The sequence below is a fragment of the Chondrus crispus genome, genomic scaffold (genome assembly GCF_000350225.1).
Source record: "Chondrus crispus Stackhouse genomic scaffold, scaffold_424, whole genome shotgun sequence".
In the NCBI taxonomy this organism is placed as follows: Eukaryota; Rhodophyta; class Florideophyceae; order Gigartinales; family Gigartinaceae; genus Chondrus; species Chondrus crispus.
Genome location: NW_005179322.1, coordinates 1 through 66,406, shown reverse-complemented (window position 1 = coordinate 66,406; position 66,406 = coordinate 1). Strand labels below are relative to the sequence as shown.

The 66,406-nt window shown below is 53.8% G+C and overlaps 4 protein-coding genes; 3 read left to right on the top strand and 1 right to left on the bottom strand.

Annotated features, from left to right (window-relative positions):
- The first annotated feature begins 45,279 nt into the window (after positions 1-45,279).
- CHC_T00001265001 (hypothetical protein) lies at positions 45,280-45,606 on the top strand. Its single transcript, XM_005718678.1, has one exon. The coding sequence runs from the start codon at positions 45,280-45,282 to the stop codon at positions 45,604-45,606; it is 327 nt and encodes a 108-aa protein (XP_005718735.1).
- A 5-nt stretch (positions 45,607-45,611) lies between these two features.
- On the top strand, positions 45,612-48,101 carry CHC_T00001264001 (hypothetical protein). XM_005718677.1 is given in 2 exon segments: positions 45,612-47,909; positions 47,910-48,101. The coding sequence occupies 1 exon segment, from the start codon at positions 45,612-45,614 to the stop codon at positions 47,907-47,909; it is 2,298 nt and encodes a 765-aa protein (XP_005718734.1). The 3' UTR covers positions 47,910-48,101.
- Positions 48,102-49,056: 955 nt separating this feature from the next.
- CHC_T00001263001 (hypothetical protein) lies at positions 49,057-50,964 on the top strand. The gene has a single exon (XM_005718676.1). It carries the CDS (start codon positions 49,057-49,059, stop codon positions 50,962-50,964), a length of 1,908 nt encoding a protein of 635 aa, XP_005718733.1.
- A 678-nt stretch (positions 50,965-51,642) lies between these two features.
- Positions 51,643-51,972, bottom strand: CHC_T00001262001 (hypothetical protein). The gene has a single exon (XM_005718675.1). The coding sequence runs from the start codon at positions 51,970-51,972 to the stop codon at positions 51,643-51,645; it is 330 nt and encodes a 109-aa protein (XP_005718732.1).
- Between the last annotated feature and the right edge of the window lie 14,434 nt (positions 51,973-66,406).

Here is a 66,406-nt window from a genome sequence, read left to right as displayed (position 1 = left end):
AATTTCGGACACTGTGGAGGCCTTAGATTTCTTTGAAAAGGAGCACGCTCTGTGGGCTAAACATCCAAATTCCCTAACTCTATTTGCCGGAAATCCCTCACGGCCACGGCGCTCCAGTTTCGAGCAGCCTGCTGTTGATGTTGGAAACTCTTCCCTGTTGTTCTCACACTCTCTCTTTGGAAGGAGAAAGGAAAGAGGAACTTCACACCAGAACGACATTACCAAAGAGTACAAACCTCCGCAACCCTCGAAGGATGTCGGAAATGTACCGATTATGTCGCCCCCAGACTTTCCTTGCTCCCTCAAGACTTCAGAACAAGAGATCCTACAAAGAGCAAGAGAAGTCCTCGGGGAGAAACCTCTGTCAGAACATCAACTCCAATTCGTCCCTCAGTGGGTGATCGATAAGTCCATTGCGAAGGAGAAGGAGAATTACGATGGCGCTTACGAAGAACTCCACATCAGCCGGCTTCCTCCGAATGCAAACTTGATTTCGTCTCATCACTTCTTTCAGTTGAAACACGAAGGTGAGACGGACAAGTTAAAGTTGAAGTGTAGGCTCGTCCCTCATGGCAATCGTGACCGGGATAAGGAAAAAGTCCGCAAGGACTCCGCAACAGCGCAATTTCCGATTATCCGCATCGTGTTGTCAATTGCGGCGATTCTCGGAATGGCCCTGGGCTCCATCGATGTCAAAAGTGCGTACATGCAGGGAGGTTGGCTAACTCGCAGTATATACGTGAGGCCACCAAAGGGCTGGACATCCATGCACAAAGGGATTTGGAAGCTGCTGAAGCCAGCCTACGGCATCGTAGAGTCCGGTCGAATTTGGCAGCTAGCAGTCGAACGGTGGATGTCTGGGCAAGGGATTATAGAAGTGCCCGGACTCCCTCAACTGTTCATCAAGCGCCGACTAGACGGAGGAATCCTCCTCGCCATTTGCAAAGTTGTCGACGACTTTCTCATGGCTGGATCCCAGAAGGACATTGACGAATTCCATGAAAGCATGCTGAAACGATTTGAGATTGGTCGTTTTGTCACTGGTCGGGACCTGATATTCAATAGGTTGCACATACATCAAAATGACGATCGAACAGTTCACATCAGCATGAAGGAATACCTGGGAACGATAAAGCCTCTTGCCGTCACTCGGGAGCGACGCAAACAGTTCGATTCACCATGTACGGAGACAGAGCTCACAGCCTACCAAGGCCTCGCAGGATCGCTCAACTTCCTGGGGCACGGTATTTTACCTCAAGCTTCTTTCGCAGCCAGTTTCCTGCAGCAAGCTGTAGGACGCCTCAAGGTCTCAAACCTAATTACGGCAAACAAGTTACTGGTGGAAATCAACAAACTCGAAGCAGACATCACATTCCGTTCTCCAAATAATCTCGACGTTACACCCTCGTACCTCGCCTTCTCGGACGCGAGTCACGGGTCGACCTCTTATGGACAGACAGGTTATATTTCGGGTATATACCTGCCAGCGGGGGGTGTGGGGTTGTATCACGTCATAGACTGGTTGAGCTGCAAGCAAACTCGCGTAGCCTTTTCCTCAATCGGCGCCGAGATACTCGCTGCAGCCACGTCTGCTGACCGGGGATCAATGATAGCGGAAAGACTGAAAGTGGTGTTTTCTGCAGAGCATCCTCTCCCGTTTGTGCTAACGGTCGACTCTCATGGCCTGTTCTCAACGGTGACAACCTTACACGAGGGTAGTGACTATCGTCTTCGTCCCACTGTGGCAAGGATGAGGGACTCATATGAGACCGGGGAGATCAGCGTCATGCAATGGATAGCCGGAAAACGGAACTTCGCAGACGCCCTCACGAAGAGAAATTTGGACATGTTCAAGAAACTAAACGACGTGATGAGGAGTGGATTCTTGGACGCAGAGACATTCAAGTCATCACAAAGGGTCTCCCAAGTTTATTGATCACTCCTCATCATCAATAATGACGCTTTTCGTTTTTGATTTCTTGTGGGTAAACTTGGCTTCATTCCCCTTCTTCTCACTCCTGCGCTCCCGCTTGACGCTATAAGAGATGCGCTTATTCGGCTTCTTCTTCTTACCAGAAGCCACTCTCTTGCCTACTGTAGTATAATCACCCCCAACGACGAGGGGGGTGAGTACTGACAGTTCGGAAAGACCCCGATCGGCGGGAAGACAGAAGCACGGCCCACCCACGGTACCGAGCACGGGCTCGAGGTAGCGGTGGTAGAGCGGGATCGGGGAGGACGCGCGCACGCGCGAGCGGTTCTACGCCTCGACGCCCCGGAGCGGTACTGGGTGACGTTCCAGTACCGACGGGCGGAGGCGGAGCCGGCTCGTGGGCGTGCTACGCGCGTCCTCAACCCGCGCGCGGTGCTGCTTCTAGGTAAAACGGACGGAAGTACCTAAAAGTAAGCGGGCGGACCAAGGTGGAGGATCCTTGACAAGTCCGTGCTTGTCGTCCTCCACCGCCGGCGGTCCGCTCATATTTAATGTACAGGGTCACCTATCATAACATTACAGTAGTGCAGGTCGGCCTGCACTGCAGTGCTGTCAGCCGTCGGGGCTGGCAGCGCACGTGTTGTACACGTGTGTGCGCGCGCGCCCCCGTACACGTGGGGTACACGTGTGCGCGCGCACTGAGGTACTGTAGAGCTCGGGCTCTACTGTTATAAATCTAATCTAAATATAATTTAGGGAGGGGGATATGCTACATGGCCCCCCTCTCAAGTGTGGACGTCCGCGTCCACTTTGCGCTGTCCCAGTCTTTCCCCGACAGTCCCGATCGATCATCTCCGTCCTATCGGCCGCCCTATCATGGCCGACTCGACCTCTCTTCCTCCTCCGCCTCCGCCTCCGCTCGATGGCGGCGGCAAACCCGTGGCGGCGGGCGCGTCCGTCGTCGCGATTCCTTTGCCGAGCGGGGTCGCGTCATCGAGCGCGGGCGCCGTAAACGTTACAGGGACCTCGACGCCGTGGCCGTGGACTCCGTTTGCACCGCTGTGAACCCCTTTCGGCCGACGTCGGTCGTCAGCCGTGGTCCTGTAGGGGACCCTGTCTCCGCAGCGACTGTCCTCCCCATCCCACCGCTCGATGCGGTGGGGCAGGAAACGCCCCGAGGGCGTCGCATACGCGAACTGGTGCTCCCCCATAGAGAGCTGGCGGCGTCCGCCAAGGTAGTACGGGCGTTAGGCGTGACCAGCCGGCGCGGTTGGACCGTAGGCGGGTTGGTCGATACCCTGGCTGACTGGTTCCTCACTTGGAGCGATGAAGCGCGCGATCTACGTGACGACCTAGCGACGCGCTCCGCGGAACTGCAGCGAGTCAGCCGTGAGCTAGGGTCCATGCGCGAGGCATCCGAGCGTCAAACCGCGGCCTACGAACGGGCGGTGTTCGATCGCAAACGATATCGACGCGAGCGCGACCGACTGCGGTCGTCGCAGTCGGTACCGCCGCCAGCGGGCAACGTTCCCCACCCCCCGGCTCCTGTAACCATCCCCGACCCGTATGCGGGGTACGAACCCGACCCTCGCCCGTCTCGGGACGGGGCGAGCGGTGAGGATACCACACGGGTCGCCATGCCTGCCCTCGCGGACATGGCAACCGGCTTACCCCGGCACCCGGGGTACTATCCTCAAGCGAGTTACGATTCGGGGGCTCGCTTGCTCCCGAATGACCCGAGCCTCTGACCTTGTCAGCGTGTAGGTCAACCGCGCGGGGTTTCCTCCTCCCCTTGTCGGCGAGCAGAGGGGGCCCTGGCGCCTTTCCACAATAAAAATCGCCTTCCTGCAGAGTCGTTTTCGTGGTACCACCTCCTTCCGTTTGGTCCCCACCCGCAGCCCGCCGCCAGTTCCCCTTACCGACCAACGGCAAACGAGCGACGGTTCGCTGCGCGTAGCTAGCGCCCTTCTACTCGACGTCCCCTTCGCCTTCGGTTGGCGCGGGCCGTGGTGAGGAGGTTATACAGCGGAGGCGGGCGTGCAGCCTTGTCTTTCTTCGCGTCCCTCGCCATTACGGGCGAGGGCGCGAGCGAGCAGCTGTTCGCTTTTCTTTTGGACGTCCCTCGCCATTCGGGGCGAGGGAGCGGACGCTTCTCTTATCTTTTGCGCGCCCTCGCATTCGGGGCGAGGGCCAGAAGCGCGCGGCGTTCCTCTCCTTCAGTCCGCCCCCTCGCCGTGCCGAGGGCGAGGTCTCAGGGCGCTGTATTGGTCTTATCCGCCCGGTGCTCCTTTCCATGCCGGGGCGAGGGCGCCGGGCGCGCGACGATCGCATTTCTTCGCGTCTCTCCCCCTGCGAGGGCGAGGGCAACGCGCGCGGAGTTCGTCCTAGACCTCGTGCCCCTTCGCCATCCACGCTTCGAGGAGACGACCTCTACGCCGGGTCCGCTGCGGACCGCGCGGATGAAGGAGGGGAAATGCAAAGGGTTCGGCGGAGGTGGGAATCACTCCCATGGGGAGTTTGACGAGCTCCCATTGGTCGGATCGCCTTTCCGACGGTAGGCAGCGCTTACCGGCAATTTCCAAGGCGCTCGATTTGACGAGCTCCCGTTGGTTGGATCGGCTTCTCACCCTCGAGCCCCCATTGTCCCTGGAGTTTTCCTTCTCTCCCGCGACCTCCGTCGGACCTCGCGCTCCTCTCGCCATCGGGGCGAGGGCGCGACGATCCTTCGCATACTTGGCGTCCCTCATCGCCTGTGGCGAGGGACGCCGGTGCTCCACGAACGGCTTCATATTTCCCGTCCCTCGCCATCGGGGCGAGGGCGCGGCGTGAGCGGCACTCGTGTTCTTGTCCGCGCGCGCCCCTCGCCATCGGGACGAGGGCGCGGCGCGTAGACATACGTTTTCTTCTTCGCGCGACGCCCGCCATCGGTGGCGGCGGCGCCGCGCGTGCGCCGTTCGTCTTTTTCCTCGCTCGCGCATCTCGCATTTGGAGGAGGGGCGCGAACGCGAACGGCATTCGTCTTCTTGCCCGCGCGCCCCTCGCCATCGGGGCGAGGGGGCGGACGCGTCGGCGTACGTCTTCTTCTTTGCTCGCGTCTCTCCCCGCCGTCGGTGGCGGGAGCGCGAGCCCTCGGCAAATTTCCTTACCCCGCGCCCTTCGTCATCGGTTGCCAGGGCGCGGGCGCGCGGCGAACGTTCCTTTCAGTGCTGTCCCTCGCCATTGGGGCGAGAGCGCGAGGTGTGGGCGTACGTTTTCCTCTTCGCGCGCCCCCCCCCGCCATCGGTGGCGGGGGCGCCGCGCGTGTGCCGTTCGTCTTTTCTTGCGGTCGCCCCTCGCCGTCCGGGGCAAGGGCCCGGACGTTTCTCTTATCCTTCGGCCCTGGCTTTGGGAGGGGGGGCGCGGACGCGCGCGACGTACGTTTTGTTCTGTGCGCCCCTCACCCTCGGGAGCGAGGGCATGCACGCGCGACGTCCGTCTCTCCTTGTGCGCGCCCCTCGCTTTACCGTCAGTGTCCGTCCGGCCCCTACTGTACGCAGCGTCTACGACGTTTGTTGCGTACAGTACCCGTGCGCGTGTGTGCGCGTGCGCGAAGAGACACAGCCCTGAGTCCTTGATCAAATCACCTAAAAAAATTGCAAAAAATGTTTCCCGCGAAAAACATTTTTTGCCAAAAAATCACAGCACAGTCCGTGATGTGTGTGCGGGCATGCGGACCAATTTCTTTTCACGTGCACGGCGGGTGCTCTTCTTCTTGGCGCCCTTCGCCTTCGGCGGCGAGGGCGCGCGTGCGACGTTCGTCTTCTCGTCGGCGTCCCTCGCCATCGGTGGCGAGGGCGCGGCGCGCGACGGATGGTCTTTCACTTGGCGTCCCGCCATCGATGGCGAGGGCGCAGCACACAGCCGATGCTCCTCCTCGGCGTCCCTCGCCATCGATGGCGAGAGCCCATCGTGCGACGAACAGTCTGATCCTCCGCGCGCCCCTCGCCCTCCGACGGCGGAGGGGCACGAGCGTGAGAGCACAGCGCGAGGAATTCTTCTTCTCGGTCGCGCCCCTCGCCATTCGGGGCGAGGGCGCGGCACGAAGGTTCTTATCCTTCGCATCTCCCGCCTGCCGGCGGCGGGGGTGCGAAGGCGCAGCGTGCGGTGGTCCTCTTCCTTGGCGTCCCTCTCCGTCTGAGGCGAGGGCGCAGCGCGCGGGTACAGCACGAGGAATTCGTCTTCTCGCGCGGCGCCTCTCCTTATCTTTCGCGCCCCTCGCCTTCCGGGCGGCGGGTGCGCGAGCGCGTGGCATTCGCCTCCTTCAGCGCGCCCCCCTCGCCATCGGGGCGAGGGCACAGGCGCGTGGCGTTCGTCTCTTTCAGTGCTCCCCCTCGCCATCGGGGCGAGGGCACAAGCGCGCGGACTTCGTCTCCTTCAGCGCGCCCCCTCGCCATCGGGGCGAGGGCACAAGCGCGCGGCGTCGACGAACGTGCGCGGGGAGGGGGGAAAGGAGATCGACGACGAGCCCGAGGCCGTGTCGGACAGCCTGTTGGACATGTATTTGCGATCAGCCCGGGGACGCTCACGTCGCGGGGACCTCGTGCTTATGCCGGCCTTGTCGGCGCCGGGGGTTGTAGGCGGTGAGGGTGTACGAAGTGCAAAGTCGGCGTGTCGCGCGACATCCCTTCTTCCCCCTGACGACGGCTTCCTCTCCTTGTCTTTCGGTCGGACAAGGCGGACTCGAATCTCCGATATCCCCGCGACGGCCCTGCCAGTCGCCTCACGAGCGGCAGCGCACGTATCCCGTACCCGAAAAGGACGCCTTCCTCGATCCGTTGTAGTGAGCAACGCGACGTCGCGTTCGCATTCAGCCAGAGGAGATGATTTGTATCTTTCCCGTCATTGCGGGTCGAGCGTACGACACGCGCGCCGCCCCGTGCACGTGCAATCCGTGCTGCACGTCTGGCCAAGGCGATTTTCACCACTCAAAATTTTTGATGTCCGGGTAGGATGCCTGTGTCGACGGCGTCGCTTTTCGGCGGCCGATCTCGTACGGTGCCGCCGGGAAGCTGCGCGTTCGGAGCGCGGCTTCGTTGGCGCCTCTGCGGGGTGTGTCTCCCCCGTGTGCTGGGCTGTCCGTCTGAAGGGTCGGGTCGGGGCATGCTGTGTCTCGCGTGCCAACGTGCGTACGTTCGCTCACGTGAGTTGCCCATTTCTTTCACTAATAAATTTCCGTTAATTTTCCCCGTTCCGGCGCTGGCATATTGGCACGGAGTGAACGGTGCGCTGTGTGGAATTGCCGCACTGTACGCCAAGAGTCCATATTTTCCATTTTCTCACACCTCGACCGCCGGTGCTGCCGAGACCGGGTTGGGGATACGACAGTGTAATTTCTCCTTGCCCCAATTTTCGCGTATTAGCCGTTGGCGGAGTGGCTCGGTGTCGCATCCGGGACCCCTATCCTCGCGAGCCACAGTGACTCTCGGTCTCTACGCCCACGCGTTGCAGCTCTTCTCAGCAATTTGCAACGCCTTATCTTGCCTAGCTCCTCCTGCGTTCTGGGGCTGGTGTGCCGTATGGAGGCGATCGCCTCCCAGCCTCCAACTGCGTTACGAACCTCCAGCGTGGGGTACGTTACGCGGTACCGCTTTCTTTGGCCATTGCGTCCTATCAAGCCAGGGACTCCCGTGATTCCGCTGGGGTTGCCTCAGTCGTCGGACCTCCCCTCGCCGCGGTGATCGGACTTAACGGAACGTCCGGTGACCCTGTTCGGGGGGTGAGTGTCCGACCTTTCAGCTCCGGAAGGGGTATTCGACTTCCCTTCGAGCTCTGCGTCCTCGTATCGTCGTTCGCTGCGGGGTCGAGATCCTTGCTGGCAGTCCGTACTGCCTCGCCTTTACGTCGTGTGTCCTTGGGTTTCGGAAGTCAAATACGGCTTGACTTCTGTGCAGTCCTCACGTCAACCGTAACGAAGCGGTTGAGGGCCCCCCTCTCAAGCGTGAACGTCCGCGTTCACGTCAGACGTGAGGTTCCTGCCGGTGCGTCTCCGGAGGCGTTGGGCGTAACGAGACACCAACTCCTCCGGAACGTGAGTCCGGGCGGTCCATGTGGGCGTGTCGTAATCCGCCCACTTGATGAGGAACTCGATAGTACCGTCCTCCATGCCTCGATGCCGGAGTAATCGTTCCACGGCATACTGCGTGCCCTCGGTGACCTTGTCGGCAAGGTCACTTGGGGTTGTTGTACTCGCCCGTGGCGCGCCTGTCGGTGGCGGCGCGTACACGCAGCGGTCTGCGGAGACGCGCTCGGTGACACCATCACGATCGATCGTGATGGTTCGCCGGTCGTTGGCGAGTACCCGGTATGGCCCGACGGCGGGCGACGCGAGTTTGTTAGACGTCTTTGCCCCATCGCTGGGGTTCAGGTAGACGTAATTACCTGGCTTGATACGTGCGTTGAGCCGTCTGACGCGCTTATCGAAGTCGCGCTTGTACCGAGCCTGCGTCCGGCGCAGGCTCCCGTACGCCTTCTGGATCGTGTCGTCCAACGTCTTGAGGAATTCAGCGCGCGCGTTGCCCCTATCGGACGGGGGCGCATCACCGTCGGCTCTACGTAGAGAGAACTCCGGCGGGGGTCGGCTGAGGACGAGCTCGAAGGGCGTGGTACTCGTCGTACGATGTACGTGGGAGTTGTACGCGTACGTGAGCGGCCCCACGTACACGTCCCAGTCGTCCTGATGTTCGCCGACGTAATTGCGTAACATCGAAGCGATGGTCCGGTTGTATCGCTCGACCTGCCCGTTCGTCTGGGGGTGGTACGCCGAAGTGTACAAGTTGGTCACTCCCAGGACACGGCACGTGCTGTGGAAGAACTTCGCGTTAAACTGCGGTCCGTTATCCGACAGTAGCGAGCGTGGGACGCCGTATTTAAATACCCACGCGTCGCAGAACGCGACGGCGACCGTGTACGCGGTTACGGTCCGCAGTGCCACAACTTGAGTCAGCTTGGTGAAACGGTCCGTAATTACGAGAAGGAACCGTTTCCCTGCCTTGGTCTTGGGTAGCGGTCCCAAGATGTCGATGGCGAGGCTCTCAAGCGGCCGTGTTGCCGGAAACAACTTCAAACGGTTGAGGTGTTTCCGCAACTTAACACGGTTCATCGCGCATGTTCGGCACCCTCGCACCGTAGCTGTGACATCTGCTGCGAGATGGGGCCAGTAGTACTCGCGACGGAGCGCGAAGTACATACGGTTCTGGCCCGGGTGCCCCGCGATGGTTGGTGTGTGGCAGAGCTGGAGAAGCCGAGCCCGTAGCGTCCGTGGCACCACGACCTGCACGATGTCAGGGTCGAAGGGGTGTCTCCGTTTGAGCACCCCGTGGTGGTCCTCGAAGAACGCGGAGTCCCGGGACTCTGACTGTCGTGCCAGTACGGTCTGGCAGAAGTCATCCACGCGTTGCTCTTCGGCGATCTCCTCTAACGTAAGAGGGGCCGGAAGGTCGTCCTGCGGAGGGGCGACCGTGGAGGCGGGCGAGCCAACTTCGGGTTCTTCGGCGCGCTCGATGTCGACAGCGTCGAACTCGTCGTTCTCCTCCCAGAACGAGGTGGGTCCTTCAAGAGCGGGGGCTTCGTCGTCGCCCCTCGGCTCGTCGCGCGTACGGACGCGCGAACTTCTTCGCGATCCGGCTTGGTTCCTTGTTGTCACGAAGACATGGACGGCCTTGTGATCGCAGCTCGCGGTACAGACGTGGCCTGCGAGCTCGTCCGACACGTCACGGACGGTCGTGCCCGCGTCGAAGGTGGGAATGTCGTCATCCACCTCGACGACTGGGCGAGGGTCACCGGTGACCCTTGGCGACACGAGGCGTGACAGGGCATCGGGCACCTGGTGCACGCGCCCGGGGCGGTACTGGATGGTGAAGTCGTATTCCGCCAACCGCAGTCGCCACCGGGTAAGCCTTCCGGAGCTCTCCGTGAGGGACATAAGCCATCGGAGGGCATCATGGTCCGTCCGGACGGTGAACTTGGTACCTTCGATGTACGGCCGTAGTGTGCGTACGGCCCACACTACGGCAAAGCACTCGCGTTCCGTAGCGCTGTAGTTGCGCTCACTATCGGACAGTGAGTACGACCAATACCCCACGGGGCGCCAGTCGTTGGCGCCTTCGTGTTCCTGGAGCAACGTACAGCCCAGTTGATAGGCACTAGCATCAGTGTCGATCATGTACGGCCGACCGTACCGCGGCAATCCTAGGATCGGCGGGGAAATCATCCGCTCCTTCAACGCTTCGAACGCTTGAAGTTGCAGCTCGGTCGGGTCGTCGAAGTTGGGGTCCGCGTCCTTGCGCGTCATGTCCGTTAATGGGCGCGCAATCTTCGCGAACCCCTTCACGAAGCGGCGGTAGACGTTGCACGCTCCGAGGTACGAGCGCACTTGCGTCAACGTCCTCGGAAACGTGAACGTCTTGAAGGCGTCCGCCGCCGCTTCGGCGACGCTCAGCTTACCTGGGGAAATGACGTGCCCCAGGTAGTGCACCTTCGGTTGGAAGAAGCTACACTTCTTGAGCTTGAGGGAGATTCCGGCGCTCCTCAACAAGCTCAAGACAGTGTCGAGATGCTTCGCGTGTTCTCCGTGCGTACGGGAGAACACGATGACATCATCCAGGTAGACGAGGCATATCTGCCATCGGACGCCAGATAGGATGATGTCGAGGGCACGTTGGAAGGTGGCCGGTGCCCCTTTTAGCCTGAACGGCATACGCAAATGGCGAAACGTTCCCATATGCGTAGTGAACGTGGTCTTGTCCCGGTCTTCCGGAGCGACGGGGATCTGCCAGTAACCGGAATTGCAGTCCAACGTCGTAAAGACAACTGCATCTCCGAGCGAATCGATGCAATCGTCCATCCGGGGCAGCGGATACGAATCCGCTGCCGTCTTTGCGTTGAGACGCCGGTAGTCCACGCAGAACCGAAGAGAGCCGTCTTTCTTCGGTACGAGCACCACGGGGGACGCCCACTCGGTGCTCGCGGGTTCGATTACCCCTGCGTTCAACATTTTGTTGACTTCCTTGGCGACCATCTCACGCATAGCCGGCCCCTTTCGGTAGGGCATTGAACGTATCGGCTTCGTACCCGGTTCGAGGGGAATGCGGTGTTCGGTCGCTCGGATCGTTCCGAGCGCCCCGCTCCACAGACTTGAGTGCTTACGGAGCATCTCGAGCACGTGGACCCGGAACTTGTCATCATCGATGTATGACAAGTCGATTTCTTTTTCCCAATCCTCCGGCGGATTTTCGGGATCCTTTTCAGAGGCGGGTGCGGTGCCCCCTTCCGGCGGCGGGCACTTCGCCGGTCGGCCGTCCGTACCGGCTCCTCTCTTCTCAACGGTTGCCCCCTGGGCGGAGCCTGGTCGACCAGCTCCTGCCGTTCCGACTTGATCGGTCAAGTCGGTGAGGTGTAGCGCGTGCGCGATCCCCTCGGCGACGCGGCGTTCTGGCGTCAGGATCGCGAGGGGGTTGCGTTTAGCGTATCCCACAACGGTGTGTTTCGGAAGCCGCCTTTCCCGTCGCGAAAAGTTCGCGACGATGACGTCGAAGGTCTGGTTCGGCAGGACCTCGGCGACGCCGTTCGTCAGCCTCACTCCATGTCGGTGTTGAAGTGATGGCTTCGGCTCCATAAACACGAGGCCCCTCCCCGCCGTGGTGACGCGCACACGGGCCTGCGACCTCGCGGGAATGGTAACCCAGCGGGCGATTCGGATCGCCTGCGGGGCTTCGTCGCGTGCGTCAGCCCGGCTTGTCTGACGTCCGTGCCGCCTGGTTGGGGGAGTCGGCTCCCCCTTCCCGTCGACGATGGCAACGGAGCCACCGTGGCGGAGCTCCAACCGTTGAGCTTCGATGTCGATACTTCGTACGTGTGTATCGATGAAGGCCGTACCAAGGAGGACCGGCACGGCGAGCTGGTCCGCCACGACGAACGGAATTCGGAACGTCGTGTTCCTCAACCGCACGGCCAGGCGTACGACGGCCGAGAGCTTAAGCGGGTTGCTATTCGCGCCTGCCAATCGGGGCAGTGGCGCGTCGCGGATGACGTACCGCGACCAATCGGGAGGAAGGTCCGCCTTCCTCACCAGATTGTACCCTGAGCACGTATCAACGGCGATCGTGCGGGGCTTGAAGGCATTTCCCTCCGTAGCTATCGAGCCGAGGACGTTGTAAATCTTCGACGTCATAAGGCAAATGACGCCGTCGACCACCTTCGGCGCGCCCGGCTCGGCGAGATCGTTCCGCCGGGGCCGCCGGCGCCGGTTCCGACTTCTCTTCCGCGTCCTTCGGCCTTGGTCGCGGGGCGCCCTTCGGTCGGCCGCGTCCCCGCGACAAGTCGCGTTCGTACGCTGCTTGAATTCTTCTGGCGGCCCCGGGTCCCCCTGGGTCGGGCTGCTGGCGCGTTCGATGCGCTTCTTGTTAGGCACTTGGCTCACGGTTGCCACAATGCCTTCCTCCATGTGCACCGGGCTCACGGTTGCCTCAGCGTCTTCGTCCTTTCGCACCGAGCTTACGGGTGTCTCGGTGCGCTTGTGCAGGGTTGAGGGGAATAATATCGGTAAACATTCCCCTCCCCCGCCGGGGACAAATAGGGGCGGGTCAAGGTTGGTTTGACAAGACGGTTCACGCGACCGCGCGAACGTAACCGTCTTTACGGGTTTTTCGAACTACCCGAGCTGTCAGTGCTATTCGCTTGGCTATCGTTAGCTAGCGCGTCGACGGGCCCTTGGCCGTGCGGATGGGGACGGTTTCCCCACCCCGACTGGCCATCTTCTACGAAGTAATCGGATACTTCGTGGCCTTGGATTGCAACGTCCGGCCGTTGCAATACTCGAGGGGCGGAGAGAACGGGCTCCCCTCCGCCTCCTTCCGTGGGCTGGGGGTGCGTCTCACCAGCCCAGTCTTGGAGGTACATGATGGCGTTCTGTACCCCTTGGGGCAACGGGGGTCGGCCCCGGTCGCCTCGCCCATCTCGACGGGGATATCGCGTATCCATCCGACGAGGGTCACGTCGATCCCTTTGATCGGTCCCCGGGTATCGGTACCCGCCTTCACGAGGGGCAAAACGGACGCCCCCACCCGATCGGCTCGGGTCACCTCGACGCGGGCCTCGGTCTGCCCGCGTAGACTGCTGGATGAGATTGCGCATTCCGGGGCGCGTCTCCATCTCATAGCGGTAGTTCCTGTACGCCGTGAACTGACGTTGTTCAGGCGACAGGAACGGGCACGCGTACATGGCGTGGCCGTACGTCCGGCACAGCCAACAAATGTACGCGCTGCCATCGGTCGACGCGAAGGTCGCCGCGTGGCGTGCCCCCTCATCGGTGAGTCGAGGCACGTTAGGCAGCCCGCGGTCTCCTTCTCGACGGGAGATATCCAGCTCGGCCATGTTGTGGTTCGGACCACCCGCGGCCCTCGGCGTGTGTGCGAATGCCGTTGCGAAGCTTCCGTTCGAACCGGTGGAAGCTGGCGTAGGGGGTCGGCCTCCTGCCCGGTCGAAGCCTTGCGTGATGAGGACAGGGTCGGCCTGCCACTCATCTTCTCCAATGTGGAGGGCGGTCGCCGGCGAACTCGTTCCGTGTGACCTTGGAGTTCGGACTCCCTTCGCTGCCGGCTTCGGGTCCGGCAGCGGCAACCCGCGACGGGCGCGGTAGGTTGTACCCTCGGCCGTTGCGATACGGCGAATCGTTGAGAGTTCGGTCTTCTGTTGTCCGGGCAACCTTTGCATCGTCTCTGCCACTGCGGCCCGGGTCGCAGTGGACAGCCCGCGCACGAAGTAGTGCGCGAGAGCTTGTTCTGAGAACACGGCCGTGCATTGGAACGCGGCGGATTCCAGCCGGTCTGCGAACGTGTTCTCGGTTTCGTGAGGAAGCTGTCGCGCCGACGCGACAGCGTCAAACGCTTCCCCCAACACGTCGTCGGTTAGGTAGCGTTTGATAAATTGGTTGACGAGGCCAGGCCAGCTCGTGTCGTCGTGGAGCTGGCCGGCGCGGAGGCCGCGCATGGTGTAACTCGTATACAACCGCTCCGCGTCCCGCTCGAGGAAGTGAGCGAAGACACGGATTGCCACACCTTCGGTCAGGTGCTGGGCATTGAAGGTTATCCGGATATCCTTCAGAAACGGGAGCAACTGAATCGCGTCAGTACCGTCGAAGCTCTTCATCGTGGGACGGAGCCCACGGCAGCGTTGGACGTACTTCGCGATCCGTCCCGCGTCACCCGAGGTAACGAGCCTCGAGGTGTTGTCCAACCGATACATGCGGTAGTTCGCGACGGCGCTGAACTCCTGTATCATGGTGTGGACGGGCTCGAGCCCGGGTTCGGCGGGGCCCAACGTTCCGAACGGCGTGACAGGCAACGTTCGGATGTCGACGGGGCCGGGATGCGCGGTAAGATCCGCTGGCTGGTAGCCGCCCCAGCGAGGATCGAAGGGGAGAATCGGTTCCCCTGATCCGCGGGCGACTCCTCCACGGCCACGGTCGGGTTCGTCCGGTACCCGTCGGGACTGCCGCATGCTTCCGGATGCATACGGCAGGGCTTGAGTCTCGGACGCGAAGTTCGCGTCCGCTGTCGGCTTGATGTCCTCCGCCCTCCGACTGGTGACGGCTCCAGTCGGGGGCCACTCCTGCGCTCCGGATGCGCCCGGAGGAACAGTGGCACCGGGCCCACTCGAGGGGGCTCCGGGCGGCCTCTCGGCCGAGGTCTGTTCCATCTCACGGGCACGGCGGCGCGTTGAGTTGAGCTCCGCCGCCATGTGCGCGAACGCTCCCATCTGTTCGGCTGATGGGAAGGGTTGCGGGTCGCGTCGGACCCCGGAGTTTGCACTCGCGGGTCGACCCGCAACGTCCATGGCGGGGGAATCGATGCGCGCCTCTTCGACCAGTACCAAACGGGACTGTAGCTGGTCGACGAGAGCGCGCAGGTTCTCCAAGGACTGAGTTACGCGCTCAAAACTTCCTTCGCGGAGGGAGCGCAACTCATCCATACAGCGGGCGTAGACGCTGTCGGAGACGTCGATACGGAGGGATGTTCGGACATCTTCGATATACTCCGCGATGCGATCGTACATCGCGCGAGCGCGTCCTTCGGAGAAGTCGGGCGACGGTTCGCGGTCTCGGGGACCAGCGTCGCCGTCGCCGACTCGGACGCGGAGCGCGGCCTCTCGCACATCGGCGGGCTCCGAGCGAATCGAGGTGGGATATTCGCCACTCATCTCGACGCGTACGGACGCGGAGGTAAACGATAGTCTTCTCGGTTCGATCGTGAGAGTCTTCTAGGTCGGGAGACCACTGTAGTATAATCACCCCCAACGACGAGGGGGGTGAGTACTGACAGTTCGGAAAGACCCCGATCGGCGGGAAGACAGAAGCACGGCCCACCCACGGTACCGAGCACGGGCTCGAGGTAGCGGTGGTAGAGCGGGATCGGGGAGGACGCGCGCACGCGCGAGCGGTTCTACGCCTCGACGCCCCGGAGCGGTACTGGGTGACGATCCAGTACCGACGGGCGGAGGCGGAGCCGGCTCGTGGGCGTGCTACGCGCGTTCTCAACCCGCGCGCGGTGCGACTCCTAGGTAAAACGGACGGAAGTACCTAAAAGTAAGCGGGCGGACCAAGGTGGAGGATCCTTGACAAGTCCGTGCTTGTCCCCCCTCCACCGCCGGCGGTCCGCTCATATTTAATGTACACAATTATCTATCATAACACTACAGTACCGATGTACTGTAGTGGGCTACCGTAGTGCAGGTCGGCCTGCACTGTAATACTGTCAGCCGTCGGGACTGACACTACACGTGTGCGCGCGCACCCGTACACGTGGGGTACACGTGTGCGCGCGGGCTGAGGTACTGTAGAGCTCGGGCTCTACAACTGCAAATCTAATCTAAATCTAATTCCGTGAGAGGGGGATATGCCACAATTCCGACTATTACTTTTATGTCCGCCCATCTACATGGGCTAACAAGTCTTCTCAAGACAAGGCGTGATGCGGTCGTTGCACTGTACCTCTATCTTGACCGTTTTGTCACGCCGAGTGTCCAGCAAATAATATTGGGGATACGAAGAATCGCGTGTGCTCTGAACCCGAAGTCGCGTAAACAAGAAGCTTCGCAAAACATTTTGAGGTTGAAAGAGGAGAGCGAAATGTGCCTCGTTCGCATTTTGATGTTTTCTATGTCTCTGCGATAGATTTCACCTCGACGAGCGAGACGCATTTGAAGGGATACAGGACAGTCGTGTAGTGCAGTGACCCTGCGCCCTCCATCTCTGGTCACCGCCGTCGTGGGGCCGCGCTCCCCGCCTTTCACGCGTGTACTGTGCGCGCACACTTGGGAAAGTACCCCACGTGTACCACACGTGTACCACACGTGGACACACGTGTATGACAGTCGTATGACACGTATATGATACGTGTACGACACGTGTACGACACATATACATACGTGGTGCCCACAAGTTTCTACGCTAATTAGGGTCTAAGGCCAAGTAGCAATTCTAATGACGATAATTAATTATTAATTACCCATTTAGTAACCGACGCCGACGACGGCGCTCGGCCTATATAGGTCGGGTGTCGGAAGGCGCGACAGTAAAGAGGCATCAGGTAATCGGACCCCATCTCTGGTGGGATCCTCTACGGTTCCTATCTAGTTGGCTAAGTCTGGTACCTGCACCCTTTGTCGTCATCGTTTTTCTTGTTTTTCCTTTACTTTTTGACCTATTTCTACATTTCTACGGTACTGTTCTTCTTCCTTCTTTCTTCTGTTTTCTTGTGTTGTTCTTCTTCGACGCTGTCGATAGCGGTCCGCAATACGGCCGCGACACACCCACTCCTTCTAGTTACTCGATCCCGAGTACCCCTTCACGCGCCGACCGCGACTCTACCCGCGATCCTCGCGTTTCTTCTGAGCTACCACGGACAGAGGGCCCCGAACAAACTGACGGTGACTGGACATACCGCTTTCTGTACAGCGAGATTTTCGCCCTCGTTGGCGAGTGGTTCCACTGCACTACAAGTCGACAGCAATGGCCAGCATGAGACATCTTCTGTTGTGCGATGCACGGTTTTGGGCTTTTCCGATCGTGAAGTCCTTCTGCTTCGTGTTGGTGAGGTTTTTAGAGGGCCTGTGCTCGTACTCAGACCCCTCCTCCTGATTTGAGTGTACTGTACTGTAGTCACAAATGAAAAGTTGCGAAAGCTTAAAATCCCACGAATATGACTGAATCTTCGGTATAGAAAATATGCATAAACCGATTCATAAGTTAACGAATTTTCGGATTGCAAAAGCTCACTAATGACTGCACGAAACAAGACAGATTACAGAATGACATAGCCAGTAGAGAGGAGAATGAATTTACGCAATGACCTCGGTCACTGCAGCGTGTTCATATCCCTATTCAAGCATATCCAGCATAACACCGACGCCCATCTCTTCGTTCTGTCTATCACCGCCAAATTGAACAAACATGCGAGCCGCACGCTTGGCACGATACATTTGCTGTGATGCCTTGCGCTTCTCGGCTTTTTTCACTCCGATCTCCAATAATCTCCTCCTTTATTGTTTTGCATGCTGATTATCTTCGTCGGGTTAAGGGTGCCACCTCACATGAAGATTTGTCAAGGAAAGGCACAGACGAAAAATCTTATCATACTGCTTCTCGTCCAAGCGCCACTTGTTAGCCATGATTGCCCATAAAGTAGACAGCCTTCCAAAAACGTTCTCGACGATGATGCGGGCGGAGCTTATTCTGCGATTAACTCGTTTCTCATCATGCGACAACGATCCCCCCTTCGGCTTCTTCTTAAATATTATGTCCTGATAATATCTGCCGCGCCTTGGTAACCTTTATCCCTCAGAACAGCCCACATTCCATTATATTCCTCGTCTTCCTCGTCTATTGGTCCCACATCCAGATAGGTACGTTTCTCGCGATCTGTTTTTGAAAGAGCAGCCTGATGCCAATTGATGTTCTTCCTGAATGTAACCAGGTCTGATACGTATCCTGGTTGATGGGGTCGTCATCCAATTTCGATACCGTTGGGCAACACCGACACTTCTAATTTATAGCCATACAGCTTCTGTGTGTTGCTAAAGTGCCCCTTGGCCTCTTCAGGGTTTCCACTACGGCGGTTGGCGTTTCGAATCGTGACGTACGTGACGTACAGTGCAAACTTTCAGTGCCTGAATGTACTCCTATCTTCGATGAGGCGTTCCATTGCGTATCGCTCCTCCCACTTCAGCACCATTGTCTCATACAGTATATCAACCACCTTATCAACAAATCCTATAATCATGCGCTCGAATGTAGGTCCCTTATCACCAAACATTTTACCGTTGAAGTTCTAGTTACCCGCATGTTTGAGCGTAGAGAGCAAAATAAGACGCACGTCCTTCGAGAAGTGTTGAGAAATCCGTCCGCGATCTCTTTTCGAATCAGATTCCACTTTTTCTCTTACGACTTTTCACAGAGCATTGAGTTCTTTCACAGATTAATCGGTCATTTCAACGACGGTACCCACTCCGCCGACCTGCATAAATCTGTCCAGGACGGGCGTTTAGGAATATCCTTCATCATTTGTGTCTGATTCGATTGTATTGGGGTCTGAAATGTACTTTTGTAGGTCTTCCTGGCGCTCCGCACGCTGTTCTGCTAATAATTGTGGAACCTTAGCCTGCTTAGAATTCTTCATCGTGTCCCGAGACTTTTGCAACCAGATCACGGCGCTCATTGATGACATAAGTTGACGGTGTGGACTGCAACCCGTAATATGCTTATGTATTTGGTCCTGGGATTGCATTGGGACGTGCAAATGACCGATAAGCGCGAGCGTACTTGTGAGCAAAAGTACGCGCAAAGGCGCCAAAATGTTGTGGTGTTCCTGTGCGAGCTTGACGAGAATGCATTCTGTAGACCATGTCTTCACGCAATTAGTCCATCATTTCTGGAAAATATGGCCGTAGTTGCTTGCATGCGAGTATGAGGCGAATGGCGATGCAGATTAAAAATAAATTGTTTTTGAGGAAGTGTCAAATATTTGACACAAAGATGAAGCTAGGGGATAGAAACAGGGATTTTGCACATTGGCAGCCGCTATCGTCATTACACCGACGCTAATGACCAGAGGAGGTCTTCACAGACTGAACGACAGCTAGTTGCACTCAAGGTCTGCTGGTGTCTATTTGACATTTTTCCTCAATTGAGAACAGAAAAGTTCTCAATTGAGGACATTTCCACCTGGGAGTTTCTGACGCTCACACTATGCCGTAACTTACTTCATTTACTCACACAAACAGGCAGGAATAAGATACTAATGGTCCAAGTCCAAATGGGCCTTGTAACAGCTGCGCGTTGTTTTGCTGTGTCAGTTAAAGCGCTCTAAATTCCTCTCTTCCATGCACAAACTGCGGACATGAGATGATTTGTATTTGACACATATCCGACATCGACCCTGCGCTGAATATGAAGCATGGACGCTCTTCTCTGTAGTATAACCGCCCCCCTGGGGCTTTTTAGTTAGATTAGATCAACAACGGGATCCAGTACTGTCGAGCCCGATGCTCTACAGTACTACCGGGCGCACGAGTGCACACGTGTACACGTGTACGCGCGGGACGGAAGCGCACGCACACACGTGTACTGTGAGCCCCGATGGCTGACAGTATTACAGTACGGTCCGATCTGTACTACAGTAGTCCACTACAGTACTTCGGTATTGTAGTGTTATAGATTGCTTTGTATATTAAATATGGAGCGGACCGGCGGTGGTGGAGGAGGACAAGCAAGGACTTGTCACCGACCGACCGTCAAGGTCCGACTGCCCGCTTATTCTAAAGTAACGCTCGCGAATTACCTTAGAGCGGCACCGAGCGCGGGTTGAAGGCGCGTGCGGCACGCCCACGAGCCGGCTCCGCCTCCGCCCGTCGGTCCTGGATCGTTACCCAGTACCGCGCCGGGGCGTCGAGGCGTCGAACCGCTCGCGCGTGCCCGTGTCCTCCCCGTCTCGCTCTACTACGCTACCCGGGCCCGCTGCCCGGTGTCGTTAGCTGGTGTCCCGCTTCACCCCGTCTTCTCGCCCTCCTCCAGGGTCTCGGTCGAACTGTGCATACACCCCTCTCCCTGGGGGTGTTTATGCTACATTCTTTACGCGCAGGCGCTTCAAATGCGAAAGATGTGCATATCTGCCGCTGTTCGGAGAGTCTAACGCATCGATGATTTGTTCAGAACTTGTACGATGCCTCCTTCCATCAAAATAGTTATGAATTAGAGAGTATGCGAGCTGCTCGAAAAACGAGCTCTGTGTCCGCTGTAGACGAAAACCAATAACCTTCTTGTAGAGCTTCTGGGAATCTACTATACAAAACCCCAATACACCTATATTGACGCGTTTGTCCTAGGTTTTCACATTGATTTTGCGCGCAAGCTGTAAGTCGTCCAGTCGACAGCAGTTGTGCTGATCAAATGCAGCACAAGTACCCTAGTACTCTTCAGCAACTTTGGGCTGTTGTACTATGGTCTGAATGCGTTTTGTACCACTGGCACTCTGTCCCCATCTATATCTTTTGTAGGTGTGCCCTGGTACAGTGCATGAAGTTGGAGAAATAAAATACCGTCTGTTACGATCGACCTAAACTACTGGCATCAAATCAGCGCTCTCATTGGCAACCTGCGACACCATGCTTGCTTGACACCCCTTCACAATCAGCTCCAGAGTGCTCAAAAATTGCAGTGGGTATTGTGCTGTGGCAGTCATTACGACACCAATACATTTAAGCCCCATGTGAAGCAATTCCAAAGCAGTGCCAACCGACGCTACATATGAATCTGCACAAACAATTCTGTTGCTGTTGGCCCAGGGCCCCACCAACCTCTTCAGCACAGCTGTTCTGTGTTTCAAATTGTCCTTCATATGATCGAGTTGATTCATCCGCGGCAGTTGAAACTACTTCTAACCTCAGGAGTATGCCACTCTCGCCGCAAGCGGTGTTTTGAACTTCGCAACCATCCTCTGGTTTGCAATCAATGCTAAGATAACGAGGAAGGCCTAAATCAATCCATTCGCTCCCAAGGCCATACCAACGGATCACACATTCATCGGAGCACATTTTTGAGCTAGGTAAAATCTTGGCGGATCTGTGATCGTTAAATGCCTCTATAAAGTCCGATACTTGGGCCCACCTTGCCTGTACTGAAGTCATGTTGCTAGTATCAGTTGGAACAGCACTGAAAGTAATACTACTGAATATTACATCAAAGCGTGTCCTTCCCATCAAAGTCAAAAGGTTTGGGCGCTTGATATACTTCGATCCTGTACTCGGGGACCACAAATCACGTCTTTTGCCGAATTCATACACCGTTATCAGTATGAGCAGTTTGAAAAATCACAATACCTCCCCGGCAGTCGTCGCCCGGTGTGTTGTTATCTGCAATTTAAAGTTTGTAAGGCGAGCAATACGTTGCAAATGTTCTATTGGAAACATCGAAATAAAAATAGTCCATATATTTGTCCCAAAAACAGCTTTGCTCAAATGAAACGGTCCCATCCAACAACGAACTTCACATTTGGCGTCAAAAACAATTCCGTTTAGCTCAGATGAAACTGGCTGCAGGCTCTAAATTCTTCCATGGGCTTCAATGCATGCCGTCTTTTCAGATGCACTGTCGTCCTCGAGATTCTATAATTGGGTTTGCGGTAGATCGGTTACTGTATCGTTGTACAGATTCTCTTCGCCTTGTAAAGGGCTGCTTACATCCTCACAAAACTCAAAAATAGATTACAGGATGCTCCAGGCTCAGATGGTTGCTGAGTCACTGGTCGAGGCTGAGCCTCGATGGATGGAGATGTGACGCCGCCAGTAGCGGACGGAGGTTTATGAGCAACATCAATGCCCGTGGAAGAACCTATTTCTCGTCCAATGTAATATGAATTTCCGTCAGAGCCTGTTGGTTCTGGAAATGATTCTTTTTTAAAATTCCGAATCAATATGGATTTCCTGACTTTAGCAATACCCACAGCCCATGCTCCAAATACATGCGTTATCTGGTTTTTCTTCCTTTGGACTGTTTCCACCCTTTCCACGTGACAGCGTTTCGGTGTTTCAAAGCTCCCCATATCGACGCTGACACTCTTCCTTAGCCATTACAAATTGTGGCCTCGGTGTGAATGGCTGAGCCGACGACCCTTCGGCAGTCCCGCAGTGGCGGCATTGTAGTTCAAGTGTTGGGTCGCATATATCTTTCCATATGACGTAATGGATGGATAGCACGCCCTTAGATCGGCCGATTATTGTGAAACCAGGCTCATTTTTGAGGCAAAAAACGGTTTCAGGGTATGGTATCTACTGCGAAAGATGTGTTTCGGCTTGGCAAAGAATTACCGCCAAAATTTGGTCTCAATTGAGCCATTTTCCTCAATTGAGTACGTTTGTCAAATACACACTATTGTCTACTCTCCTACTGTTCTCAATTGAGGAAAACTTTCAACCCCCCTTTATTTCAAAATCTATCACGTTTTGGTACTATTTGAGGCCAGATTCGGGCCCCTCACGTGTTGCAGGGGTCTGGGACGATAAATTACGAAATAGTGAGACATGTTGAGAAGACTGCAACAGTAAACCTGACCGTCATGAACCTCCGTACCCCCACTTCTGCTGCGCGATGGCGCCCTGTTCCGACCCCCGTAAAACGGTTGGCGCGGCAGTCCATGCCAAGGCGTGCCACAGTCGTAACGTAGCAGATTGCATCCGACGCTGTGGTTCCGGGAAAAGACCAAATTCGTACGTGGAATCGTCGTTGAGGCTCTTTGCAACGCTTCGAGGCAGCGCGCGAGCTGGTCGGTCACAGCCGACTACGAGTTTAGCGGGGGTCGAACGAAGCACAAGTGCCTAAATCCGTTCAGTGTAAACTGGGGAACCTCCCTCTAATAATGGGCCCGTTGCTATGCTAACTGGAATTTTGGACGGCACTGCTACAGCCACTAGTGCCCAAGAAGATGGTGGCGGCCGACTGCCTGAGCTTCCGGCTTAAAGTGTCCCAACTACGCTGCTATCGGCTTCCCATAATTCTAGAATCGGGCCAGTCATTGTACACTGCCAAGCATGGGTCGAAGGCGACGACCAGTCAGAATTTCAAGCACCTTTCAGGTACAGGGCGTAGCGCATGACCTCGACATCCTGCGAGGCGTTTGGACCAGGGACAGACCACAGAGAAACCTCCCCGTTGGACCAATTTTAAGGACGTTCCCACGTCCACAGCCTGACGCGATCCTAAGACTGACGAACGAGAAGCTCTAACAGCATAAACGTAGGCTTAAAACTGCTGGAGAACTTTTAAAGTTTCTTGGCATGCTCATTCTCATCAATAGCTTTAAATTTGGAAATCGTTCTACTCCCTGGTCGAGTACGAAGCCAGGCAAGTACGTTCCCGCACCGTCCCTGGGCAGAGCTGGCATGACTCGAGATCGGCTCAACAAGCTGTGGCGCTGCGTCCAATTCAGCGATCAGCCTGACGTGAGACCGTTGAGCATGTAGAGTGAACAGTATCGGCGGCGTGTTGTCGACGACTTTGTCGAGCACCTCAATGCTCAAAGGGTGTCCAAATTCTCACCGTCGGACCGGATTTGTGTGGACGAGTGAATGTCTAAGTGGTATGGGAACGGAGGTTTATGGACTAATATAGGTCTGCCACAAGACATTGCAATTGATAGGAAGCCTGAAAATGGGTGTGGGATGTAGAACAGCGCGTGCGGACGATCTAAGATTATGTTGCGGTTCAAGCTCGTCGAGACAGCCGAAGGAGAGGATGCGATGACCACTTTGGACTCGGATGGTGTTCCGCATGGTGCGCTCGTCCTACGAAAGCCGGTGGAACCATGGAAGAGGTCTGCGAGAGTAGTTCGTGCAGATTCGTACTTTGCTTCTGTTTTTGTTACAGAGTATCTCAGATCGATAAGTTTGCGATTTATCGGTGTGGGAAAGACCGGCACAAGACGTTATTCTATGAAAGCCCTTGCAGCTATTCAGCTTCAGAAGCGAGGTGGTCGAAATGGAGTTGTTTGCCTCGACGAGGAGAAGTTTCCTAAGCTGCTGGATTTTGTGTGAATGGACCGAAACCGAAGATATTTTATATCATCCTGCTCATCTCTAGCATTGGAAAGTCCGTACATCAGAACTCGCTGGAGGCAGGTGGAGGATGTCGCAACCAATGTGCAGCCAGAGCGCAGGGAGTTTGACATCCCTCAGCCTATGGCTGCCGAGGTATACGACACAGTATGTGGTGCGATCGCCCAACACAATCAGTGTCGGCAAGATTATTCACAACTCGGAAGGAAGCTTGGTACTATGGATTGGTCCATGCGCGTCAACTGTTCGATATTTGGGATGTGCGTGGTCGACTCTTGGCTGGCATGCAGCGGTTGCAAAAGAATACGGTGTGCTCTAAGGCAGGCTGGCTTCTACATGCTACTTGCAGAGGAACTTATACATAGTTCGATGGACTCAGTGAATCTTGGGGCTCGACAGCGTACCGTAGACGAGAGTGGTGCTGCGGCTGCTTCTGACAGGATGGCTCAGAGTGGAGTGGGAGCTCGCCTGATACCAAGCAAAAGACGCCGCACACACAAAGCAGGTGACGTGATTGGAGGCAGGCGACAAGGGAGATGCAGCGTCTGCAGAACTGGTAAGAAAACTCTTGAATGCTCAATCTGCGGCGAGAAGAATCCTGATGATGAGGAGTGCTGGCTCTGTACAACAAGGTTCGTTTCAGCTTGCTTCCCGAAGCACCTACAGAGAAGCACAACTTGTAAACGTTGTTCTATTCATACTTTCTACTTTGCTTAGAGATAAGATTTGTCCTCAATTGAGAACAAAATCGTGCCTCAATTTGTGGGTTTACGCGACAAGCTTTTCAGAAATAGAAATGACTATTTATAGCATTTGTAATTTGGCACAAGCGCATTTCTGAAAAGCAAATTTTCTTGCAATTTTTGCATTACGCAACAGTTATCCGTTACAAATATGTGTATTGCACTTTATAGCCCGCCCCCTCCTACTCCCATCCAAAAACATAAAGTGGTACAGTGGCAAAACATGGCGCTCGGACGCCGACGAGACCACCGCTATGCGAAGACAGTCGCAAGGAAGCGGAGATGAGAGGTTGCTGCGTACATCCTCATGCGGAGGCGCCGAAGAGCAAACTACAATGTTTCTATTTCCCAGGCTCTCTACAGTGCACTGGCTAAACATCAAGAGCTCGCATCAGAGAGTGCTGACTTCATTTTGAAAGCTAACCGTATCTCTTTGTCTGACTTTTCCTTCAACTTGAACAGTTTCACTCAGTTAGATTGTCTTCGTATGTTTAGGTCGAGAAAGACGATCTTTACGAAATGATCAATTGTGTAGGATAGCCAATGTATATAGCGACTACTAAACGGAACAGACACGCTTGTGGTCCAATGCTCGTCAAATGTGTTATCATGCGTCGCATTAGCAGCCCAGCGAGAATGTCGGATATGGAAGTGATGTTCGGAAGACATGCGCCGCAGATGTCCGAAATGTTTTTGGGAAGGACTGGAGAAGTTTTTGTCTCTCAGGAAAGCGCTACTCACCGACCCCATACCTCAATCTTTCTTAATCGAACACGCGCTGCAATATGCCAACGGAATGCACTGCAAGAGCGACGCACTTAAAATTGCGTGCGCTTTATAAATGGCACCGTGATAGCAGTTGCGCGTGCTGGTGACGCCGAGGTTCAAAAAGTGGTGTATTTTGGCTCAAACACGCTTTAAAGTATCAGGCAGTAACGGCACCTGATGGACTCATACTTCACGCTCATGGACCGCTAGAAGGTCGGAGACACGACTGGACGCTGTATGTCCAAAGTGGATTGGAGAGCAATTTAGAAGACGTCATGGTGGTGAATGGAATTCAGTACTGCCTTTACGGGGATTCAGGTTAGAGCCTCCGACCTTTTTCTGGAAGTTCCTCACCAGGGTTCTGTACTATAATTGCCGACCACTATATATTAGATTTAGAATTAGATCTAACGCTGTAATGTACGGACCTTACAGCGAGCGCGAGCGCATACCTTACAGCGCGCGCGCATCAATACGTGTAACCCACGTGTAGCACACGTGTGCTGTCAGCCCCGACGGCTGACAGCGTTACAGTGCGGGCCGTGCCGCACTGTCTACAGTAAGCCGACTGCAGTACAGTTCGTACTGTATTGTAGACGGTTAATTACCTTGTACCATAAATATGGGGAGCGACAGCCGGCGGAGGGTACGAAGGACCGGGAACCGTCCACCGACGGTCTACCTCCCAGCTTAGTAAGTAATACCCTAACTATCGCCCCACCGACCCCCGACAGTTAGAAGCCACCGCTCGGGTAGTGGACGGGCGCGACCACGTCGGCGAGCTCGGGTCCGCCTCCGCCCGTAAGTAACGGATCGTCAACCGGTATTGCTCCGGGGCGTCGAGGCGTCGATCCGCTCGCCTACGCGCGCGTATCCGCCGAAACCGCTCTACCACCCGCTACCGGCCCGTGCCAGGTGTCGTTGGTTGGTCCAAAACCCTCGGTACCGCCGATCCGGGGTCTTCCGCAGAACGTCAGGAACACCCCTCCTCCGTGTGGGGGTGTTTATGCGACAGGTTCGAACTTCACACCTTTTCAAAGCGCATTGAATGTGGCGATGTCGAGGGTGAGAGTTACTGTAGAATGGTCTTTCAAGGAGGTGAAGCTATACTGAGCAACGGTTGACTTCAAGAGAAAAATGCGCATTGCGGAATCACAGGTTGGCGCACTTTACTTGGCAGCGATGCTTCTGACTAATATGCGAAACTGCATCTGTCCCAACACTATCTCCTAGTACTTCCGATGCTTGCCACACACACTCGACTCGACGAGTACCTCAACAAGGGTGTGGCTCACCCTGCGGGCCTGTAGGGCGAGGAGCAAAGTCCGCGCACGACAGAGCCGAGTCCCGAGCTTACGAGGGACGAGATGCGAAGGGCCCGCAGGGCCGCCAGAGCCACATCAGACCTGTAATGGCCTGTCGTGCCTCCTCAGAGTCACACAACACGTAAAATAGCCCTTTCCGAGCGCCCCACCGCTCTATTTCTTTCCCCCGAACGTCTCCATCATGAGACGGAACTTCTCAAATTCAAGTCTGTCGTGCGTCGCGCACTCCTCACATCTCAATTCGCGCTCTTTCGCGCGCTCCGCGCGCCCCATTTCCATTCTTTTGCGGTCCAAAGCCAGCCGTTGACGCTCTACAGCTATGCGCGCCATGCCAGACTCTTTCAAGGACTCGCCAAGGCCATACAGACGACTGTCCCCTTCGGCGTCGAGTCTCCTGCGCTTCCCCGTTCCTTTTCCACGCGTGAATCCCATCTCCTCACTGTCCCCGTTGTCCTAACCACTACGGCTCGCAATTCCAGATCACGTTGAGCTAAGGATTTCGCTACAAGAGCGCGTCCGACTTGCTCCTTTCGTTCCTCTCTCTCTTCCCGAGCCACTCCGCTCTCATCCTTGTTCTTCTTTAAGTCCTTCTCTGCCTCTATCATTGCTCCCAGAAGCTCATCCAGCTCGCCGACTTCTCCTCCGATCCCGGAAATTCGCCTCTCCCAGTTGTCCTTGCGTTGAAACGAGTCCATGAGCTTCTTGAATCGAACTTATAGACGCTTGCACGTTACCTTCGCACTCAAATTCGGATTCTGATTCGCGCGCTCAGCGGCCTTGTCAAAGCTCATCTGCACCTCCCCGTATTTCGCAATATGGGCCTGTGCAGCGCTAACCTCTCGGACGCTGATGAGGTCATCGTTTGGCGTGAACGTAGGTATGCGTCGGGCCTTGCCCTTGGCTGCGAGATCGACTTCCGCAGAATGGAGCTGATTTCCAACGGAGGTTGTAGATGGAAAATAGTGAGATGGAGATGAGTTGGAGTTGTCATTGGGGATGGGCGACGGCGAGTTACTTTGAGCCATGAGGGGAGAGGGATAGGAAGAGGAAGAGAATGTCTGATGAGTGGGGGGGTAGTGTGAGTTTGGCTTCCAGTTTTTGTCGTGTAATCTATAAACGTGGTGCAGTAGGCGTTGCGGTGAGCCCCATTCGAGCCAATTCATATCTACGTGTGTCTGCTGTGCGGGCGAGGAGTTTCGGAAACGATTTCACCATTTGATCACATTTCACAATCAATAGTCACATGCAGCAACTGAATATCCGCAACGTGTAATATTTGCCATGTTCTATATCTGAAAAGCTTAATTTGAATTAGCCCTGTGCTCGAATGAGACCAAAAGTTGGTCTGACTGGATCTGTAAGCTCGTTTTGAGCACTCTCATTGTAAGAGAGCGCTCACAGCTACCCCGCCCCACTCTCTAAAGATGTCTCATTAAACGCCCTCGGGGACTCTCACTAGAGGATAGCGCTCACAGCCACTGGGCCCAACCCCTGATATTTTAGAGTCTCTCAATCGCAGTCATATGGATCGCTCTCACGGTACGTCTGTGAGCTCTCCGTTCTAGCTTTGTCGTTCTGTGTAGCCGGCATGCAAACTGTTCGTATAACGTCGAACTGTTTAGTTTCTACAGAGCTCCCATCGAGGCTCGACATAGCGCTTCGCCCGCCGCCCCGTATCCCCCGCGGCGGCTCGCCGCATCCTCTTCTTCCTCGCCATGCTCCCGCTCATCGTCATCCTGTTGCTGTGCCGGGCGTGCGCGTTACCTGGGCCCCCATCGCACGTTTCCGCTAGCCCTCCCCCACTGCGCCCTGAGCCGTGGGCCCCGCCTCCTCTGTTGCCGTGCCCGCCATCTCCATCTTCGTGATCGTCCACGACGATTACACCACGTTTCAGCACACCCTCCAGTCGTGGCGCGCCCACGGACTTCCAACCCATGTCGCGAACGTTCTCTCCTTCCTCAACGGCGTGTGCACGCCCGACTAGTTCCGCCCCCGTCTGCTGGAACCGGCCGCGCCTCCGTGGCGCGGGCTCGTGCACGCCGTCGCGTCCCCTGAAAACCTCTAGCTGGGCTTGGCCATCAGCTGCGTCGTCGCGTTCGACAACCACCCGCACGTCCTCCTGCTCGAGAAGGACTGGGCCCTCTGCCAGCCCACTTCCGTGTTTCCTGTCCCGTTCGCCGCCGCCGCCCGCCTGCTCTTTCCACCACCTGCACCTTGTGGGGATGAACAAGGAGTTGTATTGTCAGTGAAGGAAATTATCTAAAGCCTTTTTGCTTCAGGATCCGTCCATGTCACTGGCCAAGCATTGTATCGCTTTTCTCAGGTCCCTTGCAAGAGGCACTCATGCGCTATTCGTGCTAGTGCTCTCGTGGTGGCGTTTAGATGGGTCATCGTCTTGCAATCAGGCTGTGGTCTCCTTGCTGTTAATGCTTTTTTGAAAGTTGTTTTCCGCGTGGTGGCCTAGTTTTTGACGTTGTTTCAACCCTTACCATTCAATACAGCTACTTCACAGTCTTGCGGGAGACGCACTTCTCCATCAGCACTGCACCGATGCATTGCTCCCAAGATGCGACTATGAAAATAGTGGGAGTGTGCTGGTGCAGAGCAAGGAATTCCAAACTCGAGAGGAAGCGACGGGGTTTAGCTTCTCATCCACCCAGATCCTCACTCCATAGAAATGACGACAACAAGAGTTGACTTGCAAGCGAAGTCAATGGTATGAAAACGGGGAAACGCTAGAAACTACCAGGCCTTGCAATGCCCTAGGCAATTTAACTTTTTGAGATGACACTATTGCGTTTCACTGTAGGAGCTGTCCACCCGCCGAGGTTCATACATGCTCTTCAAATGCAGTCCTGTCCTCTGCACTCAGTTCAACTCTCTTTAGTGTCCGTTCCGTAAGCAACTCATTCCGACACCTTAAACAAAAAGATTGAAGGCATCGATTGCACCACTTCCTCTTCTTGGATGCAGACTTCTTCGTATAGTTCTTACCGTTTTGGCGTACAGTGTAGGACCAAGAGCACATCACGCAGTACGTCTGTTTTCGTTTCACGGCTTTGTGTGTCGTTAAATCCGACAGACGTTCAAGAGTCAATGCCATTAACTCTTGAACGTCTGACGTAAGTTTAACAGCGACGCACTGCGTCGCTGTTAAACTTCTGCACCACAATACGAGAGAAGCGTGCTTGAATGTGGCATGCAGTCCCGTCCGTCGAGTTAGCTTGTCGTGGGCATCTAACCATGGAGTCTTCTGTATTCTGCGATCTACTCTGGGCGACGGTCTTCCTATACTCAATCCATTATTTTGCCAGTCCTCTCGAAAACTGCGAAAACGCTTCACACCCTGCGACACCGTGTGGTGATTTCTTATATCCTTCGCGGCACTTATTCAAACTCCTCGAGTCAAGCAAACCTCTTCTGTTTGTGAGATATAGGTGATGAGATACTGCGGCATTACTGACTTGCCCAACACGTAAACGCCCCACTATGCAAGCTATTGGGTTCTCCGATGCGTTAGTCCTTGATAAACGTTTCATAGCTGGCGAATACTCATAGACGCAGCCTTTTAAAGCGTTCCAATATACCGAAGCTGTCGGTCTAATCATACGTGCTACCGGTAGTGGCTGTTCTGACTTCGCGACCCTCTGGCTAAGTGCTTTGCTTAGAGTGTAGTAGGACACAAAACTAGCAGTATCTGACGCATAGGAAGCCGACAATAGCGCATCATATTCCTTTGGGATTCCACTCACGGGGCCTCCAATCCAAGAAAACGCCAAAGCGTGTATCCCCTCCGCTGTACCCCATTTTGCCCCCCATCGGGGGCGAATACAATTTCATAGATGGCCCAGTTGTTTTTTCAAAAACACTACATTATCATACCTCCACGAAAGACAGATTGCTCCGCACCCTACAATGCCACTTTCCGCTATTCCTATTGGCTACCATCCAGAAAAACATCAGAATCGTGTTTATCGCTGGATTTTACATAAAGAACCTTGGTTTCTTTTTCTGCATGGGATTTCATTGCATTCTTGTGGAGGTTTAGGAAACAGTTGCGACCTTCTCCTATGCACAAAAACTCTACAGATAGCGCACTTAAATGGCGTCTTTCTACGCGGTTCGCGACTGGAGCCTTCCATTCCCTGCAGACAACAATTGTAACAATCGCGGCGTGCACTGTGCCCCACTTTCACAGGATAGTGACGGTCCATAGGGTTTAAGTGAAGCCTTTCACGGGCATTTGCCTTCACATATCCTCCCGCTTCGGCAGAGCCGCTTGCCGTAGTTCCAACAACAGCACCTTTGCCGGATTCGGTCTTGTCTTCGGGCGGCCGTGTGACCTGATTGTCGACAATAACTTCCTCAATTACAAGCGACCACGCCAATTCCAACACAACGTGCGTATGTTTCCCTTTCCACGTCTGTTCCAGCTTCTCTAACAGTTTGTAAGCATTGGTGCAAGAGGTATCAAAAATCCAGAATAAAACTGGTATCCACACCCGCATTGATTGCAAATGACTATTGTACACAGCTCTTCGCTGGTCTGCAATGTCTACTCCGCCCATATCATATTTACAATCATTCACTACTAAAGGAGTAGGCAGCTTTTTTGTGCAGCTGTCCCCAAAAACTTTGCGCACCCGCGGTCTATTAGTTGACGTAATAGGAGGCCTTTTGCGGGTCCTTTCCACAGTATGTTCCTCCCCAACATTATGGAGTGTTGTTAACATCTGCACAGCTCCGTTATCGATCCATGTCAGAGCTAGCACCTTCCCATTCTCGCAAACGGTCGCGCCAAGAGTATTCCAGTCTAACTTCCTATCCTGTTTTCCTCTCACCGCGAGGCACCTCGGAAATCTGGTGGCGTTGGACCGCACTGTTCCAACTGCTGCAATGTCGAAAGTTTGCAAATGCGAAAAGAGCTTGGGCGTTGCGAAGAGGTTGTCCATAGACACTGCGTACAGTTGACAACTGTCCGTGTTTGCGAACGGCACCCTTAGAGGGAGGTCCTCTACAAGGCGCGCAACGACTGCAGACGAGTGAACAAGTTGGTCCTTGTACGCAAAAAAGTCTCTCCAGCGATCGCGGTTCGAATGTAGAAAAGCAGTAATCATATATCCAGTGTCACACAGAGCCCACATTCTAACTCCAGATCCGACGGGCTTGTTTCGCATACGAATTGCCTCTGCGCACCTGCCATAGTTCATTATCATCATCTCGTCGACGCTGACGTGACAAGCTGGGTACCACAAACGTGAGCATGCTGATATGAATTCACTTAGAAGCGGTTCTAGTTCAGAAAAGAAGTAGTTTTTCCCATTATCAGAGTCAGGGTTACAAATGTGAATGTACCTTTTCACTTGTTGAAAGCGAAACAGTGTCATGCCTTTCATGACAGAGTGCGTTGGACCTCGTCCCGAGACGTCCCAATAGTCCTCAATGCTTGGGCATTGAAGTATTCCCATGTACAACGAAAGACCGAACACGCACTGTATTTCCCGCCACATGACGTCCTTCCACTTCCTTCCCTTCCCAGCTTCTTTTTCTTTCGCGTATGCGTTTGTATTTGTAGCGATTGTCTTGAGCATGTTTGTGGAATAAATTTTTTAAAGACGTGTATCGGCTTGTGTTCAGACATGTTGCGAAAGTGGTAGAAATTTGGCCGCCCGTGGGGGGTAGACCGTGCGCTGTCCAGTACAAGGGGATTGAAGGAAGGCAGCTGGTCGGGAAACGGATGCGTGTCTTTGTCGTCCTTGGGGATCTTAGGCAAACGCTTGGAGACATATATGCACTGTGAGAGAGCTGCGATAGGCACATCGTCATCGGTGCTGCTTTCGTCATACGCGTCTGAGTTTGATGAGTTCACCCTATCGGCAGGAAGGGAAGTTAAACAGAGCCAAGGCCCTCACCACCGCTCTCTGTGTCAGTATCAGACTTGCCGCCACCTCACATGACGTTGGTGGCTGCTACGGCGATACACAGTCTTGATGGGAGCGCAGTCTGTCTCGGGAACAGCCCTAAAAATGATCCCGAGGTCCTACCAATACCGGTGGGACCTCGGGATCATTTTGTAGCTATGAATGAGGGGTGGTTCCCGCCTTTTTCTAACACTTCAAAGCCGTTTCTGAAGTCGCACGAAGACGACAGAGAGCTCATATTGCAGTATTCGAGTTTAAAATATTTTCGCCCCCATGTGATGGCGAATACAGTGGAGGGGATACTGTCGAGACAGAAAAGATAGTTGTGCAGCAGTGACCGTGAGAAACGAAAGACACAAATGAAAACGATCTCTCTGACAGCTCCTCGTCTACCTTTGGCGACCGCATAAAAAACAGTGTTAGAATCGATAGCAGCCGCATGGTGAATGCACTGCATACGATAAGAGCCATTTGGAACCAATTCACTGTAGATTCGATCTGCTACAGCACTTCATCCAATGCAATCGGCAACAACTATGCTCCCATACACGTCCTTGATTTCGGTAGCTTCCTCAATTGCTGTGACGGCAGTCACCGTCTTAATATCAAATGCCGCAACATCCGCAAATTTGGAACCAGAGATTTTCTGCGCTATGCATCCAATTGCGACAGGACTGTCCCCGACCATGGGATACTGTCCGGAAAATATAAACACAACAGAATTGGGTAGGGAATTCTAAAGATGAGTCCGGCCAGCCCCTGATTACCGTTTCAACTTATGCCCGGGCTCTTGCAAACCCACACATCATGACCAGAGCTCATGAATGCTGGCAGCGCTTTTAAACCCTCGCATTCGTTGACAGAGCCTTCTTTCATGCCTAACTTGGATATTAATGGTCTCATAATCCTGCCTTCCAAGGATGTAACCCTCAGTTGTTGCACCAAAGAACAGAGATAATTTTTGCGCTTCTCTCCCACTGAAATTTTTGTCAAATTGAGAATCACAAGCTCACCAGAGGCTATCTGAGCCATAGCATCTCTAAGGAGAGATTGAAGTTCAGACTTTCGCTTATTCGAAGAAGGTCTCCTGTTAGTTGATGCAAGCGCGTTAGTTAGGTCTGACACTCGCGGGTCTTCGCTCTGCCAGAGAGTGAGCTGCTCTACTTTCAGTGGAGCTCAGTGAGCCCTCCCTCGGAAGTCAGGCTCGAAAACTTGATCAGAAGTCTGACTTCGCCTGTTCCTCAGTATCTCACGTTTCTCATCATGAACTATCTGCAGTTGGTTGACGGTGCCTTGTAGTACACATGACGAAAGCGGTCGCTGGGAACAAGGATATATTTTGAGGAACCGAACATGCGAGTGTTGGAGTGTATTGTGGCAATTCTGCCTGAGTATGACTCGCGATAAACTGCAGCCTCTACCATACGACCGCCCTTTGACATTTTTTGAGGCGCCGAGAAGATCGCGCGACAGCCTTTCTCTGAGACAACTAATCATTTATGTCGCTTCCGGATAGGACCATCTCCGAAAACGAATGGATAGTCGAGCGACCTTTTATGGGTGTCAAGTAGTGTGCCACCAAGATCGTCCGTTAAAATTTTGATTGTTTCTCGACAATTTCAGCCACGGTCTGCTGCGAAGATTGCATCAGCCATGTAGTTCAGGGAGCCCTTCGTTGGGTTTCCTTTCAGTAACTGTACTAGCCTTGCCCACATATCCAGAAGCGTCTCTTTCGGGCGGAAGTAGCGGGATGCAATTATAAAAGGGCTGAGGGCAGAACAGAGGGCATTGCATACCGGCTCAACTGCCTTATTCGGATTGTGAGACCTTTGCAACTCCGTCATGTAGCATAAACACCCCTAGACGACTGGAGGTGTATGCGCAGTTCAACCTGTAGACCCCGTTCGAACGGGAAGACGGGTGAAGCACCAGCTAAAGAGGCAGGGAAGCGGGCCCTGGTAGCGGTGTGGTAGAGCGGGAAGGTCGGGGACGAGCGTACGCGCGGGCCGATCTACGCCTCGACGCCCCGGAGCAGCGCTGGGTAACGTACCAGCGCTGACGGGCGGAGGCGGATCTAGGCTCGCTCGCGCACGCGTGTGTCCCCTACTCGCTCCCTTCCTCCTAACGCGCGCGAAGGCGAAGGCGCGTAGTTAGAATAAGCTGGGTGGACTGACCTTGGCGGTCGGTTGAGGACAAGTCCGTGCTTGTTCCCCTCCGCCGCCGTCGGTCCGCTCCATATTTAATATACAAAACAATCTATCATAACACTACAGTACCGAGGTACTGTAGTGGGCTACTGTAGTGCAGGTCGGCCTGCACTGTAATATTGTCAGCTATGTCGAGGCTGACAGTACACGTATTACCCGTGGTGCGTGCGCGCTTTGTTCGCGCATGGTACACGTGTGCACGTGTATGCGCGTGTCCCTTGTCCCCATGGTGTACACGTGTGCACGCGCGGTTGTACTGTAGAGCGTCGAGCTCTACAGTGCGGGATCCTGTTGTTGATCTAATCTAACTAAAAAGGCCCCAGGGGGGGTTATACTACACGTCATTGACTCGACCGCACGCGAAGACAGCCGTAACTGGTCGTCGTGAAGGGAAATTATGGAGGAACCAGAAGCGTAAACTAGATGGCTGTTCGCCCAAGAGAGGCTCTCCTCTAAATCCAATACGAGATCGTTTCCCCTCCGATATTTATGGTGCCAAGTTTGATGATTGTGCACTACTCCTTCACGTGGTTTTGTTGTACACAAAAGCGCGGACCAAACCTCTCTGTATCGCCTGGCAGAAATGCCAAGCTGTTGAAAGAAGTCCTTATTATTTGGGTGGCGGGATGTGGATGGAGATTGGCGATATGATGACGCCAACACATGAAGGATGAGAGTACCTGTAAGCTCCTCTATGGAAACAGAATTTCGTGACCGCGATATGAGAGCGCGGTTGACATTTGATCTAACAATCTCAAGCACAGCGTTTGGGAGAAAACATCTGAGGCAGTCCGTTGTTGAGCCCACAGTATTTGATAATTCAGTAGGAAGTTCATTGTTTTCACGATTTGACTGATTCAGTCGAAGCTGAAGGATAAAATTCAGAATTTCATCCTTCAGCTTCGACAAGACGCAGATCCCTTCCTTAATGTAGTGGTCGTGCAAAACTTTATTGACATTGTCCAACTCAACAATAACGTCAGTGAAAGGGGATTTTAATTCCATTTATCCAATCCTACTGGTGTCCACCTCTCATCATTATTAGTTGGCATAAGATCACTTCTTTGTTCAGCCCTTTCCGGGCAATTATCGCATGGCACGGTGACACATGCAACTCATAAGAGTTCTGCATTGCATGTCCTTGTGCGTCTGAAAACAGCTCTGCTGGCTCACAGAACGCACGTGACCAAACGCCTTGGTCAATAGTTTTGGAGAGCGACGGCATTGTCAGAAAAGAACTGAAATTGACGCGATGGTGCGATGCAATTATCTCAGAATTATTTACGACGTCCCGGGAAAGAATAGAATCATCTGAAAATTGGCTGTTCTCCGAGTGCGCACAATCAGAACTCGCGATTAGGGACAATGAGAATGGCTCATCACTAGATGGCTCCAGATAAGACGAAAATCAATCCTACACACAATGCATCCCGGTTCGGCTGGTCCACGGGAAACATTTGGAGGCCTTCGCCGCCCGATGGAATGTGATAGAGGGGTATTGCGACGTAGTGATTGCGTCAGCACCATCTGCGTGAAAATGTCGGGTGTTTTCTATCCTGTCCTCGCTGTGTACAGCTAGTGATGGCTTGATGGTGTAGTCTTTGTCCACGTCGATAGGTCTCGTGTTTGAGTCCATCGCTGTGAATAACGTCTCAGTACACCAGGCGATCCTAGATGAGTAGCTTGAAATGGCACCCTTGCTCTCACGGTTGTTGGAATTCAATGGAACGCGATCCTTCAGATCGGGAGTATGCCGTTGCGTGTTTGAGTCCCACGTCCTTCTTTGTCCGCCCTTACGAGACCAATGGCGAGCTCTGAGACCAATGGCGAGCTCTGAGACCAATGGCGAGCTCTGAGACCGGCTGAGTAATGTTTTTGAGATTTTAGTACCGTATTTCTCAATGACGGAGACATACTCTGAAGAGGGCTATCCAGATTCTCAAATGCTCTCTAAATGCTATCAATGTCTCCAATATGCATTCTCAAATGCTCTCCAAATGTTGCCAATGTCTCAAATTAGAAAGGTGATTAAATTTTGGTCTCAAAGTGAGCACAGGGTTAGCGAAATCCAGGTGGGTAAACCCTGTATTGAGGAAACTTTCAGGAGAGTAGGCACTAGACCTTTAGTACGATGGCGCGATGGTGACGGCTTACTGTAATGCCATGAGCTTACATTGGTATGGGTTTGAGGGTGCGGAGCCGGAGAGTGTTCTAGCAATTTGATTGGTGTAAACATCAAGTACTGGATGTACAGTTTTGGGATGATCCATTGCGCGCGTTAGAAAAAGGGGAGGGCAAAGGGTAGGTACAGGGCAACGCAGTCAGCATGAAGTTGCCGGGCTCCTATTCTCCCGGACGCCTTCCGCCTTTTCTTTATTCTTCCTTCCTTTATACCTTCCCTTCACAATAGCGACACTGTCTCTCCTCGCGTCGCGTCCTTTCATCGCTCGCCTCTTGCGTATTGCCCTTCGCTAGCTGCCCGTCGCCCTTCGCGAATTCGAACATCAGCACCTGCTCGCGACCTCTTGCCATGGCGTTGCTGATTTATTCACATAGCGTACAGTCTTACCTGATTTGCTTTCCTCGGGCCAAGGGTTTGATATAGAGAGTGCCCGGCTGGTTCTCTGTCTTATTCTAGAGGGCGCTCTCACAACGGTACAGTACCCTAACCCAAACGGTACAGTATGTATACAGTACCCTTCTGTGTGGGAATTGTCCCAGAAAAAGTTAGAAGGAATAGTTTAAACAGTTTATTAATGTCTAGAAGAACCTACGACCGGCTCTTCAAACCCAACCGAACCTCCGGGCAATCGGAGCGCTGTTCGTGAAGGATTCTGCGTATACAAATCTGTTCAAATCTGCCTCCGGGCAGACCCACGTTCTAGTCGCATAGGATTGTCCGTTATATACTAATTTACTGTAACCCTAAACACGGCAAGTTCTTTCCTCACCGCGTGACCCATTCACGTGGTGAGGTATATCGCCATATGAGAGACATTATGATAGAAACGTTCACACTGCCATTTTCCCAGAAGTAGAACTTGCCGGAGTCCTGACAATCCATTTTCGGACAGTATTGTGGCCGTAACCCGTATCTAGGAGCTTTTCTAAGGCTTCGTTGGGATGTTCTTTTGTCAAACCATCGGCTACGTTGTTTTCGGAGGAGACAAGCCCGACATGAGATATGTCTTCTCGGTTATAGCATTGTCTAAAGGATGCTATGTCAATCATCAGCCTTTTCTCTGTCGTTGAAGAACCCTTGGTGATGACGTCGAACATTTATAGCGAATCCGTGAACATATGAAGTGGGATTCTCTTCTTGAATATCATTTGAAGGTCATGTCGTAATATGTACGCTCTGTCGAATCCGTCGGCGAAAGCGTACACCTCTCCACCAAGAATGGATCTGACTACTCGCTTAGACTTTCTGCTTGAGTAATCCAGAAGACACATGTGACCGGTTTGTTTTATCGCAAAGGAGAATGATGAACCCAAGCTGTGAGGACAAATCGTCACTTCCGGCGAAGGAAGCGTCTGCGTATACTCCCAGATGCAGCGTGGACTTGTTCAGTGGGGCATATTTAAGGCATCTCTCCGGCGTCTTTTGGAGACGTTTGATCGTACTGTTGAAGGCCTTGATCTTTTCCACTCCGAAAGTACTGGGTGTAACCTGTGCAGCTTTGTTGATAGCACATAATGCGTCAGGTCTCGTGTACCCAACCCAAGCCAGTGTAGCGCGGTAGGATCTGAAGCGTTCAAATGATGCATCCAGCGGCAGTGGCTTTAGTCTTCCAATATAGGCCTTCTGTGATATTGTAAAATGGCTGCTTCGCTCTGTTGAGATACTTGTTCCGAAGAAGTCAAATTTGTCTTATTCTCGTGGCCTCGATTCAAATTTGTGGAGAGTTAACTTCGTAAGTTCCTGCATTACCTCATTTTCTGCTAAGCATCCTTCATCGACACACATACCCAAGAGTCCGTCCACATCCTCGTTGTTATGTTTGATGTACAAAGACGGATCCCCTAGCAGAGGCACTAGGCCAAGATCATCTTTGGCCTGATGGTCGACGGTGACCCCCCAGTAGTCGCCCGCGTCCGTCATACCGTAGATTGGCCTAAGGAGTTCTAGAATCTCTTTCTCGGCGATTCCAAAGTGTTCCATGTCCTTCCTTTTGGGGAGCAGAAATAGCTTACCGGTGAGTTTCTCCTCACTTTGGAGGTATGCCTGCGTTACATCGTGTGAGAAGATGCGAAATGCTTTGATCGCCGCCACAGAGATTATTATTCTCGTCGAAATTTGTCGCAAGTTCGTAATGTTGTGGACCATGTACGATTTGTCTTTGTCCCGGTGACCCTGTGCTACGTAACGGGCTTTAGCAAGCTCATTATCCGTGCCTGCATTCTTAAGAGCCAGCACAAAACGTCCTCCCAAAATATTTGGGTTAGAAGGAAGAGATTCTTTGGGTACAATCTTCCAAGTGTTCCTTTTCTCAAGACCGAGAACTTCTGTTCTCATGGCTTTGGCGAATTCACCAGATTTTGCTCTTACATCCCCTTGTTCGATGATTTGGGTCATAAGAATGTGGGCGTTGGTTGTTGTGTCAATCGGTGCAGCGAGTTCCAAAGAAGGGAAGGGACCTCTCAAAGGTCCCGGTTTCCATGAAGGAGTTCCATGGTAAGCACGGATCCTGCTCAGTATTGATTCTAAATCGTTCAGCACGTCGCCTTGAGGTACTGTTGTAGGGTCCATGTGCAACTCTGTAGGCTCCGGCACAGCTTCATTCCTTGGTTCACGAGTGGATAGAACGGGTACGAAGGATGCGGGAGTGTTGTACACTTTCACTTTGTCGATAGACACTTGCTTGTTAGTGCCGTTCAGATCAATAAAAACACTCTTATCCTTTGCCCCCACGACCGTGTACGGACCAACCCACTTGTTCTCAGGCTTCTCCCTGAACACCAGAACGCGGGAGCCGATTGGTATATCCGTGAGAGCAGCAGCCGGGACATTCATGCGCAAAGCCCTGGTCACTCTTTCTTTTGCGATGACTTTGGTCATTTCTTTCCTAGCCAATGCCATAGCCTTCATTCGATCTACCTGCGCCGGAAGGTCGGTAGGGGTCACTGGAATCCGCGGCATGGCCCCGAAAACGAGGAGAGTGGGGACCAGGCCGTGATACCCAGCTGTATCGTTCATGGTCGTGACGGAGAGTGCAAGAATGTGGTCATTCTCGAGTTGCGGGAATTGCTGCCGTGTCTTGCGGTAGATACCTCTCAAAAAGGAGTGATACCGCTCACCAACGCCCAATGCGTTGTGGCTCTGTACACCCGAAGGGTGGTGTGTGATCCCGGCTAGATTGACTAGGTTGAGCCATCTATTGGACGTAAATTGGGGTCCCTGATCGGTTGCCATTATGTCTGGGAACCCAATATATATACAGACCCATATGCGCATGAAAGTGTTCCAAGTGTCATCAGCAGTCGCCTTGGGAAGGAATGAGGCCGCAGAAAACTTTATGTCTTTGTCTACCACGTGCAGGACTGCGGCATTGTCGAGGTACATGAGGTCCAGGCATACGGTCTTATTGAAAAACACTTCTCCGTCTGGGAGTGCGACCCGGAATCGATGTGGGCCATGTGACAGTCTTTGACAAAGGTCACACGCTGCGCTGATGCGCTTCAGGTCGTTCAGAACCTGAGGGGAGGTTTTCCCGTGGTCCGACCTTTTCATGACCGCGTAAAGCCTTTCAGAATCTGGGTGGTGAAAGTGCTTGTGTACTTTCATCAATTCGGTTTCGGTAAAGAGAATTTGTGGACCCCACTGGTAGTGCAAGTGCCCCAGTTTCTTCTTTAGTGGGGCAGTCCACCCCTGGAGTCTTGGTGAGAGAATACACTTATCTGTGTCAATTACCATTCTATACCGTTCCGTGTAATCGAGGCCGGGAAGGAATGGTACGTTGGTATCAACCACATCCACGGAGAGGGGGAGGAAATGGGTTGAGCTGACTGGTACTCGAATGTCCAAAATCCCAAGACCAGGATGTCTATGAGTCCCGAAGCTGAACACGTTCTTTGTCTTGCGGTCAGAGGGTTGGAAAGGGATGTCGAATAAGCTGCAGTACGCTTTTGCTTCGCAAGCTCCTATCACCGACTTCTGAGCGGCAGAATCAATGCAGACGCCCTGGAAGAGGTCCAGAGATGGTATGCTGCAAGTCTTTCTAGTGAAGTAGACATGAGTTGTATGCTCGTCCGAGTATGAGGGGGTCCCCTCATCCTCGGACTCAACTTCCGGTTCTGGGCTTTCTTGTCCAAGGATACTCTCGAATATGCTTACGTCGTTACACTCGATTTCTTCGTCAGGATCATCAGTTCGTGTGCAGTCCAGCTGTTGGCATAGATCTGCTAGAACGTGATGCACCGCGATGGTTTTTGTGTTTGCCTTCTTCGAGTAGTAATCCATCTTCCGTGCGGCTGCTCGAGATGTATTCAACGGCAGAGTACAGTCCTTTACAAGATGATTACCGCCACAATTGAAGCATCCAGAAATTGAGGGGGGGTCGAACTGTCCCGTGCGGGCAGGCTTTGCTTCTGTCCCTCTGGGAATTGAAGATGGTCTGTATGGCTTCCGAGCCTTACCGAGATGAGAAGGAGCCGTACCGTGATAGTAACGGCCTTGCCCGGCGTACATAATCCTTGCAGAATCATCTTCAGGGAGTGTTCTTCGCCCTAGTTGAGCACGGTCTCGTAGCATGGCCAGCTTAGATTCGTTGTGCAACTGAAGAGCTGCTTGTAGCTCTGCATAAAGCTGCTGGAATGTCAGTTGGTGTGTTGCGACTCTACTCAATGGTTCGTTTGACCAAGGAGTCCCGACGACAGCGTTCCGCAAGAATTCAGCCTTGTGTGCGTCCCCCTGGTGAGATCTCGGGGCCTGCCTTGAAAGCTTTATGATAGATTTGTACACTTTCGCAAGGGCATCAGACATTTCCGTACCCTGGGAGGCAAAAGAAGTTACACGAAGGGAGCCTAAGTAGTTCTTGACCCTACTCTGTCGCACAGCAAAGTTGTATTCGCTTTCTAGCATTTGAATGGCCTGTTGGAAAATGGTGGCATATCCATATACCTTATCCAGGTAGTATCTTTTGCGTCACCCTGTAGCAGGTTATGAAGATACTGCAGTTTCTGGGAAGGGGATAGGGAGTAGTCACGACAAAGCTGCATATAATCGTTGACGTACTCCATCCAAGAGTCACCTAAGTCTCCAGAAAACTTTTTGTCCCTGTCCTTAAGCCTCATAGCTACATTATGTGCAACCTTTTCTGCTGAGGAGTAGTTTGGGGAGGTCGGTGTTGTCACCTGAGAAGCTGGCTGCGTTTCTTCTCTCCTGTTTGAGCGTGAAGCAGTCGATCGAGGTCCGCGACCAGCAGCGACGATTTCACGCGCCATGTCAATCGCTGCTTGTGTGTCTTCAGCCTCTTCGTAAAGGCCGTGCGCCAAAGTCATGACGACCCTGTGAGACGAGTGCTGTTGCAAATTTCCACCTCGACTATCAAGGAAGTTCCGAAGTTCTATTAGAACTGCAGGGATGTCGCAAATCTCCTGTCGGAAAAGCGAGGCGGGTGGGAACATATCGGCGATGGCCCGTTTCAATTGAAGACCTGTGAGTTCTGGGTTCCCTTCAAGAAATCGGATTGAGGATATGAACCCCTTCTGAGGACTAGTAAGTGCACCCAATGTCTCACTTGAAATGCCCTTCATAAAGGTATGCTGGGGTTCGGCAGGAGCGGGAGTTGAAGGTTGGCCGCTTTCCGATCGCCCTGCTCCATCGTTGGAGGGGGAAGGCTGCATGTCGGAGAGCAGAAGGCGACTGGGGAAGATTTGGGTAGTGTGTTCTTGACGAACAAGAGCTGATTGGGCAGTAACTTGAGCTGAACACGGTTGACCTTGTTAGAGTCCGACCCTCGGCACCCGCTGCTCTAGCGGGTAGAAGAGGTCCGACGTCTGGCGCCCGTAGACTGTACGGGTCAGGGAACGTCTTCAGCTATCTACCTACTCCTGCGTTCACGGAGTAGGCGCTTTCAGATCCCTATGAGACTTCCACAGCAACCAGTACACAGGCTTTAAGGCTGTCTGGTCTCTTGCGGGAAGCAAGCTCGACGGTTAGTTCGGCAGTTCTGTCTTTTACCTACTCAGTGCACAACACCCCAGAGGATTCCCACGCCCGGAAACACCAGACCACAGAGGGTCGACACCGTTATCCGCCCTAAAAAGGACCGGTGGAGTTCCCTGCCGGAGAGGTTCACCTTCCAGTTCGAGTTGCCAGCGTCGCGTCACCGGGTATTTATTCCGGGTCAACCGCTCTCGAGCAAAGTTAAAACAGAACCGATTCCCTAACTCCCACAAACCTCGACAACAGGCCTACAGTCCCTTTCGTAGCAGTCTCAGTACCCAAACCGTGTGAATCGGCCGGGCACCTAGTAGTCCAACACGACAACCCCTTTGGCTGGTGAGGGGGTGTGCACTTGACCACCAGTGATTGTGCTGGAGTGCCTCAACACGGCAACAGAAAATGCGAGTAGTTGCGAGCGCAGAGGCTGGAAGTGGGAGTCAAAGACAACGGTTGGTTTGTAGCACGGCCACAGCAGGCGTTGGCTGCGGTAGTAGCGGCGGTGGCACGACGGCGGGGTAGCAGCGGCGTGCCTCGGGGGCGCAGTGGAGGCGCAAGCCAGGCAGAGGCAGGACCTGTTCGCAGCGGCGTAAGGGCTGGAGAGCAGCAGCGGCGGCGGGTGGCGGCGAGCGAGTGGCGGCGAGGCGGCGGCGGCGCACCAACGAGAGCCGTGTGCGACGGGGCGGCGGCTTGCAAATAGCAGCACCGTCTGTGCGGGGCGGCGAAGTGGCAGCGTAGGGCCGGCAGCAGCGAGAGGAGTGCGCGGAGGCACGGCGGCTTGCTGAGTAGCAGCGGCAGACGCGCGGCGTCGCAGTGGAGGCGTACAGTTTGTCGCAGCGGCGACGTAGAACCGACAGCAGGAAGAGCCTTACTCAGCGGCGGGGCGGGTTGGGAGTGGCTGTGGTGGCGGCGGAATAGCGGCGCAGCAACGGCGTCTGACCGGCAGTAGCGAGAGGCGTGCACGGCGGCTCGGTGGCTTGAGAGTAGCGGCGGCGGCGGCGCGTCGGCGCAGTGAGAGCGTGGGCGACGCAGCAAAAGAGAAGTGCGAGCGCGAGCCGCACAGCGGCGGTGCGGGGAGAGCGCCAGCGGTGGGCGACGACGGCGCGGCTATTTCGGAGTAGCGGCGACGGAGCCGTGTCGGCGGAGTAACAGGCCAGTAAGAGCGCGAGCGGCGACGCGAAAAGCCAGCTAGCGGTGGGCAGAGAGCTGGCGAGCAATCGGTGTCGAACGATCGATAAGCCGGCTGATAAACGAGCAGCGAGCGAGCGTCGTAGAGAGCAACTAGCAAGCGGCGAGGTGAGTAGAGTGCGAGCGGCGTAGAGAGCAACCAGCGAGCGGCGAGGTGAGCGTCGCGCGAGCAGCGAGGAACACACGGGCTGGAGGTCTAGAGATACGTGAGGTGCTCGAAAGAAATGGTGGCGGATCTTCGCTTGGCCAATAGAATTGTCGAGAAAAAACATAAGGGAAAACGCGATTGATCAATGTGGGAATTGTCCCAGAAAAAGTTTGAAGGAAATAGTTTAAACAGTTTATTAATGTCTAGAAGAACCTACGACCGGCTCTTCAAACCCAACCGAACCTCCGGGCAATCGGAGCGCTGTTCGTGAAGGATTCTGCGTATACACATCTGTTCAAATCTGCCTCCGGGCAGACCCACGCGCTAGTCGCATAGGATTGTCCGTTATATACTAATTTACTGTAACCCTAAACACGGCAAGTTCTTTCCTCACCGCGTGACCCATTCACGTGGTGAGGTATATCGCCATATGAGAGACATTATGATAGAAACTTTCACATTCTGGGGGCCTCAATTCTGAAAAGGGGCAATTATGAAAAAGCACTCCAGCGTCGACATCTATGACGACAATTAGATGATTTCGAGAATGGAGAAAGGTATGAGGTGGGCAGGGGGTGGTATTTCTGGAAGATGTTGATTTTCTGAGTCAGGTATGTCAGAACTCAACATCTTTCTGAAATACCTTCTGAGAGCGGGAGGGCGCTACACGTGTGAGTGATTTTTCAGAATTGACCCCTTTTCAGAATTGAGCCTCCCAGAAGGGTACAGTATACGTATTGCACGCATGCGTGTGAATGCTGTACACGTGTACCAATCTACAACGAAAGCAAACAGAAACCCCCGAGCCACAGCACTCCAGCAACACAACCCGCTTCTAGCCCAGCAAGATGCACCACGTGATGTTGTACCTTCGAAGGTAAGGTATGTGACACAAACCGAAAGCAAAATTGAACCCTTCCCAGGATTCACTCCGTTGTTGCCCTCGCTTCCGCTTCTGCAAACATGCTGTGATTCTTGCAAACGGAAGCCACACCATACATGTTCAGAGAACATATCTCCAAACCAGCGGACCCCGGGGCAACTCTCGCTTGAGTCTTCTGAGAGGTATTAAACAGTATGGGAATCAAAGCAACAGTCGTATATGATATCCCTCGCCATGCCACTATTGTTCTTCGCACTCGCTCTGTTTCCATCTCAGAACGATACGAGGTAATCGATACTATCGCGTCTTTTGCAAACCATTGCGAGTCATTACGAGGTGTAGCTCATTCCGTTACGGAGGTAAGCGCACACTGGGGTGGTCCACCATATCTCACGTACGAAATCGCCCACGATCGTTTTCGAGTTATGGTTATCTGGGATGAAGAGCCAGGCGAGTTTGACCTGTGTCATGACGTTGAAGATTGTTTGCTTCATTTAAAGAACGCTGTAATGTCCGTACAAGATGCCTTGGCCCAAAGCGCTTCAAAAGCTGTGGCCAAAGTTTACGACGAGGCTGGGTATGCCTTGCGCGGTGACACCCCAATTGTTTTACCTAACCCCGGTGAAACCACCAAAAAGGTTTCAACTCGATCAAAACTTCTTCCCTCAAGGCCTCCTTCCGGGCTCCGCAGACTATCGAGCGCGGATCCGAAAAAGAAAAAGTCTTCCGCAGGCGGAAGTCGCCTTCTCGGAAAGCTAGGCAATGCGTTCAAGAATGTTACTGGCGGTGCACCCTCTGAGTCGACAGTTGGGATAACGCACAGCCGAAGACCAAAATCACCTCTACAAAACGTCAGCCCTACGCCAGGAGGTGTTGGCGCTGGTAAACCTCTCGCCGTTTACGGCAGCGAAAATGGATTTGACGACGAACTAGGTGGACTCGAGCTCCCACATGACGTCTTTGCATGGGCGAGTTTCGGGAAATATCTTCCTGACCAAGAAGCCGATCTAACCTGGTTTGTGGGTTTAATGAAAGGAGAAACAGATGCCAATATAGTATCTCAGAAACCTGCACTCCGGAAGAACAGTGTGTCGTCAACGCCTCTCACTCTGCCTTCTTCCGCCTCACCCCTGTCGAAAGGCACGGGGTCCGTTGCCAGTAGCGTTCTTGACGGGCGTCAAGCTACTCAATCTCCCCCAACATCGAATGCACCACCTTCTAGTACCACCGCAACTACTAGCCCAATTCACCCAAATACCATTCAAACAGTTACGCAAAGACCTTCTGTTCTCGAAAGCCCCATTAAGCCGTCAACAACTAGGGAAGGCCCACTTGCGTCGAAACATGACGGCCCTCTAGTCATAAGCACCATTCCGGCAAAGAACAATGAAACTCTAAACAATCGCCACATCTCAGTTTCAGACAGACACCCTTCATCAGAGGTAGCATCGAAGCAAGATTACCCTCTACCGCCCGCTTCTAGAGCCTTCTCTGCAAATACGTCCCGGGGTGCTGAAAGCATGAATGGTTCGATGATGCCGTTGCAGAATCCGCCCGCATTCACACTCCCGTTGGCAACCGGCCAATTGTCTCCCGTGCCACCATCCGCACCTCGCTCCGATATTTCTCGTACTTCAGCTTCTTCCGCGTCAAGAGCACAAATTGGAATGAAATCGGTTTCTTCCGCGATTCCTCCTGCTCTTGCAGCGCAAATGCAGGAGACAAGAGAATTTGATGTTTCTCATTTCGGGGAGAAGAAAGATACGACGAATCCGTCCGCCCTGAAGTCCGATCAAAACATTGGAGCATCCAGTGATGTGAACACGACCAATAGACCAATAGACCCTAGTACGGATGAAACGCTACGAAATCGCATGAATGAGTTTGCTATGACCATGCAAGCCGGAAATTTCACATTGGCTTTGCAGCAAGTATTTGCCACATTGAAGATGCTTCGAGGAATGCAGCCAAGACGGGAACGTGAAACTATTACATGCTCAAATTACGTCATTGCGCAAAAGATCCTGATACGAAATGCCGTTTTAGAATCAGAATTGGTTCGCTTCGTGAGCGGCACACCGGAATTCATACGGCGCCAAATAGAGATGGCGCTTTTGATGATGTTCTTGGCAGAATTGAAGCATTTACTTCCGCGCCACCGTGCTGCTGCGATGAAAGTGGCAATTGAAAAGAATATCGTTGTGGGAAATTTCGGAATGTGTGCACGGTGGCTACGGCATCTTCTGGAAAAGGCCCCTCCGGCTCAGAAGGAAGAGCTGCATCGCCGCCTTGAGGTGTGTGAAAAGAGAGGCGAAACCAATGCGCAAATGCCACCCACAAATCGATTATGCTACATCACGCTACAGGTGCTCACTTCTCTACATGGGGCCTGTTCAGTATGCAGCGCTGTTTATCATCCTCAGATGGCTGGAGTCGTAGCGGGACAGATTTGTCCGACGTGCTTTGTCGGTGCCGTGGTGGAAAGAATGTGAGCGCTTGTGATCGGAAAAGAAGGGTTCCCAAAGGAAAACACCGCATTCGCAAAATATACCTTCTAGAGTTTTCGAATAAGTATGAAGCGATTTAGGCTCAGGAAGTGTGAACGTAAGCTGTGCTCAGCTCGAATTTATTCTCGTCTCTATAAAGCTGTGACTTGCAATTCGAATTTTCTCAGCGCAAACCAACCCCATTATACCCAAAGCCCGGGGTGCAACCGAAGTATACGCACCGCCTGACATCATGCGTCAAATCATGGTACCGGTTCTTGTCTCATCGCAAGCCTGAGGCAAGTAGCAGGGCATACAGGCACTCCTTTTATCCGCTCAGAGCAGAAACTCTACGCATTTCATGGCTTCATATTGATCCATTTGAAGTTCTGGCAACCTCTTTCGCACCAGCCATACACTAAAGTGAACCACACGTACCTGCTTCTCTTATTTGAAGCTAAGCTCCAAAATGCGACGAAAAAAGACAGGAGCAGCAAGACGAATCCGCCCCCCGGTGAATGCTGCCTTGGAAGCAATCACTGGCAGTGCCCATGCAAATCTTTTAAGACAAAGCAGACCTTGCTCGAATACTAGAGACCTAGTTTCATCAGAAACAGAGGTAAACCACGATGATAGCCGTGTGCACACCCCACAAAAAGCCGCCGGCACATCGAGGCGAGCACATCATTTGATCTCATTATCTGACCTCCATGACTCCCACTCACCGCGCGCCCTACAGCTGAATTCTACATCTGAGCGAGGGAGGAAATCCTCTCGATCGTTTCATGCAGGATGGCGATCCGCAAACCCCACACAGGCTCGCTCACGGCTCGGAGCTTGGCAGCAATTACCCACCATGTATCGAATGTGTTCTCTTCTTCTCGGTTTCTTCACGCTATACTACTTTATCTTTGCCAAACATCACTACTACGACAGCGAGATTCGTGCTATTCACACTGATGTCGAAAAGCTTCTCCGTGAAACCAGCAATTCCATCCTCAGTGATAACCTCGTTGAAGCGGTGCTTCCTGACATCTTCAACCAGACACTCCATCAGTCAGCAATCCCAGAACTCGTGATTGCGAACGATACAGCCAATCGTGGAACACATGCCGTTTCTCCTGAAAGTGCGAGGTTCAACCCAAACAAAACCATGCCCTTACGGCCCAAACTCAACAAGGAAAGATGGAAGCCTAACGGATCTGCGATTTCTGAGAAAGGTCTGAACCCTCAGTCAACATCGACGAATTCGAGCGTACCACCTGGGGCTGCAAAAAAAAACGACCCGGAAACGGTGAACGGAAGCTCAGAAAGGAAAATACAAAATCCTGAGAGTATCAATAGTGTCGTTCCCAGGCACAAAGTGAAGACAGAAACGATCGTGAACCATAATGTGAAGCATGCAGAAAACAACAAGACAAGTGGGAAGTTTGCCACTGGGTCGCAGGTAACGCAAGGGAGTAGCGAAACACCGTTAAAAGAAAAGAAAAGTACCAACGAACAGAGCCCTATGGGAGAACCTTCTGCTTCACCATCTTCCGGAGGAGACCTCTCAATTGGTATCACGAGTAACTCACAAAAATCAAAAGCCTCTCATCATCAAGGCTACAACTTGGATTTTAAGGAGTTAGGAGCAGATGATGTGCCTAAAGGACATGTTCCAGTGCTCAACTGGAACTACAATGCAGTCATCGACGCTGAGACATCTCAGCAAGTGTTTGCATCTGGGGACAAGTTCCACCATGTTGCTGTGTACAAACCACTCTGCATCGAGGCAGATACTGGTCAGGCGATCAGGTTCTCAGGAAAACGAGTATGTGGTGGGTACAATCGCACGGCGGGCTGGATGATCCAGTACTGCAGTGTGCTCAGGAAATCTCTTCCAAAAGAGATTTTGCTCAACATGAAATCCGACGATGAGACGAAACAATGGCTTGACGACAATCGCTCGCAAATTCGCTGGGTCGGAGGCTTGACAATTCTTCAGGTCATGGAGAAAAACTGCGGTAACATTGCACATTTCGCGGGTCGGATACTGATGTTGCAGCATATCGTTGACAACATAGCAGCATATGCGGCCCCTCCAAGTATCGTGGAGAATATCCTGATCCTTCCTACTTGGGATATCATGAAGCGATTTCTATATCCGCACAACTATGAGTACTGGCATAAGAGCGTGTTTTCCGCTCTGGTTGCTCCGGCAAAGTTCTTTATTGGAACTTTAGGAAATTTCATCTATCGAGAAAGCAAGGTCTCTTTTTCCGGCCTGCCACGCGTGCAACTCCTGCACAACTTCTCCATGACGGGCAGTGCTGAACAAGAAAAGAAATTTGTTTGCTTTCGACGCGCCGTCGTGCCAGGTTTCCTGAAGGGTCGCTTTTTCGCAGATGATAGGGAGTATCCTTCGAAACAACCTTCCCTGCAGACCTCCATGACAGGTGCTCCTCACATTCCTCGTGATAGTCTCCGGTTCCGAGAAAAAGTTCGTGCTCTGTACCACAGTAGTCCATATCTTCCTCAGACCCAGAAGGAAGTGGTCTTTCTGGACAGAAACGGTTCACGGCGAGTTTTAGATGAAAGTTCAAAATCTAAGGTCGTCCATTTGTTCCAGAATGTTTCCTTGGAGAAGGGATATCGATTTAAAATTGTGTCATTTGATAATATGCCATTCAAGGAACAATACGAGACAATGACCGCCGCATCTATCGCCATTGGCATTCACGGGGCTAATCTTGTGAACACAATGTTTATGCCGCCGTTATCTGTCTTATTCGAGTTATTTCCTTTTGGTTTCGAACATGACATGTACATCAATGGGGGAAACTCTGGTTTGAAGTATTTTAAGTATCAGATGCAAACAGGTCTTCCCTTCAACGGCCCGAAGCAATTTCGAACAGTGGAGCAATGTATAAAATTGAGTCACGAATGCAAAGTTCATTTCAGGGATTCTACCCTGCAAGTAACTGCCAACGATCTTGAAGAGATGGAACGAATTCTTCGAGAAGCTGTTCGATGGTGCGACGATCAACCAGCAGTTTCCCACCATCAAGGGATTTCATGATTAACAGACTTATCAATTTCGACAATCTTGATTTGCGCACGCGCACGAAGTAATGATCTAAAGAGCTATCAAGTTCGATCATCTTAGTCTGTGTCCGTAAATGATGAATAAGAAAGATCTGACTCTACGATCGACTCATCACCCTATGATGCTATTGCTTCGCTCCCTAATGCTAATATCCAGCAAAAGAGAATGCCTCGGAATGTTCTAGCACTCAAAATGGACAAATGAAAGCCACCTCCAGAAAAGTCAGGCCTGATCCTGCTTCCCAGTTCATGACGAGCCACAAACAAAACACAGATTCTGCTTCACATTTAGTGAAGTGTGAGAGTAATTGTGGATGGGCAGAACAAGCTCTTTCGAACCAATATGAAGGCGTTGCTAGTAGATTGGACTCCAAAAGAAATCGAACCTCATCCTCATACCCCGTCAGACAACGAAAACATATCTTGGCGGTGATAACAAGAAGTGGTTCGAGATGGAATTGCTGCGCTGTCCATAATCCAAAGAGTCGCGGAATCCGCAATTCACATCTCACCGGGAGATACCCCTAACTTCAAAATCGCCAGCTCCCGCTGGATCCTCTTCACCTCCTCAGTCAGTCCCTTGCATTTCTGAAGGCCTCTGAAATAGTCAATTCCGGATGCGGAACAGGCAGAGAAGACAAGAGGAGCATAACTACGTAAATAAACGCTCACTGGCACTGAGACAATGACGGATGGAACAGTTACCATCCAGGAGGATTTCAAGATACAATCCGCGGCCGCTCGCTTTGCTTCCCTTAGTGCTTCCTCCAGGACATGGGTCGAAGGTGAAGATGCCACATTCGAACTCATGAGATGCGTGTGGCCGCAACGTATGGACTTCGATAAAAGATTCCCCAGGTGATGACGGCCGCAACAGAGAGAGAGACTCGGTGGCGCCAACATCCAAACACTGTAAAGGGGGGGTACAGTGAAACCCCGCTTTATGTAGACCTCGCTGTCCGCATACCCTCGAAAGTTGCATGCAAATATCATTTACCGTGAAAAAAGTTGGGCTTTTTACCTTGAATGGCCAATAGACTGCATACTGCATACGTGCATATCACCTAGTGCCCAAATGTGGGTCAGTGTGGTAATTTGGGTCGGATTTTTCATAAAATTTATGGAGCTTTTATCATAGTGGACCTTTAGACATCAAAGATTAGGCCGCAGCGCAGAATCCATTGGGATTGGCGCCGTTCTGCCACCAGAATTCGAATTTTTGGCGCAAAGTCCAGTGGGAAACGGAGCCATCACGCCTGACTGTGAACGATTGTTCCACAACAAAGCCGAACTCCACATCTCAAGACCATTAAGCCTCCTTTTCCATTTCGGTTACTGGCCAGTGCGATGAGACCAGGACCATGGCGAGTCAACGCTCCAGCGCCTCCCATCCAAAAGCACCGTACTAGGCAGCTTCACAATGCATGCCTTGCCGCTCGCTCTTCCAAAATGTCTTGGCGTCAAATCGCCAAGACATATGGCATACATAACACGACGTTTCAACGCGCTATGAAGCGCAGCGTCACTTTTAATGACGAGAGACGCGGACGAAAACCAGTACTGTTTACTGAGGAGGAGCAAACTATCAAGAAAGCCGCACTCGAGTTTTCACGAAATGGCACGCCTTTGTCAAGAGAATGTCTCAAAGACTTGGTTCAAATGTTTGTAAACAGTCTGCCACTGTCTCGTCAGAATGCTATACCGTTTAAGGATAACAGACCTGGAGATAGTTTTGTGCGCAACTTTTTGAATCGACACAAAGAACTTTCCCTCAAACACAGAGCCAACCTCGAAAAACCGCGAGCTCATGCCATGTCCCCTGTCACAATGGCAGAACACTTCGCGCGGCTTCACCAAGTGTACAGAGATTATAAAATAACGAGTGCTCAACAAATATTCAATCTTGATGAAAGTGGGTTTTCTGTGAGAACTGTGCATCGTAGCCGAACAAAAGCGGTGTTCGAGCGCACAGCTCTCAGCAATGCCAAAGAATTGAAATGGTAAAAAAAACGCTGCTAATGTGACCATAACGCCGGTTGTATCTGCAGATGGGCGGGTGTGGTGCCCAGTTGCCGTTCTTCCAGGAAAACGGTCGAAATACCGGATCCGCGCGGATGGAAAAAAAGAAACACCGTCTTGCTACCTTCCATCAAACGCCTACACAAGCTACCGAGATCCAGCCGGAGTTGACGGAGCAATTTTCTACGACTGGGCGCAGAAGTTTGTAACGGAAACAACACATTTACGACAAAAGCATAAAAACATTGTGCTCACGTTTGATGGTTATGGAGCACACGTTTCATTGAGAGCGCTCAAGGTTTTGAAAGAAAACAATATTGTCGTCGTCGGACTGCCTGCACACACCAGCCACAGGACGCACGTACTCGACTACTCAGTAGTTTTTTCTGCGTTCACGACGTTTTTTCGCAGCACATTGAACCGTCGAGCTATTTGTGCCACCAATGAATGCCGTAATGACATTTATTCGCTGTGCGAGATGCTCCACGAGGCGTACAAGCGATCTGTTACGTACAACAACATTGTGTCTGGGTTCAAAGCGTGCGGCATCTGGTGCCCAACGCGCAAAGACATCGTACCAGAAGTAATCAATGCAAGTGATATCACTAACTGGCAGGGGTATGAAAGCCAAGTGTGGTATAACTACCTTCGTCCCGACCACTCGGAACGAGGGGGGTTAGAGGTGAGGGAGCACGCGACGCTGGGTTACCCACGCGCGGATAAAAACCGTACGGATGGACTCGAAAAGAGGGAAGGCTCACGTGGCCGGTGACGCGCAGCCGGTCGGTGGTGTTATACCCGGACGGCCGGTCACGGGTTAGAAGCCCGAGCTAAAGGAAAACCGGGACGGTGTTTGCACTTAGCCGTAAAGGGAAGGGAGGCGAGTCTGCCTCCTCTTTACTGGGACGGGGCAGGTGCCCCCGGTCTTAACCCCTAAGTGGGACGCCAGGACACCTGTCCCGCTACAGTAGCTGTTACTTACTGTATACCAGCTACTGTACACAATTAATAAATTCGTGCCATTAACTACTAATTACTACTTATAACCGTACGGATTACACACGTGTGCCCGTGGCCACGCCAGCGGTTGTAGCACGTGTGACCCGCGGGGTACTACTGTACTCCGCTACGGGCGCGTGCAAGCCCGGTCGCTACAGTAGTACCCGCTCTTCCGTCCGGTTCACATCTCCCCGGGATGGTCGTGGTACGCAATTGTACTACAGACCCCCTTCCTTATTTCGCGACACGTCCTCGTCGCGGCCGAGTTGTACCATGACCGGCTTGCAGAGAGTTCTCACCGTACGGAAAAACCCGCGCCGACCGCGGGCGCGCGGTCGCGTGGCAGCCACCTCCACAGGGGAGCCTGTGGAGTTTTTGGTATTTAACCGCGGTGATTCTTCCCATGCGGTGGCGGATCCCCTCACGCTTTCATCATTTCCCACAACTCACCCAACGCTTCTCCCCACGACTACCACCAGCCATACTCTCCCTCACACCTCATCTCCCGATTTACTCCCTTCCCCACGGATGGAGAACCACCGAACGGACCGGGGGCAGCCCTCCTCTGAGGGCTCCCCCTTAGCGACGCCCGCCCCAACTGCCACTTTCACGCCTGCGGAACGCGGGCCGCTACCAGTCCCGCTGAGATCCATCCCGGTTCCCCGCGTTGGCGGTGCAACCGCGGTGACGCAGTTGCCCGACCGGGTCGGAGCCGGGGGACCCTCGGTAGTCAATGAAGATCCACATCCGACACGCCCCGACCCCTATGCAGGGACGTACCCGGCGGCGGCCACTCTGCCCTCCGGATGGCTCCGGAACGGTGTTCGTGCGGTCCGAGGCCTGCTCCCCGGGGCCGACATGGACCATCGCACGGCTCGAGGTGGGCGGAACCCCTCACGGGGTCAACCGCCAATCTCCGTCGAAGCCTACGTCAATGCGGATTATCCGGACGCGGCAAGATTCGAGGCGATACCGAGGCGGCGGGGCATTCGTACGCCCTCCCCTCGCGGTCGTATCCGACAAGAGAACCGCTCGGCAGCTTGGAGGACGCGCTGTCTCCACGCCCCCCACCGGTCGGTGACTGTATCCGGCTCGGACCTCCTCTATGTCCGCTGTGCGGGTGAGGATGAGTACCATTCGCGGCTGCTGAACCTCCTCGGGAGATTCGCCGGGGAAGTGGACCCCGCGCCTCGTGTGCAGCTAGTGGCCTTCCCCCGGCCCTTCGACCGATGGTATAGCATCGCCGACCGTGTTCGGTGGGGGGAGAACTCCGCCAAGGAGAGTCGCCTGCGGTGGCGCCGTGGAGACGACTACTTCCACATGTGGCACCTGACGGAGTTTTTCTCGGTGCCCCCGGCGTCCCGGGGGCGACTGTACCCCGCTTTACCGATGGACTGGCACACTCTCGAGGCCCCGCAGTACCTCTGCGTTCCAACCCCCAGCGCGCTGGCGTACGTTGCCGCGCGCTGGATGCCTCCCGGTTCGCTCGGGAGAGGCTCGACACCTCAGATGCAACTGTTGATCGACGCGATCTTATTGTCCGAGTGGGCGGTGTTGGCGCTACTGTGCTTTCTGCACGCCGCGCGGGACGGCCTCCCGTTCTTCACCAAATGCCCGGATCCCCGCTTGGCGAGCCGGAGCTCAAACGAGCCCGGAGAACGGGGCTCACTCTTCCGACTGTCCCCGGGGCTCTTGCAGCTCATCCGGTCGGTCGGGGTGGCGGCCATCCTCGAGGGCACTACCTTCGACCCGGTTGGGGCCGAGGCTCTGCTCGATTTCTCCGAACGGTTGGACTGGTCCCTCTCCGAACGCGGCGACTTCGTCTGGTACAGTTGGGCCGGCGGATGTTCCCTGCCGATGCCGCACTGGGACGGTGTGTCTACAGAAGCCGACCAGTGGTATAAACCGTTACCGGACACCGGTACACCGTCGTACGGGGCGGTCGTCGCCTCGGGCGACGGGTGGGGCGCGGCGGTTTCCTCCGCCGGACGCCCCGTCGAGGCGTCAACCGACTCCCTGCCGGTGACAGCAATCCCGGTGTCGCCACCGCAGGGCGAGGTCGTCGCGATTGACCCCGAAGCCGGGACCACAGAGAATCCTCCGGTCGGTCCCTCGACACCGCCCGCGGTAGACGTACCCACGCCCGCGGTATCCCCGCGCAGGGTTGAAGGGGAACCCGCTGCCGAGCCGACACAAATGGTGCCGCTTCACGTGGCGCCTGTGGTAGAGCCGGCGGCGGTAAACCCGACCGGGGTAGCCCCCATATCGGTACCGGGCTCCGGCGCTCCCCTCGTCCGCGACAGGAGCGGGACGGGGACTCAGAATCCCTCGGTGGCTTCTGGTGGGGCCCCTGCGGATGCGCAAACCGAGGAGGTACCCGCCATTGCCCCGGACGCGCAGGCTGCCCTACGCGCGCTGCAGGTGGAGTGCGGATACGCGGGGGTGCCCGTGCCGCCCACTCTCGCAGCGGGTTTGATGTCCGCGCGCGCTTGGCTGGTCGAGGTGACCCAGCTCAAGGCGCGGGTGGCGGGCCTCCAGTTTGCCATCCGCCAGCGCGACACCGGCGACGACCTTATGCGGGGTGAGACAATGACGCGTATCCGCGCCGCTCAGGACCACCTTGCCGTATTGAGTGCGCAGGTGGCCAACAAGAGGCCGTATGGTGCGGTCGAGACCGACCCTGCGACTGCGACGCTTACGGGGTCTGAACCCTCCGCGAAGCGCCAGCGTCGCGATTAAGGTCGTCGGGGGCGGTGAGGGTAGCGAACCGAAGCCCCCTTCCTTTACGGTAGAGTAGTCTCCTCATTCTTCTTCTCCTAGCTCCCCGAATGGTCCTTGTTGGTCTCAGTGCCCCGCCGACCCCTGCGGGCCGCGGTGGATGACCTCGCGGTGGGTTCAGCGCGGTGCTGCGGAGGTAGTTTCCCGTCCCTGCGCAGCACAAGGTGCCCATCCCCACCGACGGTTTGCCGTAAAATCGGCGTTTTTCTTAGTAAAACGTGCCTGAATTTTCCGTGCGGCGGGTGGCGTTTTGCTTTTTTGACGAGCTCCCATTGGGTGCTCCCCAAAATCGGTATTTTTTTTAAACCGCCGCCCGGGCGCTGAGGGCCACACATGCGCGGATCCGGGGTCTGTACTACTGGAAGGTCAGCGGGGCAAAGGGAAATCGAAGGACGGTTGATGGGGTGAAGTTGAAGGATTGGGTACCGATTTACTTCGAGTCGCCAACTTCTGGCACTACTTATACACTTCTGCAATCTTCTAGAACTCTACTACCAAACACTACGACACACATACTACAAATGTATTGGCTCTAACACATGTGCCCGTCTTGCTACTCAGCCAAACTGGCGATGGCCCAACAAACAGAACAGAAAACCGCCTTACGAATTACCACTGTCATGACGGAGAAATTAGTAAGGCAGTACAACAAAGCACAGCAAAGCACAAATTCCCTTACTATTCCAAATCCAGCGTGGCACAAATTCGTAAGGCACGTTTACAGCTCACACGTTGCCTTACGAATTCAAATCAATCCTGCAAGGACTGTTTACAGCCCACACGTTGCCTTATGAATCTGAATCTCTCGTGAGGTCCTGTCCACTGTCAATTACAACAGTGCACATTTCGCCTTACGAATTCAAAACTCGCGCAACGGTATCTTTGTGTCCTGCTGTACCCGTGCTGCACTCCATGGACGCTGTAAACCTTTGGCACGTGCCAGGCACCCGCCACCAAGGTTCTACACTTTGTCTGTAAGACTGCAAGCGTACTGTACGCGTCTGACAGTGTAATGAGGACATGTGTCCAGGTCATACAGGTGTCGGGCGAAGAAAATGAAACATGCTCAGATTGTACTGTACACCGCAACCGTGTACATATTTCACACGTGTACACGTTGAAAACTAAACGTGCTCCTGAAGTACTGTACAGTGCAACCGTGTCCAGAAATCACACGTGTACACGTTGAAAATCAAACTTGCTCAGCTCGTCACGCGGAGTGTTTTTGCTTTTACACGTGTCATACCTGTCGTCGTGTGTCATGCATATCAGCATGTGGTCGTAGAATTACAACACTCCCCCTCGATCACATGCTTTTACCAGAAGTAGCTACTGCAAGCCCTAGAAGTTCTACAAACTTCTGGAACAGAACTCGCCCAAGTGCTTTCGTCAGGATATCTGCAGGCATGGAAGTGGTCGGGCAATGTGACAAAGAAATGACGTTTCTCTTAATTGCATCTCGTACATAGTGGTATTTCACATCAACATGTTTGTTACGACGGTTGACCGATTCATTCTGGGCATACGAAATAGTCCCTGCATTGTCACACCCCATCACAATCGTGGGATCAGAATCAAGTCCAAGAACATCAGCAACCACTTGACGCAACCAAGTCGCCTCCTTACACGCTTCACATAGTGCAATGTACTCAGCTTCACATGTCGAAGTTGCAACCACAGTCTGTTTCCGGGAACTCCAACTGATCGCTCCACCGCAGAACTTGAAAACATATCCGCTGGTCGACTTGCGAGAGTCTGAACAACCGGCCCAGTCAGCATCACTGAAGCCGAACAACTCCGGCGATTTAGATTTATTGTCAAACACGATTCCTAAGTTTCGAGTCCCTTGCACGTATCGCATTACCCGTTTCACACCTGCCCAGTGTGACTCACATGGGTTGGCAGAATGTTGAGAAAGCTTTCCAATCGCATATGCCAAGTCTGGACGAGTGCCAACCATCAAGTACATCAGGGATCCCACTGCCTCACGATACGGTACATTTGTTTCGGAGTCGTTTTCGGTTGAAATCGTGGTTCTGTGACCTTGTTCCATTGGAGTCGGAGAGGGGTTACACGTTGACATTCCGAAACGCTCAAGCACTTTTGATGCATACTTAGTTTGAGTGAGACTCAACGTCTTGGCGGTGCGATCCCTTTGAATTTCAAGACCAATGCAGACTTTTGCTTCACCAAGGTCTTTCATCTCAAACCGTTTATTAAGCTCCCCCTTCATCCATTTGATGGCATCGATATCACTACCGGCGAGTAACAAGTCATCGACATAAAGTGCAATCAGCATGATAGTGTTACCGATGCGTTTAATGTAGAGACAAGGATCACTACGCGAAGTCTCGAATCCCAATTCACCAATTAAGAAATCATCCACTTTGGCATGCCATTGACGATGTGCTTGTTTAAGACCGTAAAGTGCTTTCAAAAGTTTGCACACGTCGTCACTTTTGCTTTTGTCAATGCACCCTTCGGGTTGCTCCATGTAGATGTCTTCATCCAAGTCGCCGTTCAAAAACGCAGTCACGACATCCATCTGATGAAGTTCAAGGTCGTAATGAGCAACTAAGGCAAGAAGTAGACGAATAGTGGTAAACTTTATGACGGGGGCATATGTCTCAGTATAGTCAAGACCTTGCACTTGCTGGAATCCACGAGCAACAAGTCTGGCTTTTGCACTTTCAACTATATTGCCATTTGCATCAGGCAGTTGCTTGACATTGAAAACCCATCGAGATGTCAAGATGTTTGACGCCTCAGATCGAGGAACAAGTTTCCAAGTCCGATTCTTAGTCTGCGAGGCAAGTTCTTTGTCAATGCCGGTCTGCCAAAATGCAGCTCTAGGACCGTTGGTTGCCTGGTTGAAAGTCTCGGGACCTTCAATAGCGACATGCGCATGTGAAAGAAGAGCAGCTGCAAAGTTGCTCCTCCACCATGATCCGGGAGGTCTGCTGACTCGAGACGATCTTCGCACAGCTGGAGTCGGAGTTGGAGGAGTGACATTCGGAGTTTCGACGGCAGTTGGTACATCATCTTCATCTTCATCATTCTCACTTACAGAATGAGCACCATCGTTTTCAAGAACCTCCTCCGAAACTTCATCCTCTTCAGAACCGACCTCATCCGTATTTGGGGTATCAGCTGTATTCCCATTGTCGCCATCGAGCAGTACAACGTCAACATCAGAGTTGATTGAATCACTTTCGTGTGCAGGAATGTCATGCATACCACATGTCGATTCATCAAACTTGACATCCCGTGACACAACAATTTTATTCAACTCTCCGTCCCAAAGTTTGTATGCCTTACTGAATTGCGAGTACCCAAGAAACATTGCTTCACGCGCTCGCAAGTCCAGCTTACGGAGCTCTAATTTTGGTAATGTATACCAACACTTTGACCCAAATACTCGCAAATGGCCAACATTTGGAGTAGAATTCATCCAAATGTGGTGCGGAGTTGTATTAACGGGCAAAGCGCGTGAAGTAACTCGATTACGTACATATACCGAAGTGGCAAGAGCCTCGGCCCAGAATCGCTTACTGACCTGTTTATGAGAAAGCATTGAGCGGACAAGATCAATCAAAGTTCGATTTAAACGTTCAGCAACACCGTTTTGTTCAGGGGTGTATGCCGTTGTGAGTTGGTGCTGCGTACCGTTTAAATCTAAATGCGACTTGAATTCCGTCGACAAGTACTCTCCCCCTCGATCAGTGCGAAGCACCTTTACTTTGCGACCAGTGTGGGTTTGAGCCAACTTTTCATACAACTTGTATTTTGCGAACGCCTCAGATTTATTTCTCATCGTGTACACAACTACCCAGTTCGAGTGATCATCTACAAATGTAATGAAGTATCTCGAACCACCAATGGACTGTACTTCGAGCGGACCGCAAACGTCAGAATGTACCAAGTCAAGACAGTTCTGTGATCGAGACGATGATCGCTGTTTTGGGATTACTGATCGCGTTGCTTTGCCAAACACACACGCAGGACAAATGGGAGAGTGATTGTCAGACTTCGGATTCATTGCACTGATGACATCGCTTTGACGAACGTTGATGCCACTTACCACATTATTGTGAATCATTGATGCGATGCCTCGTACATTAACATGGGCCATGCGTTCATGTAGCGTCTGCAGGGTAACTACGTGAGCAGAAAAGGTTTCATTCATGACGTCAAGTATGTACAAATCCCCAACTTGACTCTCTGTGGCAACTACAGTTGGTCCTGCAGTAACGCGGCATTTTTCATTTTCAAATGACACTTGCAAACCCTTTGAGACCATTTGGCTAACAGACAGTAGCGAGTATCCGAAATCAGGGACATGCAAAACGTTTGACAATTTGCAAGGATGTGGACTACCGTTGACGTTCAACATGAATTCTACCTCGCCGCGACCAGCGACATTAGCTCTGGCCTTCGTGCCCATCTCGACTGATCCAGATTGCATCTGTTCATACGTAACGAACAAAGAGCGATCAAACGTAATGTGAGCGCTGCAACCGGAATCGACAAGCCATGACCTTGCGTTTGCAGCCCTCTTTTCTGGAGTGGAAGTCGAAAGCAAGCAAGTAAAGTCACTCTCCGCAAAGGCAGCAGTAGAATTGTCATCTCGAGAAACGAATGCACTTGGCTTTAAGCCAGTGTTGCGTGACCGAAACCCATCTGGCGGTGCAGGTCGGCGCCCATTCACGTCCTTGCCCCAGCAACGCGCTGCAGTATGCCCATGTCTATTGCAATTCGTACATTTCATATCGCGTCGAATAGGCATACGATTGACAAGTGCAGGTGCATGTGGTGATGAAGCAGAAGCGGTCTTCATGCTTTCTCGTTGCTCTTCTTGCAGCAGACGACTCTTCACAAACTCGAGTCCAAACACTTTATCTTCATTGCCAAGTGCGTCAAGAGCAACAATCAGGTTATCGAATCGTGGAGGCAAGCCATTCAACACAGCCATTGCAATTTCTTTATCGTCAATCTCAACACTCATTGACTGCAATCTGGCAGCAAGTTGCTTCACACGATTGATGAACACGAGCACTTTCTCGGACGGGAGCATGGATACAGTGTAAAAGTCGCGACGGGCGGCAAGTTTGTTGAGCAAAGTATGACGCTCAAACACATTCAGAATTGCTTCCCATGTCTCTTTCGCACTGCTACACCCTCGCACATGTTGCAAGTAGTCATCAGAAAGCGTGAGTCCGATGACTGCCTTTGCTTTTGCGTCACCACGCATCCATTCTCTCCGGTCATCTGAGGTCGCATTCTCCGGGATATCATCAAAAACGTATTGATCGACATCTCGGAGAGCAAGCAGTAGCTGGATTTTCTGCTTCCAGATGTAAAAGTTAGATGCGGTCAGCTTCTCGATTCTGACCGATCCAGAGCTTTGGTCATCCATTTCGCCGAATGGATGTATCCTTCGAGTATACAAGGTCTTCTGTTCCGGGATCCCAAGCCGTTAACCGATAGTCAACACAATGGCAAGCCCACCCGTATAAGAAGTTTGTAGCGATTACTCGGAAACGTTCTTGGTGCTTGTTCCCAGCGGAGTGGAACAAGCGTATTCTTCTTAAAAATGCCTTAGGGCGCTACCCCTGTATGTCGGCCAGTGCGGGTCTTTCGACTGTGAACTAAATCAAACGTGCCACGAGTAAGCACAACACTTTGCCTGTAGACGAACCAGGACTTTTGGTCACTACCGCGAACGGTCCCTGCAACCGAAATCGGCTTGTCCAAACTTGATACGGTACTACCCCAATGAGGTTTCCCACAACACAAGAATGAAACTGCCTTCGTCGTACTCGTGTGATTTGTTCACAATCACGCCTAGGGTCACCCTCTTCCGTGCGAACTTAATCAAGGTACGCGACCTTATACACGTATAGTGAGAGGTTCAGTGTTTAGGCACGTATTCTCTTCACCCAGGGGACCGAAGTCGTACCTATAGGGCTAATACCGAGAGCGTTACCCACACCGCCGACGCACCTCCCGAAGGCAGAGTGCGGATCGACTAGACCAGTACACTGTGATCCTCCCCGAGGATCAGTGTTTCGTCTCTCGACGATTCTTGGTCGGACCCTCGCTCAAGTCAGATTTCCAATGGCACAAGCCTTTCACCAAGAGCGAGGGTATCGGCAGCTACGACGATCACCGGCGTGATCGAAGGGCAGTCTTCTTGGATTGATATGGTACGTTAGCGACTAGGGACTACACCCACAGCTCACACAACGATTGCCAAGACCAAGCTGCAACAGACACGAAGAAGATCCACCAAGTTGAAACGACAGCAGGTAGACGGAGACGAACGACCAAGATGATAACGACAGCAAGTAGACGGCGATAGAACAAAACAAACGACGGCGACGATGAAAACGGCGGCGGAAACGACAGCAGAAACCAAAACGAGAACGACAGCGGAGACCAAAACGAGAACGACAGCAGAAACAAACACGAACACGGCAGCAGAAACTGAGAACGAGCACTCACACAGCGGAAAAATAACGTTGAACTGGGCCCATAACCTAATGTTAAAATCGAGGTCTGAAAAATCTGCCGCAAAAATTCGTTAACCACTAAGCCACAGGCGCTGGCTTCTTGGTGGCCCCTTGGGCGCGCTCACTATTTCAACATGTACCCCGTTTGGTTGCGGTTCACACCACTCCTGGGCTCCCCACAGGGAGTTTATCCTTGACGGTTTGACGGCGCCGGTACCCACATGCCCGGGGTGGTACCTTGGGGGCGGTGCCGTCCTCGAGAGGGGGCTACAATTTTCCCCCATCCTCATGGCGGGCAACTTGTCGCCCCTGACTGCATACAGTAGTCCCTCTGGCGACTGAGAGAGAACTCAGTCCCGGGGGTCACCCCCAGTACCGTACTGTAGGGTGGCCTGCTTCGCCCATGGCCGTACGGTTTGCCGGCTACCCCCGTGGGGCGGTTTTCGCCTCATGCAAGGGGTATAGCCGCGCGTAAACAGCGGGAGAAATCCCCACTTTCGACTTCACCCCCAAAGGGCTGGCCGTTTTTCCAAGATCTCCTCTTAGTTTTCCTCCATAAATTTGCGGAGGCGTCACCGCACAGTCCGTCACGGAACGTCGCGCGCCCTCCTGGTGGGCTACGCGCCTCTACCACCCGAAAGGTAGGCAAGAACCGCTCGGTAGACCACTTCCCAGTGACTCTGGTTTGGAAACTGGAAGAAACTGCAGGAAACGAATAGAAACCGTTCTGGTTTCCAAATAGGGTCTTCCATGTTTTGACACCCCCGGGTCGGCAACGACCTCAGGAGGACGAATCCGTTCTCGGAATGGGGCCACGATTTTTTCCCTATTTGCTAGAGGGAAAAACGTGGCCCTTTTTTCGGTACTGTGTCCTCGTGAAGGACCGGGCGGAAATTCGGGTCTGCAAGGGCAGCGGAGCAGCCCGCGTCACCCAAACCGTACGGAATGGCCAACCAATGTCGTTAGGCGGGTTCCGCTTGCGCCGGGCAAGGCCTAGCCGGTCGCGCGGAAGTGTTTTTTCCCAGCCCCGGAGGGCTGGCCGTTTTTCCAAAAACGGCGCTCTTTCACGCGCGAGACAGCCGGGTGTGTGACCGCCAGCATGTCCGTGCGGTCACCGGGGAGCTCCCGGCGGCGGTAGGCTCTGTCGTTCGTCCAAAACCGGTCGGTAAGTCCTGCAGTTGCCACCTTCCGCGGAGGCGCGATTTGGAAACGAAAAGAAACTGTAAAAACGAGCAGAAACAGCGTTTTTACAGTTCCGGTTTCCAAATCCGCCTGTGCCTTCCCAAAGTCGGTTTTCCGTCTTGGGACCTCCGGACGCGGGCAGACCCGGGGAGTACAATGCCGTTAACGGGAGGGGGCCACAATTTTTTCCCACCCTTCTAGGAGGAAAAACGTAGCCCCCTTTTGGGCTTAATTAAAAGCCGGCGACCGGAGTCGCCTCCTTGCCGTCCAGGGCCCTCCCGCGCCGGGTTAATCCGGCACGGGGCAATGTTGCGCGCGGTCGCCCGCGGGCCATGCGGTAGTGAGTAAGCGGTTATGGGCGGCCTGTAGCACGTCCCCCTGGGGTCGTCCATTGAGGTGGGATCGCCTCGGCGGTCTGGTCGGGGGTGCCACGGCGGGTTTTCCCCGAGCTGCCCGGTCGGTCTTGAAGGGGCCGGCGTGTACCGCGGTTCGCGGGGCGAGGGACCGCACGGTGTCGTGTTCGTGGCGGGTCGTCGCGGGGGCGGGTTCCCGTCCCCCTCCGCGCCACCCGGGGTGCATCCCCACCAGCCACTCAGCGGGGAAATCGGCCTTTTCCTTAGTAATTTCTGCCTGCTTTTTTCTTGCGGCGGGTGGCTTCTCGGCGGATTGACGAGCTCCGATTGGGCGGTCCCCAAAATCGGTCGTATTTGAAACCGCCGCCCGTGCTCTGAGGGCCACACACACCCAGTTCCTGGCTCTGCTACCGGTTCGGTCGCGGTTTACCCCGCTCTTGAGCCGCCGACGAGGGCTCGCCTTGACAGTATTTCCGCGTCCGTACCCCCCCCCCGTTCGGTCTTGTCTCCCGTGTGCTAACCCGGGCTCGAGGGTTTCCTTGGCCATCGTCGCGTCGGGTCGCCCCGCCGACGGGTCCATTCCATCCGCGCCGGGTCTGTCCGGTGCGGTTTTAGCGGTGGCGCGCGGTTGCCCGCGCGCGCCAGAAGCGGTCGATGAAGGGTTGCGGGAGGCCTTCGGCGGGTTCCCAGGTATCGTCCGCTGGGGTAAAGCCATACCAGCGGACCTTGTATTGGCCGCCGCTGCGGGTCTCCCGGTGGGCGACCAAGTGGTCCACCACGTACTCGGCTGGCGGTTTGGGTGTTCCCGCCGGCGGGTCCATCGTCGGTGCGGCCACAGTAGGGTCGTGGGGTCCCCGCGGCATCTTGGTTACCCGATCGATGCTCACGCGGTTCGAGACCCCGTCTTGGTCGACGACCACTGTGGCCTCCGTAGCGGATCGGACCCGAAACGGGCCTTCCGTTTTCGGTAAGAGCTTGACGGAGGGTCCTCCTCCGTCGCTTGGCAGGTCTCCCCGCTCGGCGCTCGTCAACGGCCGCGGTGGACGGTCCACGTAGACAAAGTCTCCCACCGCGATGACCGGACGGAAGCGCACCTTCTTATCGAAGTCGGCTTTGTACCTCCTCTGCGCCGCGGTTAGTTTCACCCGCGTGCGCTCGAGGGCATCCCGGAGCTTCCGCAACGTCGCGCGCTTGTACTGTACCGGGGTCCGCGGGTCTTCCGTGTGGGATCCGGCGTCCTGGGGTACAGTACCGGGCAGTGCCAATCCGGCCGGTGGTCGCGTCAGCACCAGGTCGAACGGGGTTGTCTCGGTTGACCGGTGGACCTGCGTGTTATACGCGAAGGTCAGGGGCTGGATGTACTCGTCCCAGTCCCTCTGATGCTCCTCGACATAGTGTCGGAGGCGCTGCACCAGGGTGCGGTTGAACCGTTCGGTTTGCCCATTTGTCTGAGGGTGATAGGCGGTAGTCAGGTAGTGCCTCACCCCCAGCAAGGCGCACACCGCGTCGAAGAACTTGGCGGCAAATTGTGTTCCGTTATCGGTTAGCACGTAACGGGGTGCGCCGTATACGT

Excerpts from the sequence above, each read along its gene's own strand:
- CHC_T00001265001 (XM_005718678.1), top strand. The coding sequence starts at position 45,280 with ATGCGTGTGAATGCTGTACACGTGTACCAATCTACAACGAAAGCAAAC.
- CHC_T00001264001 (XM_005718677.1), top strand. The coding sequence starts at position 45,612 with ATGGGAATCAAAGCAACAGTCGTATATGATATCCCTCGCCATGCCACT.
- CHC_T00001263001 (XM_005718676.1), top strand. The coding sequence starts at position 49,057 with ATGCCCTTACGGCCCAAACTCAACAAGGAAAGATGGAAGCCTAACGGA.
- CHC_T00001262001 (XM_005718675.1), bottom strand. The coding sequence starts at position 51,972 with ATGCAACTTTCGAGGGTATGCGGACAGCGAGGTCTACATAAAGCGGGG.